The sequence below is a fragment of the Archocentrus centrarchus genome, unplaced genomic scaffold, assembly GCF_007364275.1.
Source record: "Archocentrus centrarchus isolate MPI-CPG fArcCen1 unplaced genomic scaffold, fArcCen1 scaffold_24_ctg1_1, whole genome shotgun sequence".
NCBI classification, from domain to species: Eukaryota; Metazoa; Chordata; class Actinopteri; order Cichliformes; family Cichlidae; genus Archocentrus; species Archocentrus centrarchus.
The window spans coordinates 1,454,581-1,509,212 of record NW_022060255.1 but is presented as its reverse complement, the minus strand read 5'-3'; the positions used below and the strand labels follow the sequence as shown (position 1 = coordinate 1,509,212).

The window sequence follows — 54,632 nt, the reverse complement described above, 5'->3', positions numbered from 1 at the left end:
TGTTTCCACAGGTGGTAAAAGTACTGTCATTCTGGATTTAAGTAGAAGTACAGATACTTTTGTTAAAAAGTACTCTGGTAAAAGTTGAAGTACTGGTTCAACTTCTTTACTTAAGTAAAAAGTAAAAAAGTAAGGGCTCTGAAATGTAGTTCAAGTAAGAAAGTAAAAGTAGTTCTTTGAAGGACGTTTCTGTCAGCGAGTTTTGAGTAAAGCTAACTGATCTTCATTATATATTACATATCATATCTTTATTTCAAACATGTAAATAACATGTTAATACACATAAAAATCAAATTCACATGTAATCAGTGACCTTTGAAACTTTTGGAGGAGCAGCTTTAAAGATGGCACTGGCCTATGGTGACTTGGTGTGGTTCACACTGTGTGTCTGCTGGCTGGTTGTGTGTTTGAGTGTGGAAAATGTGCATTGTTCAATCAAATGTGATCGGCTGGGCTTATTGCAGATTGGTGAGGACTGTTATATCCCTCCAAAGACTTTGTTGCTGATGGTTTAGGGCTGCAGCGTCAGGCAACATGCAGCTCCTGAGGCCCAGGAAACGAGGGAGGAGAGCAGGTCTCCTGATACAACAGAGGCGGCAGGGTCATCGTACTCCACTACCCTCTATGATACTCTCTAACACTCGCTCTTTGGCAAACAAAGTGGATACATTGAGTATGATAATTACCTCAAGGAGGGACTACATGTAATGTTCAGCCCTGTGTGTCACATACACCTGGCTGGAGGCCAGGATAAACCACTCAGCGATACAGCAAGAAGGCTTCACCTTTCACCGAGCGGATCACACAGAGGAGTCTCTGAAGAAGTGTGGAGGTGGCGTCTGTTTTTACGTGAATCAGCGGTGGTACACTGACAGTAACACCCTGTCACAGTTATGCTCTGAAGCTTGAGACTCTCACCATCAGATGCAGGCCTTTTTATATCCTTTTGGAATTTGTTTCTTTTATATTGATAGCTGTCTATGTTCCTCCTCATGCTGGTGTTATGGCTGTCATTCAGAAACTCTCTGCTCACATCATCGAGATTGAAAATTTCCACCTGAACTCGTTACTGCTGGTTTTAGGGGATTTTAATCAGGCTAGCTTAAGGAAAGCTCTGCCTAGAACAGATTACAACTGCTAGCAGAGCCGAGAATAGACATGATCAGTGCTACTGTGTTATTCCCGGGGCCTTTCATACTCTTCTGAGAGCACCCCTGGGAGATTCCCACCACAACCCAGTTTTCCAAATATGGGCAGAGACTGAAAGCTATCAAACCCTGCAGGAGGACTGGCAGACAATGGTCCCCCACAGCTATTGATATGTGGAGTGATTGCTTTGTTACAACTGACTGGTCTGTTCTGGGGAACCACATGAAGATCTGAACACCTTCACTGATGTGGTTACATCACACATTAAATGTGCTGAAGATGTGTGTGTGCCATCTAAGTGTGTAATGGTTTATAGTAACAACAAACTGTGGTTTAACCAACATGTTAAAACCTTATGGAAGGAGAAAGATGCAGCTTTCAAGTCAGGGGATAAAGATTTTTACGCATTTTTCTAAATATAGATTTAGAAAAGCACTAAAGGAAGCCAAGAAAGAAGCTGGAAAATAAACTCAACTCTGGTAACAGCAGAGAGTTATGGCAGGGCTTCCAATCAATGATCAGTTATAAGGTAAAACACACTTCATTGGATTTTGATCCCAATCTTCCTGACAAACTGAATAACCTTTATGGCAGGAATAAACTCCAGCCTCACATTATTAATGACTCTGAGCCTAACGCTCCACCTTTTTTATAAGAGAGCATGAGATAAGGAACCTTCTGCAGAGGCAGAACAGCAGAGAGTCTGCTGGTCCTGACCTGGTGTCATGTGTTTGCCTTAAACACTGAGCTTATGAACTGGCCCCAATTTTAACTGACATTTTTAACCCAACAAGACGTTCCAATGTCAATGTCAATTTTATTTCTTGAGCACATTTAAAAACAACATTGTTGACCAAAGTGCTTCACGAGATCAACTACAAAGTAACAAAGAAATTTCCATTGATGAATAAAATAGAATACGACATAAACATAAAAAACAAGGAATAAAATAAATATGATACAATAAAAGAAAACTAAAACTGACACACTAAAACAAGAGACACCACAACATAAAATCTGATGGGACTCAAACTGAATTAAGAGCCAAGGTAAAAAGGTGAGTTTTTAGAGAGGATTTAAAAGGCTGTATGGACTCAGCAGTATGAATATAAAGTGGAAAATTATTCCACAGTCTAGGGGCTGCGACTGCAAAAGCCCGATCCCCTCTATGTTTAAAATGAGACCTCAGCTGCACTAAGAGCATCTGGCTACATGATCTCAGTGCTCTCTTGGGGTTATATAGTTTGAGCAGCTTAGCCAAATAGCTGGGTGCCATTCCATTTAAGACTCTAAAAGTAAGTACAAGAATCTTAAAATCAATACGAGACTGGACAGAGAGCCAGTGTAAACCTGCTAAAACTGGAGTGATGTGTTCATGCTTTCTAGTACCTGTTAAAAGACGTTCAGCAGCATTTTGGACCACCTGCAAACATGTTCCAGCATGTTTTAAATCAGCTGTGATTGATTGTACCCAAGAAACCTAACCCGAGCTGTCTGAATGACTACAGACCTGTAACACTTCAATTCAATTCAATTCAATTTTATTTATATAGCGCCAAATCACAACAAATTGTCGCCTCAAGGCGCTTTGTATTGTGGGTAAAGACCCTACAATAATACAGAGAAAACCCAACAGTCAAAACGACCCCCTATGAGCAAGCACTTGGTGACAGTGGAAAGGAAAAACTCCCTTTTAACAGGAAGAAACCTCCAGCAGAACCAGGCTCAGGGAGGGGCAGTCATCTGCCGCGACCAGTTGGGCTGAGGGGAGAGAAAGACATGCTGTGGAAGAGAGCCAGAGATTAATATCAATTAATGATTAAATGCAGAGTGGAGTATAAACAAAGTAAATAAGGTGAATGAGAAACAGTGCATTATGTGAACCCCCCAGCAGCCTAGGCCTATAGCAGCATAACTAAGGGATGGTTCAGGGTCACCTGATCCAGCCCTAACTAAAAGCTTGATCATAAAGGAAAGTTTTAATTCTAATCTTAAAAATAGAGAGGGTGTCTGTCTCCCGAATCCAAGCTGGAAGCTGGTTCCACAGAAGAGGCGCCTGAAAGCTGAAGGCTCTGCCTCCCATTCTACTCTTAAGTATCCGAGGAACCACAAGTAAGCCAGCAGTCTGAGAGCGAAGTGCTCTGTTGGGGTGATATGGTACTATGAGGTCTTTGAGATAAGATGGTGCCTGATTATTCAAGACCTTGTATGTGAGGAGAAGGATTTTAAATTCTATTCTAGATTTAACAGGGAGCCAATGGAGAGAAGCCAATATGGGAGAAATCTGCTCTCTCTTTCTAGTCCCTGTCAGTACTCTAGCTGCAGCATTTTGGATCAGCTGAAGGCTTTTCAGGGAGCTTTTAGGACAGCCTGATAATAATGAATAACAATAATCCAGCCTAGAAGTAATAAATGCATGAATGAGCTTTTCAGCATCACTCTGAGAAAGGATGTTTCTAATTTTAGAAATATTGCGCAAATGCAAAAAAGCGGTCCTACATATTTGTTTAATATGTGCATTGAAGGACATATCCTGGTCAAAAATGACTCCAAGATTTCTCACAGTGTTACTGGAGGCCAAAGTAATGCCATCCAGAGTAAGTATCTGGTTAGACACCATGTTTCTAAGATTTGTGGGGCCGAGAACAAGAATTTCAGTTTTATCTGAATTTAGAAGCAGGAAATTAGAGGTCATCCAGGCCTTAATATCTTTAAGACATTCCTGCAGTTTAACTAATTGATGTGTGTCATCTGGCTTCATTGATAGGTAAAGCTGAGTATCATCTGCATAACAATGAAAATTGATGCAGTGCTTTCTAATAATACTGCCTAAGGGAAGCATGTATAATGTAAATAAAATTGGTCCTAGCACAGAACCCTGTGGAACTCCATAATTAACCTTAGTGTGTGAAGAAGACTCCCCATTTACATGAACAAATTGGAGTCTATGAGATAAATATGATTCAAACCACTGCAGTGCAGTACCTTTAATACCTATAGCAAGCTCTAATCTCTGTAATAAAATGTTCTGGTCAACAGTATCAAAAGCTGCACTGAGGTCCAACAGGACAAGAACAGAGATGAGTCCACTGTCAGAGGCTCTAAGAAGATCATTTGTAACCTTCACTAATGCTGTTTCTGTACTGTGATGAATTCTGAAACCTGACTGAAACTCTTCAAATAAACCGTTCCTCTGCAGATGATCAGTTAGCTGTTTTACAACTAGTCTTTCAAGAATCTTTGAGAGAAAAGGAAGGTTGGAGATTGGCCTATAATTAGCTAAGGCAGCTGGGTCAAGTGATGGCTTTTTAAGCAATTCAATTCAATTCAATTCAATTTTATTTATATAGCGCCAAATCACAACAAATTGTCGCCTCAAGGCGCTTTGTATTGTGGGTAAAGACCCTACAATAATACAGAGAAAACCCAACAGTCAAAACGACCCCCTATGAGCAAGCACTTGGCGACAGTGGGAAGGAAAAACTCCCTTTTAACAGGAAGAAACCTCCAGCAGAACCAGGCTCAGGGAGGGGCAGTCATCTGCCGCGACCGGTTGGGCTGAGGGGAGAGAAAAGACATGCTGTGGAAGAGAGCCAGAGATTAATATCAATTAATGATTAAATGCAGAGTGGAGTATAAACAAAGTAAATAAGGTGAATGAGAAACAGTGCATTATGTGAACCCCCCAGCAGACTAGGCCTATAGCAGCATAACTAAGGGATGGTTCAGGGTCACCTGATCCAGCCCTAACTATAAGCTTTATCATAAAGGAAAGTTTTAAGCCTAATCTTAAAAATAGAGAGGGTGTCTGTCTCCCGAATCCAAGCTGGAAGCTGGTTCCACAGAAGAGGCGCCTGAAAGCTGAAGGCTCTGCCTCCCATTCTACTCTTAAGTATCCTAGGAACCACAAGTAAGCCAGCAGTCTGAGAGCGAAGTGCTCTGTTGGGGTGATATGGTACTATGAGGTCTTTGAGATAAGATGGTGCCTGATTATTCAAGACCTTGTATGTGAGGAGAAGAATTTTAAATTTTATTCTAGATTTAACAGGGAGCCAATGAAGAGAAGCCAATATGGGAGAAATATGCTCTCTCTTTCTAGTCCCTGTCAGTACTCTAGCTGCAGCATTTTGGATCAGCTGAAGGCTTTTCAGGAAGCTTTTAGGACAGCCTGATAATACTGAATTACAATAATCCAGCCTAGAAGTAATAAATGCATGAATGAGCTTTTCAGCATCACTCTGAGAAAGGATGTTCCTAATTTTAGAAATATTGCGCAAATGCAAAAAAGTGGTCCTACATATTTGTTTAATATGTGCATTGAAGGACATATCCTGGTCAAAAATGACTCCAAGATTTCTCACAGTGTTTCTGGAGGCCAAAGTAATGTCATCCAGAGTAAGTATGTGGTTAGACACCATGTTCCTAAGATTTGTGGGGCCGAGAACAAGAATTTCAGTTTTATCTGAATTTAGAAGCAGGAAATTAGAGGTCATCCAGGCCTTAATATCTTTAAGACATTCCTGCAGTTTAACTAATTGATGTGTGTCATCTGGCTTCATTGATAGGTAAAGCTGAGTATCATCTGCATAACAATGAAAATTGATGCAGTGCTTTCTAATAATACTGCCTAAGGGAAGCATGTATAATGTAAATAAAATTGGTCCTAGCACAGAACCCTGTGGAACTCCATAATTAACCTTAGTGTGTGAAGAAGACTCCCCATTTACATGAACAAATTGGAGTCTATGAGATAAATATGATTCAAACCACTGCAGTGCAGTACCTTTAATACCTATAGCAAGCTCTAATCTCTGTAATAAAATGTTATGGTCAACAGTATCAAAGCTGCACTGAGGTCCAACAGGACAAGAACAGAGATGAGTCCACTGTCAGAGGCTCTAAGAAGATCATTTGTAACCTTCACTAATGCTGTTTCTGTACTGTGATGAATTCTGAAACCTGACTGAAACTCTTCAAATAAACCGTTCCTCTGCAGATGATCAGTTAGCTGTTTTACAACTACTCTTTCAAGAATCTTTGAGAGAAAAGGAAGGTTGGAGATTGGCCTATAATTAGCTAAGACAGCTGGGTCAAGTGATGGCTTTTTAAGCAGAGGTTTAATTACAGCCACCTTGAAGGTCTGTGGTACATAGCCAACTAATAAAGACTGATTGATCATTTTTAAGACTGAAGCATCAATAATTGGAAAGACTTCTTTGAACAGTCTAGTAGGAATGGGATCTAACAAACATGTTGCTGGTTTGGAGGAAGTAACTATTGAAGTTAACTGTGAAAGATCAACTGGAGCAAAAGAGTCTAAACAAATACCAGCAGTGCTGAAAGCAGCCGAACATGAAGAATAATCTTTGAGATGGTTATGAATAATTTTTTTCTCTAATGTCTAAAATTTTATTTGTAAAGAAATCCATGAAGTCACTACTAGTTAACGTGAAAGGAATACTCGGCTCTACAGAGCTCTGACTCTTTGTCAGCCTGGCTACAGTGCTGAAAAGAAACCTGGGGTTGTTCTTATTTTCTTCAATTAATGATGAGTAGTAAGATGTCCTAGCTTTTTTATAGATCAACAAACTCTTTTTCCAGGCTAAATGAGCATCTTCTAATTTAGTGAGACGCCATTCCCTCTCCAGCTTTCGGGTTATCTGCTTTAAGCTGTGCGTTTGTGAATTATACCACGGAGTCAGGCACTTCTGATTTGAAGCTTTCCTTTTCAGAGGAGCCACAGTATCCAAAGTTATATGCAGTGAGGATGTAAAACTATTGACGAGATAATCGACCTCACTGGGAGCAGAGTTTAGGTAGCTGCTCTGCACTGTGTTGGCACATGGCACTGAAGAGCATAACAATGAAGGAATTAGATCCTTAAACTTAGTTACAGCACTTTCAGAAAGACTTCTACTGTAATAAAACTTATTCCCCACTGCTGTGTAATCCATTAAAGTAAATGTAAATGTTACTAAGAAATGATCAGACAGGAGGGGGCTTTCAGGGAATACTGTTAAGTCTTCAGTTTCTATGCCATATGTTAGGACAAGATCCAGAGTATGATTAAAGTGGTGGGTGGGCTCCTTTACATTTTGAGAGAAGCCAATTGAATCTAACAATAGATTAAATGCAGTGTTGAGGCTGTCATTCTCAGCATCTACATGGATGTTAAAATCACCCACTATAATTATTTTATCTGAACTGAGCACTAAATCAGATAAAAAGTCTGAGAAATCAGACAGAAACTCTGAGTAAGGACCAGGTGGACGATAGATAATAACAAATAAAACAGGTTTTTGATTTTCCCAATTAGGATGGACAAGACTAAGAGTCAGGCTTTCAAAAGAATGAAAACTTTGTCTGGGTCTTTGATTAATTAATAAGCTGGAATTGAAGATTGCAGCTAATCCTCCTCCTCGACCTGTGCTCCGAGCATTCTGACAGTTACTGTGACTCGGGGGTGTTGATTCATTTAAACTAACATATTCATCCTGCTGTAACCAGGTTTCTGTAAGGCAGAATAAATCAATACGTTGATCAATTATTAAATCATTTACTAATAGGGACTTGGAAGAGAGAGACCTAATGTTTAACAATCCACATTTAATTGTTTTATTTTTTGGTGCAGTTGATGAAGCTGTATTATTTATTGTTTTTGAATTTTTATGCTTAAATAGCTTTTTGCTGATTTTAGCTTTGGTTTTTGGTGGTCTGGGAGCAGGCACCGACTCTATGGGGATGGGGTTTTGGGGGGATGGCAGGAGGAGAGAAGCTGCAGAGAGGCGTGTAAGACTGCAACTCTGCTTCCTGGTCTCAACCCTGGGTAGTCAGTTTTTAGGAGGGTTAATAAATTTGGCCAGATTTCTAGAAATGAGAGCTGCTCCATCCAAAGTGGGATGGATGCCGTCTCTCCTAACAAGACCAGGTTTTCCCCAGAAACTTTGCCAATTATCTATGAAGCCCACGTCATTTTTTGGACACCACTCAGGCAGCCAGCGATTCAAGGAGAACATGCGGCTAAACATGTCGCTCCTGGTCTGACTGGGGAGGGGCCAGAGAAAACTACAGAGTCCGACATCGTTTTTGCAAAGTTACACACCGAGTCAATATTAATTTTAGTGACCTCCGATTGGCGTAACCGGGTGTCATTACTGCCGACGTGAATAACGATCTTACCAAATCTACGATTAGCCTTAGCCAGCAGTTTCAAATTTCCATGAATGTCGCCTGCTCTGGCCCCTGGAAGACATTTGACTATGGTCGCCGGTGTCTCTAGCTTCACGTTTCTCAAAACAGAGTCGCCAATAACCAGAGTTTGTTCCTCGGCGGGTGTGTCGCCGAGTGGAGAAAAACGGTTAGAGACGTGAATAGGTTGGTGGTGTACCCGGGGCTTCTGCTTAGGACTACGCTTCCTCCTCACCGTCACCCAGCCGGCCTGTTTTCCCTGCTGGTCGGGATCTGCTGGGGGGGAGCTAACGGCGGCTAAGCTACCATGGTCCGCACCCGCTACAGGGGCCTGGCTAGATGCAGGATTTTCCAGGGTGCGGAGCCGAGTCTCCAGTTCAGAAAGCCTGGCCTCCAGAGCTACAAACAGACTACATTTATTACAAGTACCGTTACTGCTAAAGGAGGCCGAGGAGTAACTAAACATGTGACACCCAGAGCAGGAAAGTGCAGGAGAGACAGGAGAAGAAGCCATGCTGGTAGTGAGTCGGCTAAGGGCTAAGCTACTAGTTGAGCTAAGCTAGCGAATTTCTAAAAACAAATAAAGTGAGTAATGTGAATACAGGTGATTCAGCAAAGAGTATGCTATTTAAAGTAGGTGAAGATTACACTAAAATATGTTATTATCCAGATAAATCGAGTTATACAGATATAACAGCTAACAGACAGCAAAACACTGTGCTCCGAAACAGGAACAGGAAGTGATACAATACCGCAGTGAGAGCCAACACCAAGTGACAGCACCACCCTGACAGTAAAGTTGTAGTGGATAACAATCGACTAGTGTGTCCAGATAGAACTTAGATATTGGAGCTTAACTCGCCTATTATTTTACTGTTGCATGGACTTATGCGTACCCTTATAGAGGAAATAATTCTCAACGAATTATACTGACATTTTAGAGTCAAATTTTATTGTGCAGGTTTCAGCTCAAGCAGTTTGCATTTAGCTCAAAATCAATTCTCAATCAATTCTCCAAATTCAACAATCCACTTAGAATTCAATTGTCAGAATCAAAATTAATCAATCACAGAGCAAAACTTTCAGAATTACTAAATCTGAACTAAGATGTTATACTTAAGCTGGGTCGTTGAGGAAGGGGCTTGAAAATGTCCAATTGTTTAAAATCCGTTTTGGGAAGAAAAGACTTCGAGTAAGTCACTCGGCCTAAGCGACCACACCCAATGTCCAGTCTATTGCTGCCTCAGTGAAGCGGATGGAAAGGAGAAGTCCAAAGAGGAAGAGATGTTGGTTTTCTTCTGTTGACTGTCCTCCTTTCTTAGTCCTTACTGTTTATGGGAATCCTTTTTAATTCCAACAGCTTAGGTACTTCCAATCTTCATCTGAAAATGCAGGGAGAACACTCACAGAGACGTTTTAAGTCAATTAGATGTCCACATCGGGGTTGGCTTGGTCCAATCTGTAGACTCGTTCTGGTGCTGGGAAGAGCTCCCTCGAATCTCATCTGATGCTTCTGTGCATCGCCTTTTATATTTTAAGTCTAAGACACATCCTAGTTTCAAAACATCATCATGACAAATTATCACTCCACTGTTTGACTTCCATTTATGGTCTTTGGCTTTGACCATTACTTCATTTATCATTAATACACGACCTACTTGGTATTTTCCAGTTAAACCTATTTTTGGCATGTTTTTCTCCTCTGTTCCTACTTATTCCTAGGCAACGGGTTTCAGTTCCTCATTTTACCCTGCTCAGTGATTCTCCAAGGTTTTACAACTTCCTTTACATGTTGTGCTGCAAATCATTTCTGTGTCACACACATTCTTATCAACTTAGAAATCATACAGATTGTTTGTTACATTCCATAATTCAACTTATCATTTTATATTAATCAGTTATGATTGTCCACATAGTACCAGGCACTGGCCATCGAATAACCGAGATCTCAACCTCAACCCACTTCATTCTACAAAATGAAGCCAAACATTTGTCTCCTCCTGGTGTCGCTGGGATAACTGTACATGTACTCTGATCTGTGAGTGAGTGCAGCACAGCACACAGCAGCAGAGACTGGATACAAGGAGAAGAGCACAAAGGACACACAAAAACTGGGAGACATGCTGTTCATTTGATGAGTTTATTAGAGATTTCATCATGAAGTCATTGTGGGAACGAACTGCAGGGAAAAGAGCAAAGATCCAGAAATCCAATCCAGAGTTTCTCTGTGACAAACACAAACATGTTAAAGACACAAATATACATTAATAGTCTTTAGTGACTGTTCATCCACATCAGTGTTTGTGTTGAAGACATCAGTGTTGATCTCAGTGTGGTTAAAAACAGTCAGCAGTCCAATTAGAAAAAGCTCATTTCAAACACTTCATGCAGTTCATCTCCTCACCAGCAGAGGGCCACAAATCACCATCAGTGAATACTTCAAGGAGATGTTAGTGACATCAGAGCTGCACATCAACATCTGATCAATATGGAAGTTCATGTTTCTGTCATTGGATCAGTTCAAAAGCAAAAAGCATGCAAATGTGCTCTTATTGTGAAAAGGTGCTCCTGCTGAGATCTTCCTTCCTGTCCTGCTTCCATCACAGCTTCCAAAAATGAGTCCAACAGTAAGAGCATGTGGAGAGGTTGGAAAAATGGCATTAAGAAAGAGAAATCAAAGATTTGGATGGATTTGAAGGAGCTCAGACTTGTTGAAAATGCAGAGGAGCTGGTTGTGAAGTGAGCTTCAGAGAAACACAACATCCTGATATTCACTGTGAAGCTTTGAGTGGAAAAAGACAGAAAAACAACATGTGGATCCTGGAATAATGGCAGCTTCCATCTTTAAAGGACTGAAGAGGAAGAAGTTTACAAGGAATCATTGAGAACAGTTTGAAACATCAACTGATTGAATCCATGAATGTGAAAACGTGTTTGTGAGTGAAAGAGACAGACATGTACAGACTGAACTATCTGTTCAACAGTCAGAGTGTTTCTCTAACAGGAGGACGCTCTTTACACTCAGCTCAGCACACACACACTGAGCAACCAGGAGACCAGACCATAAACCCAGGATTGAGAGGTTCAGTGAATGTGGTGTTGAAGGTGTGGAGGTGGATCAGAGTGTCAGAGGAGACTCTGTAGAAGGACAGAGTGCCAGCAGGACAGTCCACATACACTGCTACTCTGTTAGAGACAGAGGAGGAGGAGGAGGAGGAGGAGGAGATGGATGTTTGTCTGTCATTGTGAATGACAGACTGAGGACGACCATCATAGCAGCTCAGACTCCAGGACTGATCATTGTATCCAAACCAACAGTCTTTACTGCGTCCTTTCCTTCTGATTCTTCTGTAACTCACTGATATATAAACGTTTCCTCTCCACTCGACCTCCCAGTAACAGCGACCAGTCAGACCATTTCTACACAGCAGCTGATAATAATCAAACCTGTCTGGATGATCAGGATATGACTGAACCTCCTCCACATGTGTCACCTTCCTGTTGTTGTCAGACAGTTGTAGCCATTTGTTCACTGTGTTTGTGTCGATTGTGAGTTGACAGGAATCTGATGGAGAGAACAAACACAATCCAGCTGCAGTTATTGATCCATCACCTGTTCATTGATTGACACTTTGATGATGACTCCTGACATCAGAGATGTGAATGAGTGATGTGACAGTTTGAAGATGGTTGAATGTGCTGCTTTGTTTTCATCAATCACATTAAAAACACACTTACACTTCCTCAGACCTGGGCTCAGCCATCGCACTCCAGCAGGCTCCGCCCTGAAAGGAGGAGGGGGGTCAGAGGTTATTTCCTGTCTTCCTCTGAGCGTCTGCGTCTCTGTTTTCTACATGTGTTTGTTCTGGCTCGGCCGCACGGCTAATTTCCCTTTAGGGCCCATGAAAGTGAAGCTGCGAGCACCACGAGGGATGACCGCATCATTGAACTGTTCTCAGATCAGCATCAAAACCCTGCAGCTGCAGGTCTGACCCCGCTACAGGCAGAGGCAGTGATGGCCAGTGGGAGCCTGTTTGAACACTTTGGAGTTCATTCTTTGAAGCTTTCAGTCTGGATGTTGTGTGATGAGAAAGAAAGCATTCAAATGCAGCACTGGTCTCATCAAACTTCTTCTCCATCATTAAGTAGAGGAAAAGAAGTGACAGAGTCACAGCTGTGCTTCAGAGGCACACACACACTTGAAGATGTCTGACCTTTGAATATGACAAGTATAGGAAAATGATCCACGGATCAAGGAGATCAGATCCTGTGGATTAGTCTGCAGCACCATCAGATTCTTTTCCTGTTTTTGTCTCAAAGTGTCCTTTATACAGTCAGAAAGGCACAAAAGTCAAGAGGATTTAACCCAACAGCTGAAATGATTGTAGAACAGAGGATGTCCACGTGTTGGGCTCTTTGTCTTTCAGCAGTGCTTCACAGGATCTTCCAGTTACACATTGTTTTCACACTGGAACAACATTTGAATCTTCATTTGAACATCAATTCAAAATGACTCATTGAAGGGAATTTGCAGCTTTTGTCTTCCAGCTGAGAACTTAGAAGATCTGCAAACTGCACAAGGTTGTTAAAAGACTTGAAGCTGGAAATGAGCTCAAAATGGAAAACTGGCTCTGAAATCTGAGACTACATCACGCAGAATAATCACACCAAGAAGAACAACTTCCTCTGTGGAGCTCAGGGGCGGAGCTCAGGGGTGGATCGCAAAAGAGTTTAGGCTCCGCCCCCAATGTTTCAGAGCCTAGCAGCGGCCCTGGTCAGAAGCTTCCAGAAACAGGTAAGGGTACCAGAGCGGGCCTATCCAGGCTGTGGGTCAGGACCCCTCCCACCGTTCCTTCACAGTCCCAAGTGTGTAATCCTTAATCCGAGAACAAGCGACAGCAGCAACAGCATCCAGGAAGAATTCCAAAAGCCCACCAATCCTGACACGGACACACCGTCCAATCAGCTCGTCTCTCAGCGTCTGCACCTGTGCTTTGCTCCCACCTGTCTCTGGTTTGCAGGTAGCTCCCAGTGGATATCCTGTCCTCTTTTCCTGCCTGCTTTGGATTTCTCTCTGATGGACTTTGTGTTTCCTCATGTTGGACTTTTGCATTTGGCCCAATAAACGCTCCTTTTTCTCATTTCCTTCCTGCCTCTGGATCTGCACCTGGCTCCTCTCTAAATGCACTGATTTATTGCATTGTTCCATCCATCCATCCATCCATTCGCTTCCGCACATCCTGTTAAGGGTCGCGGGGGGGCTGGAGCCTATCCCAGCTGTCATAGGGCGAGAGGCAGGGTACACCCTGAACAGGTCGCCAGCCTGTTGCAGGGTCAACACAGAGGGACAGACGACCTTTCACACTCACATTCATGCTCTCATTCACACCTATGGGCAATTTAGATTAGCCAATTAACCTAACCCCAGTAAGTGCATGTCTTTGGAATGTGGGAGGAAACCGGAGTACCCGGAGGAAACCCACGCAAGCACGGGGAGAACATGCAAACTCCACACAGAGAGGGAGAGGCCTGGGCCAAGGTGGAATCGAACCCAGGCCTTCCAGATGGTATTCTAACTGTGAGGCAGCAGTGCTAACCACTGCACCACCGTGCTGCCCTATTGCATTGTTGTCAATTCCATTATTTTATAGTGTGTGTTGGCTTTTCAAAGCACACTGTGACCTTTGTCTCTGAAAGAAATGCAGAAATGCATTTGTGCAGGGCTGCTGCCTTTAAATGAAAACATCTCCCTGTAGCTGTCAGCTTCTACCACAGCTCTGATTAGAAAACTTTGATCAGTTTGTTCTTCTTTGGATCAAGCTAGGCTAACAGTTTCCTGCTTCCAGTGTTTGTAGGAAGCTAGGATCAATATGTCCTCCGCCTCTCTGTGCACACATTCATCTGATCTGAATCAGGCTCAGAGAGAAAAATGACTTTTCCCAAAATCCTGCACTGTTAAATATCCTGAGATATCTACAGTACAACTTGTTCCTGGAGAAGTTCTCCTTGGAGACCCCCTACATTAATATCCCTTATTGTTCACTTCCAAGAGTGTTTTTTGTTGTGAGCAAAGGAAAAATGTTCCTGCATGTGTGATTGTTGATGTCACATGTGCATGAAACAAACAGGACGTGAGTGAAGGACACAGGAAATGCTTCCAGCTCTTCTTCCTCTATCAGACATCCTCTCCATACCTGAGAGTGTCCAGTCTCCAGCGTGGATCCTTCAGTGCGGCCGACAGCAGCTTCATTCCTGAGTCTCCTGGATGATTGTAGCTCAGGTCCAGCTCTCTCAGATGGGATGGGTTGGAGCTCAGAGCTGAGGCCAGAGAAGTACAGCCTTCCTCTGTGATCAGACAGCCTGACAGACTGCAGACACACAAAACAACAATCCATCTGTGAGCAATCATTTCCTGTTTGTCACATACAGTAACATCTATCCATTTCCATCCATTCAATTTCATGGAGCTTTATTTATAAGTGACAATTGCCAACAGACAACAGCATCATCTCAGGTTGTGTAACAGTGTAAGGTAACAGCCTCCAATCTTAGAGAGAAAGCCCCAACCATCAGACAATCCACTGTGAGCAGCACTTGGTGATGGTGGGAAGGAAGAATTCCCTCTGACAGAAAGATGCTTCCAATGAAAACAGGCTCCAGGAGGAGCTCGGACCATGACTGGTTTCAGTGTGAGGGCAAAGAGAAGAGAGCTGAGATGAGCTCAGAGAGACAAGAACCAAATAGAAACTAAGGAGAGAGAAGAGCAAAGTTAAGGAGCTGCAGTAGTGGCAGATCAAAGCATCAGGAGGGAAAAGAGGGGAGTGCAGAAGAAATGCATCATGGGAAGTCCAGCAGCAGCCTGAGCCTATAGCAGCAGAACTGAGGGAGGGTTCAGGGTCACCTGATCCAGCTCCAACTAGAAGCTTGATCCAAAAGGAAAGTTTGAAGCTGATCTTAAAGCAGAGAGGGGGTCTGTCTCCTGGACTCAAACTGGGAGCTGCTTCCACAGCAAGTTCAACATTTGGAAAAAGCTTTGAAAAAGTGTTTGTGCTGCACAAGAACATCTGGCCTTGGTATCCTGTCATGTCCTGGAGTGTTGAGGAGGAGAGGAGCCAAATCCAGATGCAGAAGCAGACTGACTGAACCTTTGATTAGTTTGATGGAAACAAAGTGCAGAAGAAAAAGCCATGAAAAACTAGAAGGAGGATCCAGAGAGGCAGGCAGCACCTGAGGAGGACAAACTGAGCCTGAGACAAAGTGGACATCCTAAAAGTGTCTCCTATCTCCTTTTCCTAAGCTGGGAGGTGGCAGGAGAATTAATAAGGACTCAGGAAAAGAGAAGAGCGCTGAGAATCTGAAGCGCTTCAGACTCGTCTCTCCTTAACAACGTGATGCTGGATGTGTTGGAACTACAATGTGCAGAAGATGGACTACAAAACCCACATCTTCCTTCAGCACAGTGTGTTCTTCCCCTGCTGTTTGATGCAGCTCATTTAAAGGAGAGCAGCCTGTGAAAAGCTTCATTCCAAAGGTGGAATCTGAAAGAAAAAGGAACATTTGGGCTCAGATTTCCTGACGTCTGCAGCTCAAAGACTTCTTTGGAAGTTCAAAAGCTGCTGGATTCACTAAAGAGGCTCAGAGTCAGTTTGGGACTCAAAGTTGTGGACACCAGGATTTTTGCTGCTGTCCTGATGGCATCTGGATTTGGAGGAGTTTGACTTTGAGGAGGAGAAGATTTCAATGAATCCCACAAACATCAGTGAGAGAAACAAAGCCCATCTTCTACCTGCTGTGGTTGTGATCAATGCTCAGAGGAGTGTTTTTAGGAGGGGACATGTTATCAGAATGAGCACTCTGCATGGACGGCTCAAAGCTGTGAGCGCAGCTCCAAAACTCTGTCCTCAAACTCTTCACTCAGTCCTCACGCTGAGTGTTTAGAGCTGAGCTCCACTTCCTGCTCCTCAGTAATGCTGATCTGACTGAAACAGAGCACAAATGAACTGAGCTGCTTTTTCTCAGCAGTGCGCACACAGAGAGCCACTTCTCTCTGCTCAATCTGTGACCAATCAAAGCTGTGACAATGCAGCTCTCCATCAATCTGTGTGAGTGTGTTAGATTCATGCCTGAATGCTGCAATGTGCTATTGAAAAATCCCATGTTCTATGGTCCTGCTGATCCACTCAAACTCCTTTCCTGCTCCTTGTTTAGGATTTCTAGGACTGACATTCAATTCCCTCCATCCATCCATCTCTGATCCCAGCTGAGCTGAAGTCCAAACCAATGAGAATCCTGCAACACAACAACAAAGCACACTAAGTCAATGATACCTGCAGCCCACCTGTGCTCACTGTGGCAGGTAAGGGCCCTTGGTTTCTTTAAAGCAAACAGCCTTCATGAAACACGAGGACTTCCAAGAAGATTTAGTGTCCTGAGTCTTGTTCTTCCCTTCAGATGAACTAGAAGAACACTAGAATAGCTGCACTGCAAACTGTGCAGTGTGGGCAGCAAAGTTAGCACACTCACAAATGCTCAGTGTAACACTGAGTCACCAAATCCTCTGAACTTATTAGCAGGAAATAACAGGAAGAAGCAAACAGCACTCAAAGCAGCTGCAGAACACAATGAACTGAAATGATTTGGAAATGTTTAACAATGAAATGAAAGATTAGAATTTCTCTGAAATGTCCCTTTAAGTTTGCTCAATGACAAAAGTCTCAATGAGGCTCCATGAAGCAAAGGTGGGCCCACACTCTCTCTGCACACACACTCCAGCCAGCAGATATTCTTCCAATAAACCAACTGGAACACCAATGAAAGCTGCTGCAGGCCTGAAGTGATGCTCGGGAGCTCTGTGGCACAAACTGGTCGGCCGTTTCACTCCAGGAGCAAAAAGAAAATCTGCTCCTTATAATGCTGAAGCTGCACATTTACAGTCTGGGAGGAGCAGGGGGAGGAGGAGAGCAGGCTGATGAAGATCTCTGTTGATGCACAAGTCTCTGCACCTCCAGCTCATCTCTGCTGGAGTCTCTCAGTCAGCCGAGGAATGATCCCGAGATGGTGCCGTCTCTGTGGTAACTCTGTAGCTCCAGCTGATGGAGCTTCACAGTCTTCCTCATCAGTAACAGTCAACTACAGCCTATAATGTCAGCTGAGGGAGCTAAACAGTGGCTATGAGTCCATTCACTCTGCTAATGAATGCTAACATGGACTCAGCAAGCTAATGAGCTCACACACTCACTTCCTTCTTCTCCAACCAATAGCAGAGCTGCATCACTCTACAAATAATTTAAGCACAATTATTTTCTCCTCTCCTTTCATAAAGCACTGGTTCTCAAACTTTTCCCATCATGCCCCACTTCACCGGGTGAAATATTTTCATGCCCCACGTGAAGTGACGTCGGAGGGTGGGGGTGTCCCCATCGTGGTGAAGTGGGGGTACAGCTGCTCTATGTACCCAGCAGACGGTGATGGTGGAGAGTTTGGCTAGTCGCTGTGTGCTCACGTATGTGCAAACATTTCCTTCTTCCACTGTCAGAATTACAGTGGTGTGCGGATCGATCTAAATATCGATCATATCAGATCAATGCTAGCGCGATAAGATCGATGCTTCAGTTTGTTTGTCTCCTGGAAGTTCAGAGCGTTTCTCCCCTTCATCAGAAAGCAGGCATGTCTGTGCAAACACTGGCCTTCTTTGCTCGGCCCCCTCCTCCCTGCTCTGCTCTGATTAGCTGTCTGCAGTCACGTGACTCAGCGGCACTGACCCCAGAGCCAGCACAGAGGTCAGAGGTCACGGTCAGAGAGCCAAAGAATATCCAGGTAGCTCATACAGAGGTCAAAGTGATGTTTCAGTCATCATCATGTGGCTTCTTCAGCATTAGTTCATGTTAAAGTGGAACTGCTCATCTCAGCTGTTACTGCAGCTCTCATTTCCTACAGACTACATTCAGACAGGCTTCAGTCCACTAAACTCTGTTACATTATTCCATTCAGACTGACCCTTTGTGCTGACTCATCACATTGTTACTACACTAAGTCTATGATTATTACAGTGAATCAGGTTATGTTCACAGTTTCAGTTTATAATCAGCTGGAAGCTCCACGATTTCACACATTCATTTTGAAGCAGGTCTAAAGTGCAGTACAGACTCTCTGCTGGGAACACGTTTATATGTGCAGCTTGTTAATCTGGACCTACTAAAACCCTGAATGAAGCACAAACTGTGTGTGGCCTCATCACAGGAATGTGTGTGTATTCATTTGGTGATTCAGCAAATGTAGAAAATGTTGTTCTCCTTGATTCTGATCTGCTGTGAGTCTCTTTGATGGAAACACAAAGACACACCAAGAACAGCTGTTAATCACATTCATGTCACTTTGATCTGTGACAAACTGCAGCCATTCCTACGTCTCCTTTATCAGGCTGTGGGACAGCAAATGTTTCAATGCTGCCCTTTAAAGTTTCACAGCTCTGATGTTCAGCAGCACTCAGAGTGCACTCACTAATACAATAATTAAGAGCAATAAAAATGTTGATGTTAGCCTCTGTGCACTGAATCAGCACATTAATGATTTGCTCTGCATTAATCTGGGTCCTTTTTCACAGCAGTGTTCCACTTTACTGGGATATTTTTATCTCATTTATGTGATAATGTCTCAGGAGCAGGCGGCACTCATAGGGATCATTGTCTGTGGAAGAAGAGTCATGTGACCTGTGAAACTCCTCTGTTAGATTGGTTAGATGCTGCCAGCCCCGCCCCTTTCATGTGACCCTGCAGCAGAAACCCTGGGTTAACTTAACCTGATAACCATGGTTTATCCTGATAACCAGTGTTAGGCTCAGTGAACCCAGATACCCCAAAGAGACCCTGGGTATGCTGAGCTGGCTTCGTAGTGCAGGGCCCTGGTCTCCAAAAAAGTCCAGTTTCAGAGTCCATAAAAAGCTCAAAGATGTGTTTTATTGTGTTAACTAATTATTGTGGAGAGGAAACATTACAGTGAGTCAGTGCTCATTAAAATGTGTTTGTCAAAGTGTTTCATCTCATAAATCCTGACACACGGCTCTCCCCTACATAAGCTGCCTGTATCAGTATCACCAATACTGGCCCTGGATTTACTTGGTATTCAATTTTCAATTCAATTCAATTCAATTTTATTTATATAGCGCCAAATCACAACAAACTGTCGCCTCAAGGCGCTTTGTATTGTGGGTAAAGACCCTACAATAATACAGAGAAAACCCAATATATCAGACCAATACCAACATCTGCAATAACAGAGAATCAATCTGAGGTTCAACATTTGTTCCTCATCACTTTTCTCCCAGGTCCTTCATCCCCCACCTGAAATGACCCCACCCCCAGTTTGAGAAACACTATTATAAAGGATGGTCCCAGTGTCTCCTATGCTAAAGGAGGCAATAAAGGAAGCATGGAAGCTCTTTCCTTACTATCAGGAGAATTCAAACTGCTCTTATTATGGCCTCCATGCAGAGATTTCTGGGCCACTTCTCTCAGTGAGGAACCTTCCTCAGCAAAATGGATCATTGGGAAGCACTCACAGACTGAGAGGAAGGACAGGGAAATTTATAAACCTGAGGTAATCAAGAAACTGAACACAGCAGGTAACGAGACACAGCTGAAAATAATTAGACAACTACAGGAGAGGAAGTCAAACTAAACCTAAGACACCAGAGACGATACCCACCAAAATAAAAGAGGAAGCATGACTGAAACACAGAAACCTGAGTGACCTTAGCAAATAGAGGAAGAGGAGCAGTGAGGGAACTAAATAAACCTCACAAATACAAACAGGAAGTAAAACTAACAAGAACTGAAGGCTCAGAATGACTGAAAATCAAAGCTATGAGCAAAGATAAACTAAGAAACCCCAAAGCAACCAAACAGTAGCTCAGTATTGAATGGCCAGTATATTACAGTGAATAGCATTTAAGCATTCAATGCAGCTGCAGTTCTACAACACCCAGTCACATGTTTGGTAAAGATCCAGATAATCGAATCATTCTCACTGTGTGAGGGATGTTCAGAGTTCAGCTGTTGTTAAACTCAAAAATCTATCAGCAGGTTCTGCCATGAAATGGAAACCTTTTCATTTCCATGATCTGCTCCACTTTGTTTATTGTGTTGATTGTTTTCATCAATGATCAGCTGGTCCATCATTATGAAGCCTATCTCAGATGACACTGAGTGTAGATGTAGACAGAGAGCTCTACCAGGGAGACAACCACTCACAGCCACATTCACACCTATGGACCATTTATATTAGGTTACAGTCAGAGAACCAACACAGGAACAGGGAGAACACACGAACCAGCTGTGAGACACTAATGTACCTGAAGAAAAAAAAATAGATTGGATTCCTCCATCAACTGAAGCAGGTTTCATTCTGATGACTGTAGTGATGGGGAATGGCTGTGGATAATAACTACTGGACAGACAGTGGAACACTTTATCTGTCTTTTAAAATATGTGTAAAATTCCTTCATTGCAATGAAAAGCAAACAGTGAACCAATATCACCAATAACCTCTTAAACTGATCATCTACATTAAGACATTTCTATCATAAGTTTCCTGAAATCTTATTAGATACCCAGTTATTCAGTCATTTTCATTAATGTCCTACAGATGCCTAAACAAGTCATTTGGACATTTTTATCCTGCCAGTATGAAAAGAAAGTGGTTATGTTATTGAAGTAAAACAGACCTAAATATCTAAACTAACCAGTGAAAAAAATGACATTTTCCTTTAAAAAAAAAATGTGACTATAAGTCTTTAGACAGTAATTCAGACTCTAATAATCCATCAGAAGATAAATAAAAGGTCATTTAACAGTTCCATGAAGATTAGCTATTTGTACTATAATAAAAATCAGATTTTAAATAATCATCAGTGGAAAGTTCTGAATCCTGACCTGAGAGTTTCCAGCACACAATGTGGACTCTGCACTGCAGCAGACAGAAGCTTCAGTCCTGAATCCTGCAGGTTGTTGTTACTCAGGTCCAGCTCTCTCAGACTAGAGGACTGGGAGCTGAGAACTGAGGACAGAGCTTCACAGCTTCTCTCTGAGAGGTTACAGCCATTCAATCTGAAAAATAGAAGATGACCAATGAAACAAACATTTCTTTTAAATTGACATCAGTGAAGAGATAGTAGATTTCGTAATATTTAAGTCTGTTTTTTTTTTTTCTTCTTCCCCAGAATCCTTGGTCTCTTACTAAAATACAATGTAAGGATGCATTTAACCTTCAATGGGTCAAATCAATAATTGGTTCATTTTGAAAAACAAGATATCATTTGATCTGACCTCAAAATATTCAGTCTATAAGTGAGACTCTGTAGTCCAGCAGACAGAAGCTTCAGACCTGAATCCTGCAGGCTGTTGATACTCAGGTCGAGCTCTCTCAGACTAGAGGACTGGAAGCTGAGGACTGAGGACAGAACTTCACAGCTTCTCTCTGAGAGGTTACAGCCATTCAATCTGAAAAATAGAAGATGACCAGTGAAACAAACACTGTTGTTAAATTGAGACCAAGGTGCAGTGAGCAGATAGTAGATTTAGCAATATTTAGTCCTGTTTTGTTATATTTTTTCCAGAATCCTTGATCTCTTACTAAGATGCAGCAACATGTGGATGCATTTAACCTTCAATGGATCCATTTTTTAATTGGATCATTTTGAAAAACAAAATATCATTGATCTGACCTCAAAATATTCAGTTTATAAGTGAGACTCTGCAGTCCAGAAGACAGAAGCTTCAGTCCTAAATCCTGCAGGTTGTTGATACTCAGGTCCAGCTCTCTCAGACTAGAGGTCTGGGAGCTGAGGACTGAGGACAGAGCTTCACAGCTTTTTTCTGGGAGGTTACAGATACTCAGTCTGAAAATTAAAATATTAACAATAATACAAACACTGTTGTTAGAGTGTAACCAACACCAATTAGCAATAATTAACCTGTAATAATCTGCATTTTAAAGAATCTTTAATTGTCTTGTATTGAACAGGATAGAAATAATGAAAATACTACTAAGAAACAACAATAAATTAATATGGTTGCGTTTTAGCTGGTAAAATGATTTATTTGGTTAATTTTGTCAGTTTATAACAAACAGAATATCTATTGTTCTGACCTGAGAGTGTTCAGTTTGCAGTGTGAACTTTCCACTGCAGCAGACAGCTTCTTCACTCCTGAGTCCTGCAGGCTGTTGGTACTCAGGTCCAGCTCTCTCAGACTACAGGACTGGGAGCTGAGAACTGACAGCAGATCTTCACAGCCCTCCTCTGAGAGGTTACAGCTGCTCAGTCTGAAAAATAATATTTGTGATCAGCTGAAAATCAGTTTATATGTTGGACCTCAACAAAAACAAGTGTGTCCACTACAATTCATGAGAAACAACTTAAAATTACAGACTGGAAAAATAAAGCATTTTAAATTTGCTCAGTAGAAACACAATTATACCAACATGTTTAAATGGAAACCAGTGAAGAGCTGATAGATTTCGTGACACTAGTTCAGTCCCTGCTGGCACAGGCCTATTTTAATATCTTTGATTATTGTTGCTTAATGCAGTTCACAGTAATCTTTATGTATCACATCCTGGACCCTGGTGTAGCCTCTCATTTTATCCTCTAACTAAAACAAGCTGCTTTAGCTCCTCAACCTTAGAGGCCACCCTCCCTAAAAGTCTACTTTCTTCTGACTGGCTGAAGAGCAGCAGTCATTGTGAGCTCCACCTCCTCCACCTTCTGATTTAGGAACCCTGAAAAACTGTAAACCTACCAAAAACCTGATTTCTGTCTCATGATTGGGAATCAAATCTTCTCAGATCCATCTGTACATTTTAGAGCCTGATTCTGGAATATGACAGTGGAAACAGGAACATCCACAGCAACAAAGATTACAGCAGGACGTCTCTGTTTGGGAAGTATTCCCCTCATTACCTGCTTAATGTGAGGAACACTGGATTTAAACACTAGCTGTAGAAAACAGTGTTCCTGTTAAAGGTGTCTGTGAAGGAGATGAGCTGAAATGCTGACTCAGGAAATCCCAAAGATAAAGCTGTGAGTCAAATGTAATTCTGTGGGAACTCTGGTTATGGCAGCCTTACAGTAAGACATGCTTTCTGACAACTAACAGGAACCTTAGTGGAACCAGTTTGTCCTCCATGCTGGATGCAATTAGAGCAGCCATAGCAGAGATTACAGAGGAAATAAGGGACTGCACTGAAGGTGGGATACAAGCCAGAGCTTGGATTAGCAACATCAGAAGAAGATGTAGTTACAGTCTGCTGTGAACAACCTGAGGCCAGTAAAGCTGCCAGAGGGCCTGAAGGATCAGACCTTTGTTCTTATTTTGGTCAAATGGATGCTGGAAGTGCTGAATTATTCTGGACAGAGGGCACCAGGTCAGGTGCAGAGAGACAATAATGCTCCACCAAGAACTCTGGTTATGAAATTTCTCCTCCACAGCGACAAACCGAAGGTCATCTGTACTGAGTGGGTGGACAAGGACATTTTTATGAACCAGTGACTGAGATTTGATAACATGAAGCTACAAGCAAAATAAGGAATAAGATTGAGCTCAGCAGCAGCTGCAGAGCCTAGGTATATGATACAGAGTTACTGAGAACTGCAGAGAGAACAGTACAGAAAGAACATTGATTGGATCCTTTGGGATGAACAGAACATGCCACAGATTTTTCTTATTATGGGTTTTTGAGAGAATAATGATGGGAGTTAATGACCTATGGGTCTGGATGGTACTTTGATAAGAGTCAGACACACAAATGTCTCAGAAACACTTTCTGCTGCTTTGAGACATTAAAAGTATCATAAGCTTGATTATAGCTGATGATCATTGAATTCATATTCTTAAGTTTTTTAAAGAACAGCACCCATCACACTGTTTATGATAGAAATAAAGGGATGATGACATATTTACTCACAGAGCTTTGTTGGAGGCTTTGACCACTGGCAGCAGCCTCAGCAGAGCCTCCTCTGAAGCAGAGTATTTCTGCAGGTCAAACACATCCAGATCTTCTTCTGATGACAGTAAGATGAAGACCAGAGCTGACCACTGAGCAGGAGACAGTTTATCTGTGGAGAGACTTCTTGATCTCAGGGACTGTTGGATCTCCTCCACTAGAGAACCATCATTCAGTTCATTCAGACAGTGGAACAGATTGATGCTTTTCTCTGCAGACAGATTCTCACTGAGCTTCTTCTTGATGTACTGGACTGTTTTCTGATTGGACTTTGAGCTACTTCCTGTCTGTGTCAGCAGGCCTCGTAGGAGACTCTGATTGGTCTGCAGTGAAAGACCCAGGAGGAAGCGGAGGAACAAGTCCAGGTGTCCATTTGGACTCTGTAAGGCCTTGTTCACAGCACTCTGATGGAGAGCTTGTAGCTTTGGTTTATTAAATAATTTAGACCTCTTGGAGGTTGTTTGTTGTTCTTCCAGCAGATTGAGTCCAGACTTGATGAAGGTCAGATGGACACGAAGAGCAGCCAGAAACTCCTGAACACTCAGATGGATGAAGCAGAACACCTTGTCCTGGTACAGCCCTCTCTCCTCTTTAAAGATCTGTGTGAACACTCCTGAGTACACTGAGGCTGCTCTGATATCGATGCCACACTCTGTCAGGTCTGATTCATAGAAGATCAGGTTTCCTTTCTGCAGCTGATCCAAAGCCAGTTTTCCCAGAGACTCAATCATCTTCCTGCTCTCTGGACTCCAGTGTGGATCTGTCTCAGCTCCTCCATCATACTTGACCTTCTTCACTTTGGCCTGAACCACCAGGAAGTGGATGTACATCTCAGTCAGGGTCTTGGGCAGCTCTCCTCCCTCTCTGGTCTTCAGCATATCCTCCAGAACTGTAGCAGTGATCCAGCAGAAGACTGGGATGTGGCACATGATGTGGAGGCTTCGTGAGGTCTTGATGTGGGAGATGATCCTGCTGGCCTGCTCCTCATCTCTGAATCTCTTCCTGAAGTACTCCTCCTTCTGAGGGTCAGTGAACCCTCTGACCTCTGTTACCCTGCTAACACACCATGGAGGGATCTGATTGGCTGCTGCAGGTCGTGTGGTTATCCAGAGGTGAGCAGAGGGAAGCAGGTTCCCCCTCATGAGGTTTGTCAGCAGCACATCCACTGAGGTGGACTTTCTAGGGTCAGTCAGGATTGTAGTTTTGTGGAAGTCCAGAGGAAGTCGACACTCATCCAGACCATCAAAGATGAACACAACCTGGAAGTGTTCAAAGCTGCAGATTCCTGCTTCTTTGGTTTCAGTGAAGAAGTGATGAACAAGTTCCACCAAGCTGAACTTTTCCTCTTTCAGCACATTCAGCTCTCTGAAAGTCAATGGAAACATGAACTGGATGTCCTGGTTGGCTTTGTCTTCAGCCCAGTCGAGGGTGTATTTCTGTGTTAGGACTGTTTTCCCAATGCCAGCCACTCCCTTTGTCAGCACTGTTCTGATTGGTTCATCTCTTCCAGGTGAGCCTTTAAAGATGTCTTCTTGTCTGATTGTTGTTTCTGCTCTGTCTGGTTTCCTGGATGCTGTTTCAATCTGTCTGACCTCATGTTCCTCATTGACCTCTGCAGCCCCTCCCTCTGTGATGTAGAGCTCTGTGTAGATCTGATTCAGGAGGGTTGGGTTTCCTGCTTTAGCGATGCCCTCAAACACACACTGGAACTTCTTCTTCAGAGCAGATTTAAGTTCACGTCCACAAACTGCAGCACGACGTTCTGAATGAATAAAGAACATCGGTTAATGTTTTACCAAATAGATGTGACTATTTCATCTCCATAAAGAATGCCTGTTTGAATCCATGCTGTTTAATCTCTTTAAACTTCAATAAATGTCTCATTCATCCAGCAGCTTCAATCTTTAGAGAAATCCTCTTACTGCTCTGCAGACGCTCAGCCAGCTCCTCCTGCTTCATTCTCCTCAGGAAGTCCACTGTGATCTTCACTAATGCCTCTCTGCTGCTCCTCCTCTGCTCTTCATCCTCCTTCTCGAAGCATTCTGGGTAATCTGGACTCAGGATCTTCTGGATCTTCTTCAGCTCGTCCTTCACAAAAGTGATGATGTTGTCCTCCAGCAGCTGGAACACAATGCTTTATGAATGAGCCAATCAGACTGAAATCATGGAGCCAAACATCAGATCCATGTTGGACACACTGACAATCCACTGGTCTCCAAAGAGCAGCATGGAGATGACTGTGAGCAGAATAGATGGAATAGTAGTTGTTGTACATGTACAGACCATAAATATGGAGTCCAGCTGTGTTTGATGCTGCTGGGCAGACTGACCACTGGGACCCTCTGAGCTCTGCTGGTCCACTCTGTGGAGGAACCATCAAGAATGAGTTCAAGCACAGGGTAAAGATGCAGTCAGTGATATTTGGACAGAAACAGTGACTCAGTGACTCCCTGTAGCTGTAAATGTTCTTCATCCAGCTGATCCCACTGAGAACCAACAGCTCAGCTTAGTGTGCTGCTTTGAGTCTCAGAGCTCTGCTGAGCATCAACAACTTCTGAGCCAAAAGCTTCAAAATCTCATGTTGGAAACCTGATGTTTTACAGACAGAACCTCGAGCACTTGATGGAATACCTTTGACATAAAGCTGAATTCCAATCAGGATCATTGGGAGCAAAAGCCCAGTTATGAATGAGGAAAAGCCCAAATGAAGTGCTAACAGGTCCTCTTTAGGATCAACAGCTGGAAATCATTTAGCTCAGGAAGACTCAGCCCTCTGAGATGTGATTAGTTCCTCCCTCAGCTCAACATCCTCAGATCAATGAGATGATTTTAGCTCCCAAACTTCATCATCTGCCCTTCAGGACTCGACTACAGAGCTGCTAACTAGCTCTGATTCAGCTGTTTCCTGATAGTAAACCATGCATGTATGTGAGAGCTTCAAGTCTCAGCTGTTTGTCATGACAGAGGCAGCTACACTACAGAGGCTGAATCCATATGATTACCTGGTTCAGACCCCACAGAGCTGTCTGATGCTCTGGGTGTAGGAACACCTTTTTACCATCAAGGTCACTGCCAGGATCAGACTTCTCCCCTCCTGTGACCAAACCAACCAATCAGGAGGTTTCACATCCCTGTATTAAAGCATTACCACTCACAAAGTTTTCATTGGATAAGAGCAACACAAAATGTGACCTGGATCAGACTGTGAGCTGCTACAAAGCCACTGAGGGTCAATAGTTTAAACTGTGAGTCAGGACTCTCAGAGGAGCGTGGCATCTCCTCTTCATCAGCAGTAGGAGTTGGTACTGTACACAATCAGGTCCACAGGTCAGGCTTCCTGCTTTTTACCTAAACTGGCTCAGTCAGCTACAACGTGGCTTCTTCCAATAAAAACAATTCATTTGGTTTTCCAGCTCTTCCAGAAGGATCAGCTCCTGGAGCTGCTCTTTAGTCTACACTTTCTGGGAACTACAGCTGCACCATTATGGCCAAAATGATAACCACCATTATTTTGTTCAGTACTGAGATCAGGATTATTTGCTATAATATACATGATCGGACCAAAACCTAACACACAATTGATCCCACAGGGCGCTGCTTTCACTTTTATAGATACAGTCATTAATTACAGCAGCTGGTCCATGACAGGACCCTGGGGGATCCTCGCCTGGTCCATGACTATAATCAGGACCCCCTTCAATGATGTCCTCAGTGCAGCCACAGGTGGTAACGCCCCCAAGGAGTGTGCAGGAAAACTGGGCATAATGTCTTGTGTTTCCACCAGGGGGCGCTGCCACAGTGGAAGCTCATTTATTTGCTGCCTGCCTTCATGCCTTTAAATTTGCCCTGACCTTCAATAATGATCAGGAATCAGTGGTTAGCACTGTCACCTCCAAAGAAAAATGATTTCCAGTGAGGAGAACATATCTTTGGTCTGGAGGGTTTTTCCTGCAGCCTTTGTTTCTCTCTGTGTTTAGTGGACACACGTCTTCCACAGAAGATTGATGGTCACTTTTAGAGACACCATGAAAATGCTGCCTGTACTTTTCTGTCACAAACTCATAAAGTGGTGAGACAGCAGCTTTAACAACACTGTGAGAGTCTAAGCTCTGCTCTAAGCTCAGTGATCAATGAGCCTCCAGAGCTTTACCATCTAGAGCTCAGAGTAAGAGTGAGGTGCAGCTCTTTGGATCCTCCAGCTCTGTCCTTTGACTCTGCTACAGCTCTGTCTCCTCCTTCAGTGGCTGAGTCACCTGATCCACAGAGCCGATCAGACTCTTCAGCCAGTATCTCCTGTTCAACCAGAGCATTCATGATTTGAACTCTCAGTTCTTCTTTCCCCCAATGAGCCTGAACACCAGCACCATACTGGTGTCAGCATCTGTCACAGACCTGTCCAAATCAGACAACTCAAAGAAAGACTCACCTTATTCAGTCACAGTCGCACACAGACACACTAGCCTACCAAACAAGGCAATGCAGTGTGTCTCAGTAACCCTCCCCAATATGATCCAGGCCTTTAGCTGCTGAGACGTTACCCTGTGTGACCCCCCCAGACTCTTTAACAGCTCACTCTCAAAGATGGCACACAAAGACATGAGAATAAGAGACAGAGCAGCTCTGATCTTTCAATAAAAACAGGCTCCCAGAGATATGAGCATCGCTCTGCTCAAACACTAATGACTGAGTCTAAGATTGTTTCCTTCTTTGGTTTCTTTCAATCAAACTTCAGGACTTGTGGAACAATCTGAGGATGTTTCAGCTCATATTTATCAGGAACACAGAAACATGTGAAGGAGCTCATCACAGTTCTCTTACTCTGTTGGTCCATCACTGAAGAATGGATTGCTATCTTTGGACCTGTCACTCCTCATGGACGGACAGCTGGATCCTGCAGGCTCTGCTCTGTCCTCCTCTTCCTCCTGAGTCAGTCTGAGAGGGAAACCACAAACACTCAGTGAGTTCACATTAACAGCAGGAACTGAGTTACAGTCTCTTTGTCCACTGAGCTGATCTCTGAGCTGGAAACTAGAAACCAGGTCACCATGATCCACATCAGGGATCAGAGAAACCTGATTCCACCTGCTGACTCTGACATTTCAGAGCTCACAATAACAAAGACAAAGAGCAGGAAATCTTCTCAGGATATTAGAAACCCTCTGAGTGTGATGCAGTCAGCTCAGTGCAAACTCCAACCTCACTGTCAAACTATCCTCAAGCTCTTTGATGGACACTCACACACTTTAGGATCACATGATGCTCCCACATGATCTGTGTCTGCGTGGAACATGTGACCTGCTGCAGCTGTGATTGGCTGACCGTCCTCCAATTACATCAGAGTGTGTGGAAGAAGAAGAAGAAGAGCAACAAGAACATTTCCTGCACAGATTCATGTTGGTGAAATGATGAACAGGCATCAGTGCGGCCACCTGCATCCTTCTTTGGTGTTGGAGCCTCAGCAGGTAAACTCACAGGTGCTTTGTGTGCCAACAATAACACAACAGCAGACTGCTGTGTGCTGTTAGAGAACAACAACAAAGAAATGATTTTACAGAGCAAATATTCAGCTCAGTCTTTACTTCCTGTTTGTTGGGAACGCCTCCTGAAGTCCAGCACAGCCGTCCCTGATTTCATATGAATCCTTTGAAATCATCATCACAGTTTATTGGAGGAAAACTGGCACCAAAAACTCCTCGTAGCTTCATAAATGAACAGGCAGGTACGAAGCTGAACTCTCAATCACATTCATTCATTCATGTTCACTCACGCTGCTGTTTACACACATTTAAAGCAGATTCACATCTGTTTCTACTATTGTAATGTTCACATTTGAAGGTTAATGTCTCCATTTAATGAGCGGCTCAATCTCACATGTTTCTGTTCTCAGATCTGTGGATTTTCTGCACCATTAATATTTGTGATGTGAAGTGTTTCCTTACCAAGCAAAGCCCCTCAGAGGTGTCTCACACACTTCCTGTTAGAGTCCAACACTTCCTGCACAGAGTGTTTGGACTCTGAGCCTTAAACTGACTGATGTCTGCTGAGACTGACAGGTGGTGGGACCGCCCACCTGGAACAGGTTTCACTTCCTGTTTGCTGAAGTGGATTTTCAGCTCTTTAGAAACCAAAGGCTTGTTTTTCAGAGACAGTTTCAATGGGATTGAGGGAACGACGTGTTTGCACTGCAGTTTCTATCCAACAACATCAAGCAGTTAAATCAAAGAGTTCATGTTACTGACAGCTCACCTCTCTGCAGCAGACGCACGCTGACCTTTAAAATCAATGGGTCGATCTGCAGACCAGTCACTCTTTAAGGACACACAGCTGGGTCCAGGTCCAGGTCCAGGTCCAGGTGGGTTCCTGTGAATAATGATGCAGCAGTGATGTGAGTGCTGAGCTGTGACATGGAGAAGAGTCATGGACAGTTAGAGATGGTCATCTCACCTCTGAGCTTTGGTCTGGCTCTCATGTTCCCCACACAGAGTGGTTTTAGAGGGAGGGGCTCCCTCCTCTCTGTCCTCACACTGATCCATGCTGCTGAATTCACATCAGCTCACACACACTTTCTACCTTCACCTGCAGAGGAAACACACATCATTGATGCTCACATCAACTGACAGCTGCAGAGCTCATGTCTGATGTGTTGGACTAACATCCACTCCATGTGAGACACAGCTTTCATCAGTTCACTACAAAAAGTGTCCCAGAGAGCCGATTTCAGCCTCCAAATGCCTCCATTCCTGGAGTCCTACAAACCAACAGGTCCAACATGACTGTAGAAATGCAGAGAGCAGCTTTATTTCAGGAACAAAGCCCAGGACCAAGCTGCTGCTGACAGAGGCTTCACACTCTGACTGCTAGCAGATACCTGCTTTCAGCCTCAGAGCTACGCTGACTAAGGTCAAAGGTCACAGGAAACTAAAGGAATCCTGTGATGCTGCTGGGAGTTCTGGTACAGACTAGCAGCATTTAGTGATTTAGCTCCAGATTGAATCCTTATTATCTGCTCCACTCAGCACTGTTTCCCTCTGACAGCAACAACATTCAGCAACTCTTTATTGATGCTGGTGAAATCATAAATTATTGATTATGATCAGCAGTGTTAGTGTGTTGAAGAACTGGAGGTTCCAGTGCATTCAAACCAGCTACAATCAACAGCTTCTCATCATTGTCGTTTGAGTGTTTGCTCATTACTGCTGTCTGATTGGTCCTTTTTGAACAGGAAGATTTAGTTCCACAGGAGCTTTTTCTGTAATGTTTGTATTGTAGAAAGAAACAGCTTTACTTCTTTTATTTGGGGCCAATTATTTGAACAGGAAGTCATAATCAGGCCGATCAGAGCTAATCCTGCAGACCCACAGAGCAGAGAGCACAGCTCTCTACATACCTGCCTGTTAGAAGAGGAAGTAGAAGAACTTCCTGTGCTCACAGTCATGTGACAGCTCAGAGAGGTGTTAAAAAACAGGAAGTGTGGTTGCTAAGCTGTTGCCATGTGTGCTGATGTAACACAGACTAGGATGAAGTGGAGTATAAAACGAAGAATCTTCAGGCTGCTCTCTTCTTCCTGCTCAGGTCAAAGGTCATCTTTCTGTTGTTTGACACCTGATAGACTTGATCATTTCTGATCTTTCAAATATTTGATTTGCTGGAAGTTTTCTTGAGTGAAACTGAAGTGGGTTTTACATCAGTCCAAAAATAAAGTCCCTCAAACAGGATGCAGCCTGCCCTACATGCTGAGCACAAACACCACCCTGTGCTGAGAGCTCAAAGAGCTCCACTCTGTTATTTTCCTGCAGATCGCTGAAAACATTCACACCGACTCATCGTGGAGTCTTTGTTTCTTCAAGCAGACATCAGGACAGTAAACGTGTCTGCAAACAGCAGCTGAAACTTCCAGAAACTGAAGACAAAACGAGGCTTCAACGCCGTCCAAGGCCATCTTTGATATACAAGCTATAGATAGTCTACAGTGGAAATAATAATTTATGTATTTTCTGCTGGAGGAGAGCCAACAGACTGTGGTGCAGTGTTTATGATCAGGTTTACATGTTTAATCCATATCTAAGATACATGTGTAATAAATATCCCTACCTCCTGCTGTGAATATGGAGACCGCTGAGCTCAAGAAGCAAGAAAAACAGAGAAAGAGGCCAAAGCAGCTGATGGAGGCTCCAGCTGCTTTGGCTGCTCAACTATGTAATGTGGACTTACATTACATGGTTGAGGTAATGTGAGTCCATTGCCCTCAACTATGGAGCGGCAGATTCCTGCTGGAACTAAGCTGCACACAGCTGATGTTAGCCAGGAAAACACTCCAGACTGCTTCCATTACCTTCACGGAGCTTCACACGGAGACGATCAGCAGCAGCAGGAGAAACAGGAAGTTCAGCAAAGAGGAACTCTGAGACAGAAGGAACCACCCAGAGGGTGAATGTGGGGAGGAGAAACAGTAGAAACTGCTCAGTCTGATTTAGTAACATGTAGAAATGCTTGTTGGAGGCTTTCTGTTACGGAGCGTCATGGTTTCCTGTTGTGGTGTGACACCGGCTGTTCTGTAATGTTAACCTGGATTCTGTTTTACTGCATATCAACACATCAACTATACTGTAGGGGAAGTTCTTTTAGCTGAGCAGTGTCCTTAATCCAATCTAAAAAGAACAATATTTCCACCTTTGAGGAGCAGGAAGCCTCTTCATTACAGAGTCATGGTTTTCTCTTTGACATTTTATACTTCATCATCATTCACACTTTATTTTCTGCTGTTTTTTTAAGCCTGTCATGTCTGGCAGAGCAAGCAGAACTGTGATTGTTGTTTGTTTATAATCCACTCTGCATTTAAGCATTAATTGTTATTAATCTCTGGCTCTCTTCCACAGCATGTCTTTTCTCTGCCCTCAGCCCCCCCCCCCCCCCCCCCCCCCCCCCCCTCAGCAGATGACCCCCCCTCCCTGAGCCTGGTTCTGCTTATGTTTGTAAATGTATGAGGTGTATAGGGTGCAGTTAAAATTGAGGGGACAGTTGTGCCACAAGCACCCAACTGGTGGTCTCAGTGCTTGCCCACACTACCCCCCCCCGAACAGAGGCCATGCACCCTCCTCGTTTAAAGTGCAAATAAAATCTGGGGACAGACAGTAATGAGGATCTGAGTGGGGCCACCTCAGCAGCCCCATCTCATCAACCTCTGGGTAACATGCCTGCCCCAAAGGTCCTTTGTGTATCAGGATGTGTTGTGAATTATAATGATTAAAATGCAGTTAAAAAGGAGAGGCAAGTGGCCGTGCAGCTCCGCACGTGGCCTCTCCAAGACCCTACATTTGTGAGTGATGTGTAGTCTGTGTGTGTGGGTGTGTATGGGGTGGGGGGCACATGACCAGGAAGAAAAGGGGCAACTTGGAAGAAGAGGGCCAGCTGTGGACTGGCTCAATAGGCACTCCGACCTCCTACACCCCAGCACAGATCAGAGGGAGGTGAGCCTGTGGCCACAGTGACAGCATCCCGGAGCACCGCAGCACCTGAGACCGGCGCCACCACCCCCACCGCAGAGGGTAGCCCGCTCAACACTAGACGCCCATCCACTCGACAATAGACAAAAAACAAGAGACAGGACATACTGGCCTGAGTTGGAAACACGGTGCCCTGTCCCCCCAACCACGATGCAGGCACCCCAGTCCCCCAAAAGCGCAGACCGGACACTCTGACGCAGACCAGACCAACCCACCCCACCTGGTGGCGTGCCCGGGACAGCAGAGACCCCCCCCCCCCCCCCCACACACACACACACACACACACACACCCACCGGGAGCCGGCGTGGCCCCAGGGCCTTGGCGCCAGACCCCAGCCCCCGAGCCACACAGAGAAGACCAGCCAACCGACTGAGGGCCGGCACCCCCACCCCAAGCACCCCAGCCCACACCCCAGGACCATAAGGCAGCACCCATCCAAGCCCCCACCACCATCAACCAGGACAAGCACACACACATCACCAGAAGGTCGCCACAGGACTCCAGTCTCAGGAGGCTACCAGACACACAGGCCTCTGGGGTCCACCCCCGACCGCCTACAAAGCACATGAGGAGCAGAGCCCACAGCCAACCACCCCCACTAAGTAATGGAGCTGATCAATGGGAACCAAAGAGAGTCAAATTCTTCCAATTGGTTTTTAGAAGAAGCAGACCTTCTCTCTAAGGTGATCTACTAAGAAATTTCTGTATTGAGTAAGAAAGAGTTTATTTTTTGACTTCCAATTCATGAGGATAGTTTTCTTGGTGATGCACAAGGCGGTAAGAACTATGTGTGATATATTTGACTCCATAACTAATTCACTGACATCACCTAAGATGCATAGTCTGGGGGAAGTTGGGACACGACAGCTAAACCATGTGGATAGGTCTTCACATAGGTAGGTGTATGATGCGATACGCAGGTGAGCGCAAAATGCTAACGATTCGCTAACCTAGTAGCATGCTAATCGCGCATGCTAATTAGTTGCAAAAACCTGTCTAAAATATTGTTTGAACATATTTTAAAGTCATTTGGAGTTTTATTTGAGTTTGTGACATTGTGGTGCAGCGCACGATTGTTTTTCTATTGTGTATGGTTATTATAAATGTGTGAAACGTTGCTAAACACTGTGCTAATGGTGCTGATACTAGGCAAGCACGTGTTGGATTCTATGTAAGAGAAACCTTACACTGGTTACTGTTCGAGAACTGATTTGAAAGTTTTAACCATTTTATTTTATTACCTGCCAGGTAAAATCTTTACTTCCGGCGCCGCGCGAGCAGGCAGCCAGTTTCAGCAGCTCCGCACTCATTCCGTGTTTTTTCTCATTTTGTTTAGTATTAGATGTGTTTTTGTGTTTCTGTATCTTCTGCTCTTTTTCCTCATGATGGAGCAGACTTTTTTCTGGAAAATTTTGTTTTTATTTACCCTTTTTATGGTGTTTATGTTTGGAGACTGCGAGAGTGGCCATGCTCCTATTGTTTACTCTCGGGACCAGCTGATCTCCATCGGGCGCTCCGCTGTGCCTACTCCTGCTGAACGACTCGATATTCCCCGCGAACTGAGAAGGAAGAGACGCGGGAGACGTGCGGGCATAGGTCGTCGTTGCCAGGGGAGAAGGTACAGGCCCGTCATCCCGTCCATCATCATGGGAAACGTGAGATCTCTTCCCAACAAAGTGGACGAGCTGGCGGCGCTAACGCGACATCAAAGGAGCTACCGGGAGAGTAGCCTCATGTGCCTGACGGAGACGTGGCTAACCGAGCTAACCCCGGACTCACACATAAACATGGACGGCTTTCATTTGATCCGTGCCGACAGAACCAAGGAGAGTGGTAAGAAGAGGGGCGGGGGTCTGGCTGTGTTTGTGAACGATAGATGGTGCAACTCCAGACATCTAACCATCAAAGAGACGCTCTGCAGTAAGGACATTGAACTGCTCGCTGTTGGTATGAGGCCGCACTATCTTCCTCGGGAGTTTTCACATGTTATTGTGATAACTGTGTATGTGCCGCCCTCTGCTAACGCTGCTGCAGCCTGCGATGTCCTCCATGCTACTACCAGCAGACTCCAAACACAGCACCCACAGGCCCTCTTTCTGATCTCAGGGGACTTTAACCACGTCTCCCTGTCCTCCACTCTCCCCACCTTCACCCAGTATGTCACCTGCCACACCAGGAATACCAACACACTGGATCTACTGTATGCCAACATCAAGGAGGCATACAGCTCATCACCTCTGCCTCCCCTGGGGGGCTCAGATCACAACCTGGTTCATCTCCAGCCTGTGTACAAACCCTTGGTACACAGAGAACCAGTTGTGACACACACAGTGAAGAAATGGTCTGAGGAGACTGAAGAAGCTCTGAGAGACTGCTTTAGCTCCACTGTGTGGGAAGAGCTTTGTACCCCTCATGGGGAGGACATCGACAGCATCACAGACTGCATCACTGATTACATTAATTTCTGCGTTGAAAACACTGTGCCCACCAGGAGGGTACGGTGTTTTTCAAACAACAAACCCTGGATCAACTCTGAAATAAAGGCTCTCCTGAAGGAGAAGAAGAGAGCCTTTAGATCAGGAAATAAGGAGGAGCTGAGAGCCGTGCAGAAGGATCTGAGAAGGAAAATCAGGGATGGAAAAAACATCTACAGGAAGAAGATGGAGGACCAGCTACAGCAGAGCAACATCAGTGGGGTTTGGAGGAGTTTGAACTCAATTTCAGGCCACAAACCAAGCCCTAGGGTTGTGGGAGACTTAGAGTGGGTTAACAACCTGAACCAGTTCTTTAACAGGTTTGACCAGCCACCCACCCCTCCCCCAGCCCAGTCCCCCCTGCTGTCAGCCCCACCATCTTTAATGACTGCCAACCTTTCTTCTTCTTGGGACCTCACACCTCTCAGCTCTCAGCCATCACCCACCCCCTTCACTTCTGAGGACTCCATCTCACAACCCCCATCCCCCACCTCCATCTTGTCCCTCTCAACTCATCATGTGAGGAAGGAGCTACGTAAGATCAAGGTGCGAAAGGCTGCTGGTCCAGACGGCATCAGCTCCAGGCTCCTGAGGTGCTCCGCAGATCAGCTGTGTGGCATCATGGGATACATGTTCAACCTGAGCTTGAAGCTGGGGAAAGTACCACAACTGTGGAAGACCTCCTGTGTGGTACCGGTACCAAAGACCAAACATCCAAAGGATCTCAGCAGCTACAGGCCGGTAGCCCTGACATCGCATCTAATGAAGACCCTCGAGAGGCTGGTCCTCAACCATCTACGCCTCATGGTGTCGTCTTCGTTGGACCCGCTGCAGTTCGCCTACCGGCCTGGCATCGGGGTGGATGACGCCATCATCTACCTCCTGCACCGAGCTCTGACCCACCTGGAGAAGCCTGGAAGCACTGTGAGGATCATGTTCTTTGATTTCTCCAGTGCTTTTAACACCATCCAGCCAGGACTTCTGAGAGACAAGCTGGAACTGTCAGGAGTGGACCACCACATCTCCGAGTGGATACTGGACTACCTCACTGACCGCCCACAGTACGTGAGGACACAGGGCTGTGTCTCTGACAGGCTGGTCTGCAGTACGGGGGCCCCACAGGGAACTGTGCTGGCACCGTTCCTCTTCACCCTCTACACTGCAGACTTCTCCATCAACTCCCCACGCTGCCATCTGCAGAAGTTCTCTGACGACTCTGCCATAGTTGGCCTCATCACAGGTGAGGATGACTCAGAGTACAGACAGTGGACTCAGGACTTTGTGGACTGGTGCCAGCGGAACCACCTCCTGATCAACGCCGCTAAAACCAAGGAGCTGGTGGTGGATTTCCGCAGGCGCAGACCCACCACACGGTCACCGGTGAACATCCAGGGAGTGGACATTGAGATAGTGGACTCTTATAAGTACCTGGGTGTTCACCTAAACAATAAACTGGACTGGACTCATAACACTGATGCGCTCTACAGGAAGGGTCAGAGCAGACTCTACCTGCTGAGAAGGCTGAGGTCTTTTGGAGTGCAGGGGACACTCCTGAAGACCTTCTATGACTCTGTGGTGGCATCAGCCATCTTCTATGCAGCAGTATGTTGGAGCAGCAGCTTGTCTACAGCTGAGAGGAAGAGGATAGACAAGCTCATCAGGAAAGCCAGCTCTGTCCTAGGATGTCCTCTCGACTCAGTGCAGGTGGTGGGAGACAGAAGGACTCTGACCAAAATAACATCACTGATGGACAAGGTCTCCCATCCCATGCATGAAACTGTTGCTGAGCTGGAGAGCTCCTTCAGTGACAGACTGCTGCATCCTAAATGCACAAAGGAGCGTTACCGCAGATCCTTCCTCCCAGCAGCTGTAAGACTGTATAACCATCACTGCTCCCAACAAAAACCACAATAGCCTACACAATGTAGGATAATATATAATATACTGTAAATAGTCCGGCACATCATGCACATTGTATATAGTGTTATTATTATTAGTAGTATTAAGGTTAATATTGTTTGTTGATTTTATATATATTCTTTTCTTAATAGTGTGAATTATTATATCTTTATTTATATTTATAATAACTGCGGCTGCTGTTACACCCAAATTTCCCCTCTGTGGGACAATAAAGGCTGTTTCTTCTTCTTCTTCTTCTTCTTAAAACAAATGGTGAATTTTATTTCATTTGGTGAAGTAATTGATTAAAATGAATCATAATTTCATGATTGATAAACAGATATGACAGAAATTCATGATGCTTATTTACATGGGTAAAAACTATTTCATGTATAGCAGTTATTGAGTTGGAAAGAAAACATGCATGTAAGTTAATGCTATTGCTTACATTTTTTTAGTAACCGTAACAATGGTATTATTGAAAACTGATTGATTAATGAGCTATAGCTAAGATAGAAGATTCTACATGATACTGATTACTAGTCGTATGCAATAATACTATTATTGTTATACAGGCTAGGATTCTAATGCTGATTTAGAAACCATCTGGTTGGACTGAATGGATTTCTCCTTGATTGGAGATGGCGAGCTTGAGCCCGGAACTGGATTCCTGAACGGAGAACAACATTCGTTTCTTCAGCATTGATTCATCATTGTGGTAACTACTCACCACAAGATCTGGAATGCTATTTGACTGAAAAGAAAAAAAAACTGAATGTACCAGACGACTAAAACAAAGACAGACTCTGACTAAACGAACTATGGGTACTAAGGGGAACATGAATAAACCTGATGTGGACTTTTGAATACCAGTGTGTGAAGTTGAATTCTTGTTTATACTTTTATTGTTTCCATGTTTAAAATATACTAATTGTTTAACTCATTTCCTGGCTCCAGCTATTTCTTTGCGTATCACTCCTAGCTTAAAATACCTCCTCCGAACCTAGATGCTGGTCTGTTACTCTTACATACTTAGGCCTAGTTTAAGTAAAGGGTTGCACTCACCTGTGTGAAAGGTTTCAGATTGATTGGTCAGAAAGATGACTCTCAGGTATGATTGCTGCAAACAGCATGAAGGAGACTGGCAGCCACAAAGGAATTCATTTTCCAATCTTTCTCAAATCAAAGATCAAAGATGAAGCTGTGACTGTTGGTTAGCAGACAATGTTGAAATGTCAGAAATGAGCATCAGCAGCAGCTTTGACTGTGCTGATGAAATCTGGGAGGAAGACAGGTAAGGCTTCCTGTTCACACTGATCCCAGAACAGCTGACTTATGAATCTGCATCCAAAGATTCAGCTGCACACATTTATTCCACTGTGGCATCAAAACTGCTGCAGATCAATACATTTACTGACTAATGACCAAAAACAAACCTCTGTCTCTGGATCTGTTTATTGAATCATGGTGACCCCGCCCCCGCAGTGAGACAGCAGAGTGAGCAGTAAGACAGACGTGCAGCCACACAAAGTTTCTATTTAATTCATTAAAGCAAAGACGGAAGCTCACCTCTGCACCGTGTGTGCTCACATGATACAGGAGCTCACTGTGACATCATCACAGGTGAAACAGGAAGTGGGCCCCCCTGTGCACAGTAGCAGGTTGTGATTTGTAGCTGTGTGACATTAAATATGATTTGTAATGGATGCTGTTTGGTTTTTCTAGCAGAGCTCGATGACTGCAGCTGATCTGACGTCTCCTCTCTGAAAACTGCAGCACAGCTGAAGCAAAGCAGCCAATCAGAGAAGAAGCCACAGGTAACAGGAACCTTTCACGTCTCTGAGTTCTTCCAAATGATTTGTGCAGCTCAAATATCCTGTGTTCCTAACATCCATCCAGCTGAAGTGACAAACAGGAAAACGAAGCTCATTTTATCCACAGTTTGACTTGAACTTAGTTTGTAAACCAATTATAGAGTTTTAGTTAGTTCCACTTTTTTCCTTTGCTCATTTTGATTGATTTCAGTAAAGCAAAATGTTTTGGACTCTTTATTTGCTTGGTTTTGGTTGACTAGAATAACCTGGCAGAGCTCAAACAGTCAGAGTGGCCTCATCTCTGTTCACTCCAATGGAGCTTTGTTTGTGAAATATCAGCTAAATCTAATCTAGAAATAATTGTGTGTGAGCTCAGGAGGATTGAGCCTGAAGACTCTGCAGTGAGACAGCACCCTGACCCTGAGACTCCCCCTGACAGCTTCAAGCTTCTGATTTGGAAGAAAGCCAACATGACGCTTCCCAGTGCTCTGACCTTTGGAAGGAAAAGAAAAGGTCAAAGGTGGAGCCTGAATAGGATTCATTTGCATATTTGCTGCTGTTTGAATCCATAGCTGAGATTGTTGTTTGTAAATGAAGCCAAAAATTTGTCTCCTCCTGGTGTCGCTGGGATAACTGTACATGTACTCTGATCTGTGAGTGAGTGCAGCACAGCACACAGCAGCAGAGACTGGATACAAGGAGAAGAGCACAAAGGACACACAAAAACTGGGAGACATGCTGTTCATTTGATGAGTTTATTAGAGATTTCCATCATGAAGTCATTGTGGGAACGAACTGCAGGGAAAAGAGCAAAGATCCAGAAATCCAATCCAGAGTTTCTCTGTGACAAACGCAGACATGTTAAAGACACAAATATACATTAATAGTCTTTAGTGACTGTTCATCCACATCAGTGTTTGTGTTGAAGACATCAGTGTTGGTCTCAGTGTGGTTAACAGCAGTCAGCAGTCCAATTAGAAAAAGCTCATTTCAAACACTTCATGCAGTTCATCTTCTCACCAGCAGAGGGCCACAAATCACCATCAATGAAAACTTCAAGGAGATGTTAGTGACATCAGAGCTGCACATCAACATCTGATCAATATGGAAGTTCATATTTCTGTCATTGGATCAGTTCAAAAGCAAAAAGCATGCAAATGTGCTCTTATTGTGAAAAGGTGCTCCTGCTGAGAGCTTCCTTCCTGTCCTGCTTCCATCAATGAGTCCAACAGTAAGAGCATGTGGAGAGGTTGGAAAAATGGCATTAAGAAAGTGAAATCAAAGATTTGGATGGATTTGAATGAGCTCAGACTTGTTGAAAATGCAGAGGAGCTGGTTGTGAAGTGAGCTTCAGAGAAACACAACATCCTGATATTCACTGTGAAGCTTTGAGTGGACAAAGACAGAAAAACAACATGTGGATCCTGGAATAATGGCAGCTTCCATCTTTAAAGGACTGAAGAGGAAGAAGTTCACAAGGAATCATTGAGAACAGTTTGAAACATCAACTGATTGAATCCATGAATGTGAAAACGTGTTTGTGAGTGAAAGAGACAGACATGTACAGACTGAACTATCTGTTCAACAGTCAGAGTGTTTCTCTAACAGGAGGACGCTCTTTACACTCAGCTCAGCACACACACACTGACGAACCACGAGACCAGAACACAAACCCAGGATAAAGAGGTTCAGTGAATGTGGTGTTGAAGGTGTGGAGGTGGATCAGAGTGTCAGAGGAGACTCTGTAGAAGGACAGAGTGCCAGCAGGACAGTCCACATACACTGCTACTCTGTTAGAGACAGAGGAGGAGGAGATGGATGTTCTTCTGTTATTGTGAATGACAGACTGAGGACGACCATCATAGCAGATCAGACTCCAGGACTGATCATTCCCTCCAAACTTGCAGTCTTTACTGTATCCTTTCCTTCTGATTCTTCTGTAACTCACTGATATATAAACGTTTCCTCTCCACTCGACCTCCCAGTAACAGCGACCAGTCAGACCATCTCTACACAGCAGCTGATCCCACCAATCAAACCTGTCTGGATGATCAGGATATGACTGAACCCCCACATGTGTCACCTTCCTGTTGTTGTCAGACAGTTGTAGCTTTGTGTTCACTGTGTTTGTGTCGATTGTAAGTTGACAGGAATCTGATGGAGAGAACAAACACAATCCAGCTGCAGTTATTGATCCATCATCTGTTCATTGATTGACACTTTGATGATGACTCCTGACATCAGAGATGTGAATGAGTGATGTGACAGTTTGAAGATGGTTGAATGTGTGCTGCTTTGTTTTCATCAATCACATTAAAAACACACTTACACTTCCTCAGACCTGGGCTCAGCCATCGCACTCCAGCAGGCTCCGCCCTGAAAGGAGGAGGGGGGTCAGAGGTTATTTTCTGTCTTCCTCTGAGCGTCTGCGTCTCTGTTTTCTACATGTTTTTGTTCTGGCTCGGCCGCACGGCTAATTTCCCTTTAGGGCCGATGAAAGTGAAGCTGCGAGCACCACGAGGGATGACCGCATCATTGAACTGTTCTCAGATCAGCATCAAAACCCTGCAGCTGCAGGTCTGACCCGGCTACAGGCAGAGGCAGTGATGGCCAGTGGGAGCCTGTTTGAACACTTTGGAGTTCATTCTTTGAAGTTTTCAGTCTGGATGTTGTGTGATGAGAAAGAAAGCATTCAAATGCAGCACTGGTCTCATCAAACTTCTTCTCCATCATTAAGTAGAGGAAAAGAAGTGACAGAGTCACAGCTGTGCTTCAGAAGCACACACAGTGCATCTTAGTTTCTCAAGATGGCGCCGGTGAGGTCAGCAGCCGTCGTACCTGCTCCTACGCTTTGTTTGTATATATTAGGTTTAGCTCTAATTTTGGACTTTATAATTCCGCCTGCTCTGTGTCATATCACGTATGACAGACAGACTCTTTTTAATATCAGAATACAGCACTCTGGCTGTATTCTGACACCTTTTTCTCCCGACCCGACTTGGCCTCGGGAGATACTGCGTTTCCAGTGGGCCAGCTCAAACAAAGGACCCAGGTCACGGACAAGGCCCCGAGGGAAAAGAGCCGGCGTAAGAGAGAGGCTGAGGCGCAGAGCGCACCAAACGCCACTGCCGAGCATCCTGTTGGCTAATGTCCAGTCACTGCATAACAAGCTGGACGAACTCAGGGCCAGGATACAGTTTCAGAGGGACATAAGGGACTGCAACATCATCTGTCTCACGGAGACATGGCTGACTCCCCTCATACCGGACCACGCCGTACAGCCGTCGGAGTTCTTCAGTGTTCATCGCACGGACAGAACGAGTGAGTCTGGAAAATCAAGAGGAGGAGGTGTGTGCCTAATGATTAATAACAACTGGTGTGACAGTAGGAATGTTGTCCTTCTGAAACAATCATGTTCACCTAACCTGGAGCTCCTAACCCTGAAATGCCGTCCCCACTACCTGCCCCGCGAGTTTACGTCGGTCATCTTCAGCGCCGTCTATATTCCACCTCAGGCGGACACAAACACTGCACTATCCGAGCTACATGAGGCTATTTCCACCTATCAGGCTAACCAGCGTGATGCGGCTCTCATCGTAGCCGGGGACTTTAACAGTGCAAACTTGAAAAAGCTGATACCGGAGTTGATTCAACACATCGACTGCCCCACCAGAGGAGAGAGGACCCTAGACCACTGCTATTCTCCATTCAAAGAGGGCTGCAAAGCAAAGCCTCTTCCGCCTTTTGGGAAGTCTGACCACACCTCTGTCCTTCTCATGCCGAAATACAAACAACGGCTCAGGCAGGAACCCCCTGCTGTGAGAGAAGTGACACGGTGGTCTGATCAAACAGAGGCCGCTCTGCAGGGTGCGTTGGATTCAACCGACTGGGACATGTTTCGCAGCAGCGCGGGCGGAGACATCGAGGAGTTTACGGAAACTGTTGTGGGATTTATTGGGAAAGTTGTTGAAGACACTTCACTTAGGAGGACCATCAGGACTTTTCCCAACCAGAAGCCGTGGGTGGATAAATCTGTCCGCGACGCCCTGAGGTCCCGCACCGTTGCCTACAACTCCGGCCTCGCCTCTGGGAACATGGAGGACTACAAGGTTGCATCATACAACGTCCGCAGAGCGGTGAAAGAGGCAAAACATCGCTACGGCCGCAGACTGGAACAGCAACTACAACAGTCTGACCCCAGGGGACTGTGGCAGGGACTACGCACCATCACGGACTACAAAGCACCACACACACACCCGGTGAGTGCCGACGCTTCTCTGGCTGATGAACTCAACATCTTCTTTGCGCGCTTTGAGTCGGGAAGCCGACAGCCCGCTGCGCTCCCGGCCGGAGGGGCGGAGACACTCACTGTGACGGAGCGCGACGTGAGGAGGGCGTTTAGACGTGTAAACACCAGGAAAGCGGCTGGACCAGACGGTATTAGTGGACGTGTCCTTAAGACCTGCGCTGACCAGCTGGCACCTGTGTTTACAGTGATATTCAACCTCTCACTGAAACTGTGTGTGATTCCCACCTGCTTTAAAAAGTCCATCATAGTCCCTGTCCCAAAGAAACCACACCCCAGCAGCCCCAATGACTTCAGGCCCATAGCACTCACCTCTGTGGTGATGAAGTGTTTTGAGAGACTCATCAAGACATTCATCACCTCCTCACTGCCCACCACCCTCGACCCACTACAGTTTGCATACCGGCCAGACAGATCCACAGACGACGCCATATCCTTCCTCCTCCACAAGACCCTTTCACACATAGACACTGGTAAGGGGAACTATGTGAGAGTGCTGTTTGTAGATTACAGCTCAGCATTCAACACCATAGTTCCCTCCAGGCTGGTCTCTAAGCTGCTGGACCTGGGCCTGGGCCCATCCCTGTGCAGGTGGGTTCACAGCTTCCTGACCAGCAGACCACAGGTGGTACGAGTGGGTCACCTCACCTCATCCTCCCTCACCCTCAACACTGGATCCCCCCAAGGCTGTGTGCTCAGCCCTCTGCTGTACTCACTGTACACCCATGACTGCGAGGCCACGTCAGAGTCCAACGTCATCATCAAGTTTGCTGACGACACTGCTGTTGTGGGACTAATCTCTCACAATGAGGAGACAGCCTACAGGAGAGAGGTCTCCCGCCTGGAGAACTGGTGCCAGGAGAACCACCTCCTGCTCAACGTCAGCAAAACAAAGGAACTGATCGTGGACTTCAGCAGGAAGCAGCAGAGGGACTACCATCCACTTGTCATCAGTGGTGCTGAGGTGGAAAGAGTGGACACCTTCAAATACCTGGGAGTGACCATCTCACAGGACCTGTCCTGGACTCATCACATAAACATCACTGTGAAGAAGGCCAGACAGCGTCTCTACCTCCTCAGGCGGCTGAGAGACTTCAAGCTCCCACTCAAGGTGCTCAGGAACTTTTACACCTGCACCATCGAGAGCATCATGCGTGGGAGCATCACCACCTGGATGGGAAACTGCACCAAGCAGGACTTCACGGCCCTAAAAAGGGTGGTTCGTTCAGCTGAACGGACCATCAGAACCACCCTCCCCAACCTGCAGGACATTTACACCAAGCAGTGCAGGCTGAGGGCCATGAAGATCCTAAAACAGCCCAGCCACCCTGGACACTCTCTCTTCTCCCTGCTCCCATCAGGCCGGCGTTACCGCTGCCTGAGGGCTAAGACTGAAAGGTTGAAGAAGAGTTTTTACCCACAAGCCATCCGTCTGCTCAACTCTGAGCCCTAACTGGACCATTATTGCACAGTGTAAATATTATAATTTAAAAAGTGTGTATAGTGTATAGTATATAGAGTATAGTGTATAGTGTGAATTACTTTTTTTTATTTTTATTCTTCTTATTTATATGTGTGTGTATATAAGGTTGCAGGTACAAAATACATTTCACTGTGCATTGTACTGTGTATAACTGTGCATGTGACAAATAAACACTATCTTATCTTATCTTATCTTATCTTATCTCTACACACTTGAAGATGTCTGACCTTTGAATATGACAAGTATAGGAAAATGATCCACGGATCAAGGAGATCAGATCCTGTGGATTAGTCTGCAGCACCATCAGATTGTTTTCCTGTTTTTGTCTCAAAGTGTCCTTTATACAGTCAGAAAGGCACAAAAGTCAAGAGGATTTAACCCAACAGCTGAAATGATTGTAGAACAGAGGATGTCCACGTGTTGGGCTCTTTGTCTTTCAGCAGTGCTTCACAGGATCTTCCAGTTACACATTGTTTTCACACTGGAACAACATCTGAATCTTCATTTGAACATCAATTCAAAATGACTCATTGAAGGGAATTTGCAGCTTTTGTCTTCCAGCTGAGAACTTAGAAGATCTGCAAACTGCACAAGGTTGTTAAAAGACTTGAAGCTGGAAATGAGCTCAAAATGGAAAACTGACTCTGAAATCTGAGACTACATCACGCAGAATAATCACACCAAGAAGAACAACTTCCTCTGTGGAGCTCAGGGGTGGAGCTCAGGGATGGAGCTCAGGGGCGGAGCTATGAAGAGGAAGAGCAAAAGAGTTTAGGCTCCGCCCCCAATGTTTCAGAGCCTAGCAGCGGCCCTGGTCAGAAGCTTCCAGAAACAGGTAAGGGTACCAGAGCGGGCCTATCCAGGCTGTGGGTCAGGACCCCTCCCACCGTTCCTTCACAGTCCCAAGTGTGTAATCCTTAATCCGAGAACAAGCGACAGCAGCAACAGCATCCAGGAAGAATTCCAAAAGCCCACCAATCCTGACACAGACACACCGTCCAATCAGCTCGTCTCTCACCGACCAAATGCTCTCTCGGCGTCTGCACCTGTGCTTTGCTCCCACCTGTCTCTGGTTTGCAGGTAGCTCCCAGTGGATATCCTGTCCTCTTTTCTTGTGCCTGCTTTGGATTTCTCTTTGATGGACTTTGTGTTTCCTCATTTTGGACTTTTGCATTTGGCCCAATAAACGCTCCTTTTTTTTTTTTAACAAGATGGCGCCGGTGAGGTCAGCAGCCGTCGTACCTGCTCCTACGCTTTGTTTGTATATATTAGGTTTAGCTTTAATTCTCGACTTTATAATTCCGCCTGCTCTGTGTCATATCACGTATGACAGACAGACTCTTTTTAATATCAGAATACAGCACTCTGGCTGTATTCTGACACCTTTTTCTCCCGACCCGGCTTGGCCCCAGGAGATCCTGCGTTTCCAGTGGGCCAGCTCAAACAAAGGAGGGCGCGGAGCACCCAGGTCACGGACAAGGCCCCGAGGGAAAAGAGCCGGCGTAAGAGAGAGGCTGAGGCGTAGAGCGCACCAAACGCCACTGCCGAGCATCCTGTTGGCTAATGTCCAGTCACTGCATAACAAGCTGGACGAACTCAGGGCCAGGATACAGTTTCAGAGGGACATAAGGGACTGCAACATCATCGGTCTCACGGAGACATGGCTGACCCCCCTCATACCGGACCACGCCGTACAGCCGTCGGAGTTCTTCAGTGTTCATCGCACGGACAGAACGAGTGAGTCTATAAAATCAAGAGGAGGAGGTGTGTGCCTAATGATTAATAACAACTGGTGTGACAGTAGGAATGTTGTCCCTCTGAAACAATCATGTTCGCCTAACCTGGAACTCCTAACCCTGAAATGCCGCCCCCACTACCTGCCCCGCGAGTTCACTTTGTCATCTTCAGCGCCGTCTATATTCCACCTCAGGCGGACACAAACACTGCACTATCCGAGCTACATGAGGCTATTTCCACCTATCAGGCTAACCAGCGTGATGCGGCTCTCATCGTAGCCGGGGACTTTAACAGTGCAAACTTGAAAAAGGTAATACCGGAGTTTATTCAACACATTGACTCCCCCACCAGAGGAGAGAGGACCCTAGACCACTGCTACTCTCCATTCAAAGAGGGCTACAAAACAAAGCCTCTTCCGCCTTTTGGGAAGTCTGACCACACCTCTGTCCTTCTCATGCCGAAATACAAACAACGGCTCAGGCAGGAACCCCCTGCTGTGAGAGAAGTGACACGGTGGTCTGATCAAACAGAGGCTGCTCTGCAGGGTGCGTTGGATTCAACCGACTGGGACATGTTTCGCAGCAGCACGGGCGGAGACATCGAGGAGTTTACGGAAACTGTTGTGGGATTTATTGGGAAAGTTGTTGATGACACTTCACTTAGGAGGACCATCAGGACTTTTCCCAACCAGAAGCCGTGGGTGGATAAATCTGTCCGCGACGCCCTGAGGTCCCGCACCGTTGCCTACAACTCCGGCCTCGCCTCTGGGAACATGGAGGACTACAAGGTTGCATCATACAATGTCCGCAGAGCGGTGAAAGAGGCTAAACATCGCTACGGCCGCAGACTGGAACAGCAACTACAACAGTCTGACTCCAGGGGACTGTGGCAGGGACTACGCACCATCACGGACTACAAAGCACCACACACACCCCCGGTGAGTGCCGACGCTTCTCTGGCTGATGAACTCAACAACTTCTTTGCGGGCTTCGAGTCGGGAAGCCAACAACCCGCTGCGCTCCCGGCCGGAGGGGCGGAGACACTCACTGTGACGGAGCGCGACGTGAGGAGGGCGTTTAGACGTGTAAACACCAGGAAAGCGGCTGGACCAGACATTATTAGTGGACGTGTCCTTAAGACCTGCGCTGACCAGCTGGCACCTGTGTTTACAGTGATATTCAACCTCTCACTGAAACTGTGTGTGATTCCCACCTGCTTTAAAAAGTCCATCATAGTCCCTGTCCCAAAGAAACCACACCCCAGCAGCCCCAATGACTTCAGGCCCATAGCGCTCACCTCAGTGGTGATGAAGTGTTTTGAGAGACTCATCAAGACATTCATCACCTCCTCACTGCCCACCACCCTCGACCCACTACAGTTTGCATACCGGCCAGACAGATCCACAGATGATGCCATATCCTTCCTCCTCCACAAGACCCTTTCACACATAGACACTGGTAAGGGGAACTATGTGAGAGTGCTGTTTGTAGATTACAGCTCAGCATTCAACACCATAGTTCCCTCCAGGCTGGTCTCTAAGCTGCTGGACCTGGGCCTGGGCCCATCCCTGTGCAGGTGGGTTCACAGCTTCCTGATCAGCAGACCACAGGTGGTACGAGTGGGTCACCTCACCTCATCCTCCCTCACCCTCAACACTGGATCCCCCCAAGGCTGTGTGCTCAGCCCTCTGCTGTACTCACTGTACACCCATGACTGCGAGGCCACGTCAGAGTCCAACGTCATCATCAAGTTTGCTGACGACACTGCTGTTGTGGGACTAATCTCCCACAATGAGGAAACAGCCTACAGGAGAGAGGTCTCCCGCCTGGAAAACCGTTGCCAGGAGAACCACCTCCTGCTCAACGTCAGCAAAACGAAGGAACTGATCGTGGACTTCAGCAGGAAGCAGCAGAGGGACTACCATCCACTTGTCATCAGTGGTGCTGAGGTGGAAAGAGTGGACACTTTCAAATACCTGGGAGTGATCATCTCACAGGACCTGTCCTGGACTCATCACATAAACATCACTGTGAAGAAGGCCAGACAGCGTCTCTACCTCCTCAGGCGGCTGAGAGACTTCAAGCTCCCACTCAAGGTGCTCAGGAACTTTTACACCTGCACCATCGAGAGCATCATGCGTGGGAGCATCACCACCTGGATGGGAAACTGCACCAAGCAGGACTTCATGGCCCTAAAAAGGGTGGTTCGTTCAGCTGAACGGACCATCAGAACCACCCTCCCCAACCTGCAGGACATTTACACCAAGCAGTGCAGGCTGAGGGCCATGAAGATCCTAAAACAGCCCAGCCACCCCGGACACTCTCTCTTGTCCCTGCTCCCATCAGGCCGGCGTTACCGCTGCCTGAGGACTAAGACTGAAAGGTTGAAGAAGAGTTTTTACCCACAAGCCATCCGTCTGCTCAACTCTGAGCCCTAACTGGACCATTATTGCACAATGTAAATATTATAATTTATAATCTATAATTCCACGTAAAAGTGTGTATAGTGTATAGTATATAGAGTATAGTGTATAGTGTGAATTACTTTTTTATTTTTATTCTTCTTCTTATTTATATGTGTGTGTATATATGGTTGCAGGTACAAAATACATTTCACTGTGCATTGTCCTGTGTATAACTGTGCATGTGACGAATAAACACTATTTTAATCTTAATCTTAATCTTTTTCTCACTTCCTTCCTGCCTCTGGATCTGCACCTGGCTCCTCTCTAAATGCACTGATTTATTGCATTGTTGTCACTTCCATTATTTTATAGTGTGTGTTGGCTTTTCAAAGCACACTGTGACCTTTGTCTCTGAAAGAAATGCAGAAATGCATTTGTGCAGGGCTGCTGCCTTTAAATGAAAACATCTCCCTGTAGCTGTCAGCTTCTACCACAGCTCTGATTAGAAAACTTTAATCAGTTTGTTCTTCTTTGGATCAAGCTAGGCTAACAGTTTCCTGCTTCCAGTGTTTGTAGGAAGCTAGGATCAATATGTCCTCCGCCTCTCTGTGCACACATTCATCTGATCTGAATCAGGCTCAGAGGGAAAAATTAGTTTTCCCAAAATCCTGCACTGTTAAATATCCTGAGATATCTACAACTTGTTCCTGGAGAAGTTCTCCTTGGAGACCCCCTACATTAATATCCCTTATTGTTCACTTCCAAGAGTGTTTTTTGTTGTGAGCAAAGGAAAAATGTTCCTGCATGTGTGATTGTTGATGTCACATGTGCATGAAACAAACAGGAAGTGAGTGAAGGACACAGGAAATGCTTCCAGCTCTTCCTCCTCTATCAGACATCCTCTCCATACCTGAGAGTATCCAGTCTCCAGCGTGGATCCTTCAGTGCGGCCGACAGCAGCTTCATTCCTGAGTCTCCTGGATGATTGTAGCTCAGGTCCAGCTCTCTCAGATGGGAGGGGTTGGAGCTCAGAGCTGAGGCCAGAGAAGTACAGCCTTCCTCTGTGATCAGACAGCCTGACAGACTGCAGACACACAAAACAACAATCCATCTGTGAGCAATCATTCCTGTTTGTCACATACAGTAAGATCTATCCATTTCCATCCATTCAATTTAATGGAGCGCTGAGAATCTGAACCGCTTCACACTCATCTCTCCTTAACAACGTGATGCTGGATGTGTTGGAACTACAATGTGCAGAAGATGGACTACAAAACCCACATCTTCCTTCAGCACAGTGTGTTCTTCCCCTGCTGTTTGATGCAGCTGATTTAAAGGAGAGCAGCCTGTGAAAAGCTTCATTCCAAAGGTGGAATCTGAAAGAAAAAGGAACATTTGGGCTCAGATTTCCTGACGTCTGCAGCTCAAAGACTTCTTTGGAAGTTCAAAAGCTGCTGGATTCACTAAAGAGGCTCAGAGTCAGTTTGGGACTCAAAGTTGTGGACACCAGGATTTTTGCTGCTGTCCTGATGGCATCTGGATTTGGAGGAGTTTGACTTTGAGGAGGAGAAGATTTCAATGAATCCCACAAACATCAGTGAGAGAAACAAAGCCCATCTTCTACCTGCTGTGGTTGTGATGGATGCTCAGAGGACTGTTTTTAGGAGGGGACATGTTATCAGAATGAGCACTCTGCATGGATGGCTCAAAGCTGTGAGCGCAGCTCCAAAACTCTGTCCCCAAACTCTTCACTCAGTCCTCACGCTGAGTGTTTAGAGCTGAGCTCCACTTCCTGCTCCTCAGTAATGCTGATCTGACTGAAACAGAGCACAAATGAACTGAGCTGCTTTTTCTCAGCAGTGCGCACACAGAGAGCCACTTCTCTCTGCTCAATCTGTGACCAATCAAAGCTGTGACAATGCAGCTCTCCATCAATCTGTGTGAGTGTGTTAGATTCATGCCTGAATGCTGCAATGTGCTATTGAAAAATCCCATGTTCTATGTTCCTGCTGATCCACTCAAACTCCTTTCCTGCTCCTTGTTTAGGATTTCTAGGACTGACATTCAATTCCCTCCATCCATCTCTGATCCCAGCTGAGCTGAAGTCCAAACCAATGAGAATCCTGCAACACAACAACAAAGCACACTAAGTCAATGATACCTGCAGCCCACCTGTGCTCACTGTGGCAGGTAAGGGCCCTGGGTTCTTTAAAGCAAACAGCCTTCATGAAACACGAGGACTTCCAAGAAGATTTAGTGTCCTGAGTCTTGTTCTTCCCTTCAGATGAACTAGAAGAATACTAGAATAGCTGCACTGCAAACTGTGCAGTGTGGGCAGCAAAGTTAGCACACTCACAAATGCTCAGTGTAACACTGAGTCACCAAATCCTCTGAACTTATTAGCAGGAAATAACAGGAAGAAGCAAACAGCACTCAAAGCAGCTGCAGAACACAATGAACTGAAATGATTTGGAAATGTTTAACAATGAAATGAAAGATTAGAATTTCTCTGAAATGTCCCTTTAAGTTTGCTCAATGACAAAAGTCTCAATGAGGCTCCATGAAGCAAAGGTGGGCCCACACTCTCTCTGCACACACACTCCAGCCAGCAGATATTCTTCCAATAAACCAACTGGAACACCAATGAAAGCTGCTGCAGGCCTGAAGTGATGCTCGGGAGCTCTGTGGCACAAACTGGTCGGCCGTTTCACTCCAGGAGCAAAAAGAAAATCTGCTCCTTATAATGCTGAAGCTGCACATTTACAGTCTGGGAGGAGCAGGAGGAGGAGGAGAGCAGGCTGATGAAGATCTCTGCTGATGCACAAGTCTCTGCACCTCCAGCTCATCTCTGCTGGAGTCTCTCAGTCAGCTGAGGAATGATCCCGAGATGGTGCCGTCTCCGTGGTAACTCTGCAGCTCCAGCTGATGGAGCTTCACAGTCTTCCTCATAAGTAACAGTCAACTACAGCCTATAATGTCAGCTGAGGGAGCTAAACAGTGGCTATGAGTCCATTCACTCTGCTAATGAATGCTAACATGGACTCAGCAAGCTGATGACCACGTACACCTTCACAATAAAAGCATATATGATGCAAATACACTTTTTTAAAATGAATTGAAATCTTTCCACATTCTCACTGTGTGAGGGATGTTCAGAGTTCAGCTGTTGTTAAACTCAAAAACCTATCAGCAGGTTCTGCCATGAAATGGAAACCTTTTCATTTCCATGATCTGCTCCACTTTGTTTATTGTGTTGATTGTTTTCATCAATGATCAGCTGGTCCATCATTATGAAGCCTATCTCAGATGACACTGAGTGTAGACGTAGACAGAGAGCTCTACCAGGGAGACAACCACTCACAGCCACATTCACACCTATGGACCATTTATATTAGGTTACAGTCAGAGAACGTACACAGGAACAGGGAGAACACACGAACCAGCTGTGAGACACTAATGTACCTGAAGAAAAAAAATAGATTGGATTCCTCCATCAACTGAAGCAGGTTTCATTCTGATGACTGTAGTGATGGGGAATGGCTGTGGATAATAACTACTGGACAGACAGTGGAACACTTTATCTGTCTTTTAAAATATGTGTAAAATTCCTTCATTGCAATGAAAAGCAAACAGTTAACCAATATCACCAATAACCTCTTAAACTGATCATCTACATTAAGACATTTCTATCATAAGTTTCCTGAAATCTTATTAGATACCCAGTCATTCAGTCATTTTCATTAATGTCCTACAGATGCCTAAACAAGTCATTTGGACATTTTTATCCTGCCGGTATGAAAAGAAAGTGGTTATGTTATTGAAGTAAAACAGACCTAAATATCTAAACTAAGCAGTGAAAAAAATGACATTTTCCTTTAAAAAGAATTGTGACTATAAGTCTTTAGACAGTAATTCAGACTCTAATAATCCATCAGAAGATAAATAAAAGATCATTTAACAGTTCCACGAAGACTAGCTATTTGTGCTATAATAAAAATCAGATTTTAAATAATCATCAGTGGAAAGGTCTGAATCCTGACCTGAGAGTTTCCAGCATACAATGTGGACTCTGCAGTCCAGCAGACAGAAGCTTCAGACCTGAATCCTGCAGGCTGTTGTTACTCAGGTCCAGCTCTCTCAGACTAGAGGACTGGGAGCTGAGAACTGAGGACAGAGCTTCACAGCTTCTCTCTGAGAGGTTACAGCCATTCAATCTGAAAAAAAGAAGATGACCAATGAAACAAACACTTCTGTTAAAGTGACATCGGTGTGCAGTGAGGAGAAAGTAGATTTAGCAATATTTAATCCTGTCTTTTTTTCAGAATCCTTAATTTCTTACTAAAATACAACAACATATGAATGCATTTAACCTTCAGTGGGTCAAAATTGTGATTGATTAATTTTGAAAAACCCGATGTAATTTGATCTGACCTCAAAATATTCAGTTTACAGGTGAGACTCTGGAGTCCAGCAGATAGAAGCTTCAGTCCTGAATCCTGCAGGTTGTTGTTACTCAGGTCAAGCTCTCTCAGACTAGAGGACTGGGAGCTGAGAACTGACGACAGAGCTTCACAGCTTCTCTCTGAGAGGTTACAGATACTCAGTCTGAAAATTAAAAGATTAACAATAATACAAACACTGTTGTTAGAGAGTAACCAACACCAATTAGCAATAA

At 44.9% G+C, this 54,632-nt stretch overlaps 3 long non-coding RNA genes across 3 annotated transcripts in view; all 3 read right to left on the bottom strand.

The window, feature by feature from the left end:
* Positions 1–11,889: 11,889 nt before the first annotated feature.
* On the bottom strand, positions 11,890–21,427 carry LOC115775860 (uncharacterized). Its single transcript, XR_004019400.1, has 4 exons — positions 21,267–21,427; positions 14,532–14,705; positions 12,076–12,122; positions 11,890–11,902 (listed from the first exon to the last, which is right to left on the bottom strand). It is a non-coding gene; the product is annotated as an uncharacterized LOC115775860 (long non-coding RNA).
* A 306-nt stretch (positions 21,428–21,733) lies between these two features.
* Positions 21,734–24,350, bottom strand: LOC115775862 (uncharacterized). The gene is made up of 4 exons (XR_004019402.1): positions 24,298–24,350; positions 22,483–22,656; positions 22,058–22,231; positions 21,734–21,833 (listed from the first exon to the last, which is right to left on the bottom strand). It is a non-coding gene; the product is annotated as an uncharacterized LOC115775862 (long non-coding RNA).
* Positions 24,351–54,394: 30,044 nt separating this feature from the next.
* Positions 54,395–54,632, bottom strand: part of LOC115775863 (uncharacterized) — a 5,648-nt gene continuing 5,410 nt past the window's right edge. Inside the window, exon 3 of the long non-coding RNA XR_004019403.1 lies at positions 54,395–54,562. This is a non-coding gene — a long non-coding RNA (uncharacterized LOC115775863). The remainder of the gene's footprint in view (positions 54,563–54,632) is intronic.